Source organism: Nicotiana sylvestris, chromosome 7 (assembly GCF_000393655.2).
Source record: "Nicotiana sylvestris chromosome 7, ASM39365v2, whole genome shotgun sequence".
NCBI lineage: Eukaryota > Viridiplantae > Streptophyta > Magnoliopsida > Solanales > Solanaceae > Nicotiana > Nicotiana sylvestris.
In genome coordinates, this window is record NC_091063.1 from 12,979,151 (window position 1) to 13,051,239 (window position 72,089).

A 72,089-nucleotide genomic window follows, 5' to 3' on the forward strand; every position below is an offset into this window, starting at 1 on the left:
TAGAGGTGGAGGGCAGATTGGTAAGGGTCGTCTTAGAGGTGAAGGCTAGGCAGGGAGAGGTTAGCCAGCTACTATTCAGTTAGGTGGAGGCCAGCCAGTCGGCGCTCCGGCCATATTTTATGCCCTTCCGGCTAGGCCAGATGAATTGGCCTCAGATGCCATCATCACATGAATTATTTCAGTCTGCGGTAGAGATGCTTTAGTATTATTTGATCCAGGGTCTACCTATTCGTATGTGTCATCTCTGTTTGCTCTTTTTCTGGTTATTGCTCCTGAGCCTTTTGGCACCCATATTCATGTGTCCACTCCTGTGGGCAATTCTATGGTTGTGGATTGGATCTACCAGTCCTGTATAGTCAAACTCTATGGTTTCGAGACTAGAGCAGATCTCATGTTGCTCGATATGATCGATTTTGAGATCATCTTGGGCATGGATTGGTTATCTTCGTATCACGCCGTCCTAGATTGCCATGCCAAGACTGTTACTTTAGCAATGCCAGGGTTTCCAGGGTTGGAGTGGAAGGGTTCCATAGCTGATCCATCTAGTCGGGTTATCTCTTTCCTGAAGGCTCGGCATATGGTCGAGAAGGGGTGTTTGTCTTACTTGGCTTATGTTCGGGATACCACTGTAGGGTCTCCGACAATTGATTCAGTTCTAGTAGTTCGAGAGTTCACCGATGTGTTTCCTTCTGATCTTCCTAGCATGCCACCAGATCGTGATATTGATTTCTGTATTGATTTGGCTTCTGGCACCCAGCCTGTATCTATCCCACCATACCGTATGGCTCCGAAAGAGTTGAAGGAGCTGAAGGAGCAACTTGAGGAGTTGTTAGCAAAGGTGTTTGTTAGGCCCAGTGAATCGCCTTGGGGTGCACCAGTGTTATTTGTGAAGAAGAAGGATGTGACTATGCGGATGTGCATTGATTATCGCCAGTTGAACAAAGTCACCATCAAGAACAAGTATCCATTGCCTCATATCGATGATTTGTTTGACCAGTTGCAGGGTACTAGGGTGTTCTCTAAGATCGACTTGAGGTCAGGGTATCATCAGCTGATGATTCGGGACTCAAATGTTCCGAAGACAGCATTCCGGACTAGATATGGCCATTATGAGTTCCTGGTGATGTCATTCGGCTTGACTAAAGCCCCAACAGCATTCTTGGACTTGATGAATAGGGTATTCAGGCCTTACATTGATTCATTTGTCGTCATCTTCATTGACGACATATTGATATACTCCCGTAGCCTGGGGGAGAACGAGCAGCATTTGAGGGTAGTGCTTCAGACCTTGCGGGAGTAGAAGCTATATGCTAAGTTCTACAAGTGTAAGTTTTGGCTAGAGTCAGTGGCATTCTTGGGGCATATTGTGTTAGGAGAGGGTATTAAGGTGGACCCCAAGAAGATTGAGGCAGTTCAGAGTTGGCCACGTCCTACTTCGGTGATCGAGATTAGGAGTTTCCTAGCGTTAGAAGGTTATTACAGATGATTCGTGCAAGGCTTTTTATCTATTGCATCACCTTTGACTAGATTGACCCAAAAGGGTGCTCTTTTCTGTTGGTCCGATGATTGTGAGGCGAGCTTTCAGAAGCTCAAGACAACCTTAACTACAGCACCAGTTCTTGTGTTGACCTCCGGTTCAGGGATGTATATGGTATATTGCGATGCTTCACGCATTGGATTGGGGTTTGTATTGATGCAAGAGGGGCGAGTTATTGCATATGCTTCGCATCAACTGAAGATCCATGAGAAGAATTATCCTGTGCACGATTTGGCATTGGTCGCGATTGTTCATGCTCTTAAGATATGGAGGAATTATCTGTACGGGGTATTATGTGAGGTTTATACTGATCACCGCAGCTTACAACACTTGTTCAAGCAGAAGGATCTCAATTTGAGGCAACGTAGATGGCTTGAGTTGCTGAAGGATTATGGCATCATCATTCTTTATCACCCAGGCAAGGCAAATGTTGCCGCAGATGCCTTAAGCAGGAGAGCAGAGAGAATAGGTAGCTTGGCATTCATTTCAGCAGAGGAGAGGCCACTAGCTTTGGACATCTAGTCTTTGGCTAACAGACTTGTGAGGTTGAATATTTCAGAGCCTAGCCGAGTTCTTACGTGCATTGTTACTCAGTCTTCATTATTGGGGCAGATCAAGGCCCGGCAGTTCGATGATCCACATTTGGCAGCTCTTAGAGAGACAGTGCTTCAGGGTAGTGCCAAGGAGATTTCTATTGGCGAGGATGGTGTTTTGCGACTCCAGGGTCGCCTATGTGTTCCTAATGTTGATGGTCTGAGGGAGAGTATACTAGAGGAGGCACACAGTTTGCAGTATTCCATTCATCCGGGTGCTACGAAGATGTATCGTGACTTGAGGCAGCATTATTGGTGGCAGAGGATGAAGAAAGACATAGTGGAGTATGTGGCTAGGTGTTTGAATTACCAGCAGGTCAAGTATGAACACCAGAGGCCGGTGGCCTACTTCAGCAGATGCCTATACCATAGTGAAAGTGGGAGCGCATTACTACGGACTTCGTAGTTGGCTTGCACTGGACCTTGCGGAAGTTTGATGCAGTGTGGGTCATTGTGGATAGGTTGACCAAGTCGGCACACTTTATATCGGTTGTGACTACTTACACTTTGGAGAGACTGGCTCAGATTTACATCCGGGAGATAGTCAGGTTGCACGGTGTGCCTGTTTCCATCATATCAGATAGAGGCCCTCAGTTCACTTCTCATTTCTGAAGAGCTGTTCAGGGTAATCTGGGGACCCGCGTGGAGCTCAGCACAGCATTTCATCCACAAACCGATGGGCAGTCGGAGCGGACAGTCCAGATTTTGGAGGATATGCTTAGAGCATGTGTAATTGACTTTGGAGGGCAGTGCGATCAGTTCTTGCCTTTGGCAAAGTTTGCTTACAACAATAGTTATCAGTCCAGCTTTGAGATGGCTCCATTTGAGGCTTTATACGGTCGGTGGTATCGTTCTCCTATCGTGTGGTTTGATCTTGGTGAATCTAAGTTATACGGTATAGATTTGGGGCAGGATGCCTTAGACAAGGTAAAGTTGATTCAGGAGAGGCTTCGCACAGCTCAGTCTAGACAGAAGAGTTACGCGGATCAGAAGGTGTGCGATTTATCATTCATGGTTGGCGAGAAGGTCCTCTTGAAAGTCTCGCCAATGAAGGGTGTTATGAGGTTCGAGAAGAAGGGAAAGTTGAGCCCAAGGTTTATTGGCCCATTTGAGGTGTTGAGACGAGTTGGGGAGGTTGCTTACGAGCTTGCTTTACCCCCTAGTTTATCAGGAGTTCACCCAGTCTCTCATGTGTCTATGCTTCGGAGGTATCATGCCAACTTGTCCCATATGTTGGACTTCGGTACCATTCAGTTGGATGAGAGCCTGAGTTACGAGGAGGAGCCAGTTGCCATTATTGATAGACAGGATTGCCAGTTAAGATCCAAAAGGATTTTAGCGGTATAGGTCCAGTGGAGGGGCCAACCAGTCGAGAAGGCGACTTGAGAGTCAGAGGAGGACATGCCGAGCAGATACCCACACTTATTCAGCACCTCAGGTACTTTTCTATGACCGTTCGAGGATGAACATTTGTTTAAGAGGTGGAGAATGTAACAACCCGACTGGTCGTTTTGCTTTTTAGAACCTCGTTCCCCAAAACAAAACTTCCCGCGCTTGCTTTAACTAATTTACGACCCGCGGGGATGGTTGGTTCGGGAATTGGAAGAATTTGGGTTGAAATATGCTCATTTGATTCCTTAAGATTTTCTTAAAAGGCTAAGTTTGACTTTGGTCAACATTTTGAGCAAATGGACCCGGATTCATGTTTTGACGGTTTCGGAGGGTCTGTAGGAAAATAGGGGACCTAGGCGTATACCCGGAATCGAATTCCTAGGTCCCTAGGCTGAGTAATGAATTTTTATTAGAAATTGTTAAAATAAAATTCTATGGATTTAAAGAAACTAAATAATGATTGATCACATGGGTATCGGGCTTGTATGTTGGTTCCGAAGCCCGGTACAGGTCCAATATACATTTAATACTTGTCCGTAAAATTTAGTGTCAATCTGAGTAGTTTAAGGGCGTTTCGGCTCGTTAGAGGAAAATTAAGAACTTGAGGTTCATGAGTTTGATTCAATTGGTTTTAGGAGGTGATTCTTAGATTTAGCGTTGTTTCGGGCGTTTCGAAGGTTCGAGTAGGTCTGTTTCATGATTTTAGACTTGTCAGTATGTTCGGGCGGGGCCCGGGAGCCCCGAGCGTCAATCGGACGAGGCTCGAGTGAAGATGGAAATGTTGGGAAGTGTTGAAGCATCTGCTTCTGTCATAACCACACTTGCGGTTGGTCGACCGCAGGTGAGAGACCGCAGAAGCAGTCTGCCTATCGCAGATGTAGCTAAGGTAGGCCAGGCCTAGAACCGCAGAAGCATCTCCGCAGAAGCGGCTTTAAGACCGCAGAAGCAGTCGCAGCCCGCTTGGCCAATTCCACAGATGCGTCCAATTTCTCGCAGAAGCGGTCCCCTGACCACAGATGCGAAAATTGCTGAAGTAGTGAGCTTCATTTAATACGGGTTCTAAGTCATTTTTGCCACTTTTCACTCCTCCATTGGCCATTTTGGGAGCTTTTGAGCGAAGACTTCCACCTAGCATTTTGAGGTAAGTTTATCCCACCTATTCTTAGTTTAATACTTGTGTCTTAAGTAGATTAAACACTAGGATATTGGTAAAATCATGGGATTAGAGCAAAACCTAGAGTTTTGATAAAACTTAGACTTTTCCACGAAATTGGGTATGAAGCGAAGTAAAAATTATATATTACTGATCCTTAGGTTACAAAGAAAACTTTCTTTGAAAAATTTTCGAATCCAGGCACGTGGTCCCGGGGTCGGATTTTAGGAAACTTGTGTTTAAGGTTGAGAAATTGCTTTAATAGTTAGGATGTGATCTTATGAGCTTGTATTGACTAGTTCTTATGCCATTTAACTAGTTTTGGATCGTTTGGCCCCAAATTGAGAGTTCAGGCTTGTTCTTGGTATTGGAAGTGTACTTTGGAGCGAGGTGAGTCTCCTTTCTAACCTTGTAAAAGGGAATTGTCCCTATAGGAGTAATAATTATATAATTTGCTACTAAATGCGGGGGCTACGTAAGCACTAGGTGACGAGAGTCCATGCGTAGCTATTATCATGTTAATTGTCTGGGTAGTTTAGGACTCGTGTCATGTTATATTTGCAAATGTTATATGTCTTCTTGCTAATGTGATCATTTAGGATATGCTAGAGAATTGGAAATGAACATAAGTGAATATATGCTATGTTGAACACTAGTATGAGTTTATTTGAATATAAATGTGCCTTCTTGTATTTTTCTGTTGATAATTGATATTGGTGGATCGGGTCGATCGCCTAGGTAGAAATAGATGCATCTATGGTTCGCGCCATTCGACCCTCTAGCAGTGCACAGTTTCTTTTATGTTGGATCAGGCCATCGACCTCGGCATAATGTGCGCATGATATTTAGGTGAATTTGTTATTGATGACCTGCCCATGACTTAGAAATACTTATTTCAACTGTTACATATTTTGATCATCATGCCTGGTATAACATCATATTATATTATTTGGCCCTAGTAGGTATCAAGTCGACCTATCGTCTCTACTTTTTCGAGATTAGACGGGATACTTACTGGGTACATATTGTTTATGTACTCATGTTACGGTTCTGTACTTAATTGTACAGGTTCTGAGGCAGGTTCATCTGACTATCAGACCGGTGCGCGTCCCTGATCATAGTCAGAGACTTCCACGGTGTGCTGCTTCCCTTCTTGTACCGATCAGCAGTTGGATGGAGTCTTCCTTACTTTTGACTATCTATTTTTTTTAGAAAGTAGGATAGATATATTATTTTGTATATTCTACTAGCTACCCACAGCTTGTGACACCAGGTCTTAGCACACACATTAGTAGACGTTTTCTTTTGTATTGTATAATTATTATTGGATGTTGCATATTATCACCTGCTTTTAATTGCAAATTAAGAAAAGTGTTGTAACTGTTTGGGTAAGTAAATAAGAATTCACTAATACTTTCGTGTTGGATTGCATGACAACGATGTTGGGCGCCATCATGACCTATTATGGAAAAATGGGTCGTGACAGTCCTGAGCAGCTGCAACCGGTTGGGCTGGATGTGCCCCCAGTGTTTGAAGTCCCTGCACTACCTGCTCAGGTGTGCGAGCGGCGAAAGTATGAGTGTCTCCCCTGGCCTGAGAAGTAGTTGCAGCTATAGTAATTGAGACCGCCTGAGCTAGGCTAGTGTATACTGATAGAATATGAGCCAAGGCCTCCTGAAGACCCGAATCACAATGGGAACAGCTGGTGCCTGAGCTAGTGCTGCTGGAGCATCCAGTACTGCGACCTGATCCAGAACTGGGGCGGCTGGTGGATCTGTAGGTGCTGCCCTAGCTGTTGTGCGGACCACACCCCTGCCCCTATTACGACCACGACCGCATCGTCGGTCTTTAGTGGCCACAACTGGTGGTACTGGTGGTCGTCCATCCTGACCGGTAGTGGGTATCGTCACCATCTGTGAGAGAATAGAATAATATAAGTTTAGTACTCGGATCAACAGATTCACACTACAAGAATTTCAAGAATATGAAATTTTTCCTAAAGGTTCTGCAGCCTCTCGAGGATAAATACAGACGTCTCTGTACTGATCTGTGAGACTCTACTAAACCTGTTCATGACTCGTGAGACCTATGTAACCTAGGCTTTGATAGCAACTTGTTACGACCCTAAACCCGGACTCGGTCGTGATGGTACCTCTCGTGAAGACAAGGCCAGCCGACACACTCCCAATTCATTTTAAGCAATTAAAATAATACAAATTAAGCATTTAACATAATAATAAACCCAAAGTAAAGGTGAATAAGACAATTTGCGAAATAGACACAGCCCGACATCGGGGTGTCACCAGTCACGAGCATCTAATAACCGATTTAAAATAGGAAGAGTCTACACAATCTATTACATAACTAAAAACAAGAGAAAAATAAGATAGGGGGAGAAGCACTGGGTTGTGAATGACGAGCAACTACCTAGTGAATCTCCGAAATCTGCTGGAAGCTCTCAACCTTTGCAAGCAGGACCTGAAGCGCCTGAATCTGCACACGGGGTACAGGGAGTAAAATGAGTAATAATAATAAATGAAGACTGAGTGATAAGAAATCACATAAAGGCACATCAACATGTTATAAAGAAGTAGTATAAAGCCAGTAAAAGCAATGAAATAATGAAAACATATAAAGTCACCTTAGTTCAGTTTAAGCTTCTTTAAAATACCTTTTTAACAATTAAGCAAGTAAATGACAGGCAACTAGAAAAGAAAACACATAAAAAACCGCCCCTCGGGCATAATATCCAACGGAACCAGCCCCTCGGGCAACACATGGAACAACACCAGCCCCTCGGGCTATATCTCATATCACAATGTACTCGCGCTCACTGGGGTGTGCAAACTCCGAGAGGGGCCCCTTACGGCCTAAACGCAATATCAAGCCATCTTGTGGCATAATCAATAGGTTCTCAGCCTCATATCAACAAGCCATCTCGTGGCGTACAATCTTAGGCCCTCGGCCTCATAATCATAAATTAGTGTATCCTCACAACACAGGCCCTCAGCCTTACTCAATCAGAATCTCATAAGAAACTCGGGCAACAGTAAAACAAGATGCTCAGCTCAAATTATCATTTAGAATATCATTAATGTGTTAAAACAGAGTAAACATGGTTGAGTTATAAAAACAGTAGAATATAGCATGACTGAGTGCAAGTATAAAGTCAAAATAGTGAAGAAATATCAGTAAAAATCCCCTAAGGGTCCAAATAGTTGGCACGAGGCCCAATATAGCATTCAGCCCAAAACATGATGATAGGAAATAGTTTTCAATAAAATACGCGGTAAAACAGTCATTCAGGATGGACTAAGTCACAATCCCCAATGGTGCCCACGCTCGTTATCTAGCATGTGTGTCACCTCAATATAGCACAACGATGTGTAATCCGGGGTTTCATACCCTCAGGACAACATTTAAAATCATTACTCACCTCAATTCGGTCCAAACTCTAGTCCACGACGCCTTTACCCCTCGATTCGGCCTCAAATCGCATCGAATCTATCCAAAATCAAAATCACGACGTCAAATATGCTATGGGAACAAAGCTCATGCTAAAATAATCAATTTATACCATAAATCCTGAAATTAACCAAAACCCGACCCCCGGGCCCATGTCTCGAAATTCAATAAATTTTACATCATTAGACTCCTTATCTCCCCACGAGTTCATACATATCAAATGTCCCAAAATCCGACCACAAATGGCCCCTCAAATCCTCAAGTCTAGGTCTTCAATACCAAGCCCTAGTTTTCCAATCTTCAACCCTTAATTTCCATAATTACAACTCTAATCCATGAAATAATATCATAGAAATAAGTTTTAGGTTCAACAATCTTACCTCAACGAAGCTCCCTTGAATTCCTTCTTCAAAATCTCCCAAAAAGCTCCAAAACCGACTTAGAAATGGTGGAATAACCCAAAAATTCGTGAAGGAAATAATTTATACCTTCTGGCCCAGGCATTTCGCACCTGCGGCCCAGATACCACTTCTGCGGTCCGCTTCTGCGGTCCAAGACGTCGCATCTGCGGTCCTCACTTAAATCCTCATTTCCACATCTGCGATTCACAATCCGCACCTGCGCCATCACAGGTGCAGTTCTTCAACTGCCTCTGTGGTTCCTGCCTTCCTAGGCCCTTTCCACTTTTGCGAGACCGCACCTGCGGTCCCCTAGCCGCAGGTGCGGTTATGACAGCAATGGAACATCTTCAGCTGCCAAAACCAACTTCCAAACTTTCCGCCAACCATCCGAAATCACCCCGAGGCCCCAGGGACCTCAACCAAAAGCACCAACACATCATATACCACTACCCAAACTTGTACCAATCTTCAAAATATCTCAAACAACATCGAATCAACCAAATCACATCGAAATCAAGCCTAAGGTTCAAAAATCTTCCGAATTCCGCTTTTGATCAAAAGGTCTACCAAACCACGTCCGAATGACCTAAAATTTTGCACACACTTCCCAAATGATACAATGGAACTATTTCAACTCTCGGAATTTCATTCTGACTCATATATCAAAATCTCACCTATCAACCGGAAAACGCCAAAATTCTAATTTCGCCAATTCAAGCCTATATCTACTCTGGACCTCTAAAACACATTCTGAACACGCTCCTAAGTCCAAAATCACCTCCCAAAGCTATCTGAACCATCGTAACTCACATCTGAGCCTTCTAACTCATAAGTCAACATACAATTGACTTTTCAACTTAAGCTTCCTCAAAAGAGACTAAGTGTCTCAAACCTTACCAAAACCTTTTCGAACCCAAGCCAACCAACCCGATAACACATAGAACCAATAAACAAAGCAATAAAAAGCAAAAATGGGGGAAACGGAGGGGTAACTCATGAGACGACTGGCCAGGCCGTCACATTTTTACTTATGAATTCAAATGAATCTTAGGTAGCCACCTAGGATTGTATGACTAAGAGTCATTTCATGTGGTTAGCTAAATGCTGCCACGTTTTTAGGAGGGGAGGATTGATCTTATCCAAATATATCCCCAATTAATTAGGTAATGTCCCGTTACCCGATAATTAATCAATTACCCGCAAAATTGATAATTATTCCCACTTACTTAAAATTTTACTCACTTTTCACATTCCTTATACACCTTACTAGCATGGTCATGTAGTACTTTATATGACACTAGTCCATAAATACCGGTTATTTTAGCTCGGGCCGGTTTTACCTCAAAAGGCCAAACTTGGATAAAATACATTTTCTTTGACTTGCTCCCCCTTTCACCTTCATGAATTTACTAATCACTTGTGAAATAGCATAATCCTTATAATCTCCAAACAATCTTTTACTTGGAGTGCTGTCAATTACCTTGCGACAAATTCAATGTACAATACTTCAGGGTGCAACATCGTCGTAACTTAATACTGCGAAGCGTGACATCACCGTAATGTAATATTGCTGGGTGCAACACTGTCGTAACTTAACACTATGAAGCATGACATTACTGTAATGTAATACTACTGGGTGCAATACTGTCGGAACTTAATACTGCAAAGCGTAACATCATCGTAATGTAATACTGCAAGGCGTAACATAATCGTAATATATTACTGCAGAGGGTAACATCGACGTAATACTGTGGGGCGTAGCATTATTCCCACCTTTGGAACATTCGTCCTCGAAAGTTGACTGATGCACTTATCATTTTCATAACTTATATCTTCCGAATACTTTAGAACTTCCCTTGCCATCTAGGCGACTGTTCTGTGAATAAGTCCAAAGTCCAGGGTATTCCCCCCTTAGGCCTCCTTCTCACACCACAACTTGTAGTTGGAATCCTTCCAATCTCGTAACGGTTGCTACTTTTCATCATGCAGCCTGTACAATTTTGACCTTGTAAGTGTGACCAATCTCTAGGCTTCATATGTAGAGCTTGATAAGATGTCCCTTTGGGCATCTATGAGTATATTGAAGTTTTTCACTCGGTACTTTGTTGAATTCACGAATATTGCTATATCTCATCGCATAGGTCCGTTTAGTTATCCATATGAATTTACTGCCATAACTCTTACTTTAATTTATCGTTGCTGAGGTCTGCTACCAAATCCCAGCTTATTTCGTTGCTTATTCTATATGTATAAATATAAGTCCTTTAATGCTTCCTCATTATTGCTTATCTTTAGAATGACGGCCTAATCTCATCTCATACTTTGTGACTTTTGTCCATCCATTGTTGATTCACCTCAATATTGATATACAATATACCACTGACAATTTGAAACTTCTTACGTAATTCCTTGTCACTAGGGGCTTACGTTGCATCGAGGAATATTCGAAGTGATTTTCCAGATCCACTTAACGATGATATTGTACTTCAATAACCTTATTTTATAGTATCCCAATGTGATTCACTTGCGTGGGTATTTTAATCCCGTACAATTCATGAAATCCTCTTCAATTCATTACTCAATCAAAGGCTCAAATGCCATTCTTTATTTATCACAATCACACCCTTATTCCACTACCAGGGCAATATTCCATTTCTTCTAGATGTTATTAGTCTTAGACTTCTTTGAGTTTATTCAGGCTATGATGAACTTTCTATAACTTAGAGAAACCATTAGCTCTCTTGTTTTCATGGGTTTAATCCCGAGGACTTATCCAGTTGTCACCTTTTCACTTGCCTTTCCTTATCCTTAATTATGTCTTCTTAAAGTTTTGTCGCTCTACCATACTTTAGCTTGCAACCTATACATATCCATTTATACTACTCGCAATCTTCCTTCAACTTTTTGCACCATAGATTTCCTTATGTTATTGTGGAACGTCAAGAGAGACATTACATCGTCTCTAACTCTTCTCTACTCTCTTAACTAGACTTCTCGGTACTTAGAAACCATAGTTTGGAAGACATGCCGCTGATGATGCTGCTATCATTCCCGGTTATTGAATCCCTGCGCTTCTAATCTTCTATCCAAAGTATGGACTATTCACAACTTTCTGCATTTGAGTATCCCGTACGTTGTTCACATTTACCTTACTTACTTAAAATCTCGCATCATATCTTCTTTCTCTTTCATAACCTCCCTTCCACATAGGTATGATTCACACCACAAATTGAAGCTTTATTATAATACTACAATCTGGTGGGATCTTCGTACTAACTTCTTATTACTGGCTTTATCGTAGAGCCGTTATAGACTATGGTTGTTGTACTATCTCTCTCGTGCCTCAGATTTTTAAGAGAGATCCTACAATGTTCTCGATCACGATGTTTCTAATTTTCTGGGTCCAATATTCTGACTCATGATTACTTAGTTGATGCCACTCTTTAGTTTCCTCTTTCCTCTGATCAACTTTTATGTAGGCTTAAGTTATCTTTCGATATGTGGTTCATGGTATTAGTTATCCTGTTTAGCCTTTCATGGGCTTGAGAAATATGCATGATACAACCCTTTAATAATTTAATCCTTCGTTTATGACATGGGCTCAATTCTTTCTTTTAACGTATACCATAATCTTCTACGGTTGTATATGTTGCATGTTTAAAACTCCGAACCCTTAAGTGAGTTCATAACGTAACCAACTTTGGATCATTGATCGAATAATTTCTTTCGTTCCATTTTAGATTTCTTTCAATGTAAGCTATTACTTTTCCTGGTCTCTCTGCCCCCTTGTTGAGTCCATACAAGCTCATTGCAGTGCCCACACATGCCAGAGTTTTTGTTCAACTCATATGATCTCGAATATTACCTTTAATTTTACTTCCCGTTCATTAGTCACGATAGGTGTCACTTTCCTTTGGAGTGCTTATAGTGTTGTTGTGAGACTGTTGTTATATGACCACTTTCTCTTTAGGTCGTTGTGCTTAAGTTGAAGCCTTCTTCCTTATTTCCTTAGTTAGTTTTTCATTGTAGTACTTAGGGAGGACCCTCTGACTCTTGAAAAGCTGTGAGCTTATTACATCGTATACCCAATAAATTGATGTCTTTCCTCACCTACAATTATCTGTAGTTACTTACCTTCTCACCCTTGTGCTTGTAGGGTTGCTTCTGAACTGATATTTGACTATCTTCACATTGGCACTCTCTTTTATTCCCTTAACATTCATACGGTACCTTTAACTACCCCGACTCCTATTTGAATATATCTCAAGTATTATAATGACATTACAACGAGGTTGAATTCTCCATGTTGGGGTTCACTATGTTTATCTTTCATGATCTATTGATTTGTCTGTAACCTCCTGTCTAGCCACAACTAGGCTCTTCCTGAATCAACTACCAACTACTTGTTGTCTCATTCTCATATCAATGTAACGTGTAATCTTTCTTGGGTATTTTCTTTGTCTTAACTTACTTTTTGCAATGGCTCCTTATTTATCAATAACATCTCGGGCAGGATACCTTACTTCCTTTTTTTCTTTTTTGACGTCATGCTTACATAACTTTCTGGAATCATAGTATGTCTGTAACATTTGGATAAGTGTAATCTCATCCCTTTCTCATTTTTATCGCATTCTTCCTTATCATTCCATATTCCCCCCTTTTAGTGGAGTACTAAGACTTGGAGCTATGACGACCTGCCCATAGATATTTTTCCTCTTCATCTTTGGCGTCCTTTCACATCATCCACGACCCTTACTCACCTTGCGGTAATCCTTCTGTACCAAGGATAACTAAATTCCTCACTCGTGATGGTGACACTTAGTGTAACTGGCATATACAGTCTCTTAAGCTTAACTTTGCTCACATTGCTTGCTTTGGGGAAGCGTCTCCCTAAATGACCGTTCTCTAAATTCAGCATGGATCTTCTTCTATTGTCCGTTCTATTATTGCGAGAATGTAATCTGAAATTCTCATGATGTTGACTATTATCAAATCACTCAGTTCCTAATTCATGTTTAGTTTATCTTGTTCACCAGTCCATACTGATTTCTATTACTCTAGGGTTTAATTCTCCCTTCTGGTAATCATGTTAGAATCATGAACTTATTCCTTGAGATGAGGATATGACTTTATGGCATATACTCTTTTGTTGTCCTAAGGCCTGTCACCTCTCGTCTCTTCATTCACTTGACTAGACTCTATAATACTGTCATTTCTTCTTTCTTTTTTTCCTACCGTCGTTATCCATATATCACACCTTATTCATAATGCTTCCATATCTCTCCTCCCATTACTCTAATAATATTTCTGCATATCCCTTTTCTTGTGAAAACTTTAACACGGCATTCTTTCACTTTTAGCTCTCCTCGCTTCATTCATCGGCTCTTCGGGTTGCTCAAAGTCCTCGTTGTACTAGGAACGAGAGTCACACTAAGGTGATATTTATCCCTTCCCGACTTTCAGTGCCTATCATCTGATTTTTTTTTATCATGCTAGTATTCACATCTATTTGTAATATTCTAGAGTGCACCATCTGGGTGTCTCACAAGGAGATCTATTAGCATATTTGCAATATCTTTCGGCAATGTGAACTAATACAAGAAATTCATTCACCAATATGGGTTACCTTAACCCTAGCAGGATCTTGATATCATGTCCTTCTCTTAACTATACCTGTTAGCCCCCCCACCGGGCATAACTGAGATGGGTGTGACCAATTGTACATACCTCTTGTTACTGTTGACTATAACTCAAAACGCTTATGTTCCTCTGCCTGAATTATAAACACTGTTAACCTTCATTAACTGGGTGCCTCGTACCCTTCTTCATCTTGCTTCTTTTTCTTGTTGAAACTTGTATTTATCTTCTTAATCTCTCATTTTCTTTCACCATAAAGGTGGATAGGTATTCTTGCCTTAAGGCTTCTTATCAGGAAACTTACACCTTTCAGTACACCCATGATCTGTTAAAGACCTCACATTTACTTATCATAGGCATCATACAAAAATTGAATTCCTCTGACTTAGCTCTTCCACAACTATCTCTCTTTCCAACCTTCTTTCCGGATGTAGGTATCGTCTTATTACGAATAAAATAGAATTTCGGAATTTGAATTCTTATAAGTGAGCTCTACCACACGATCTAGAGTAAGAAGAAAAAGTGATAGTCCTAAATGCCCTATAGCCTCCTGCTTATAAGTGTGGTGCACGACACACCCATAAACAAGATTCTACTAGACACGACTTGTAGACTCCCTAGGACAGAACTGCTCTGATACCATTTTGTCACAACCCAAATCGATGTGCCGCGATGGGCACCCGGTAGCTTACTCAACCGAGTACCAACGTAACGTATCTTTCATAACATTCTATCATAGGTAAAGAAACTAGAGTAAAGTATGAGAGAATACAAACTTATACATATGAAGTACGAGCCTATAAGACCAAAATAGCCACTCGTGTACTGAACATGAGCCGACAAGGCCATACAATCTTTTACGTACATGACATCTGTCTACAAGCCTCTAAGAATACATAATTTTCATAAAGGTCGGAACAGAGTCTCGCGATACCAAACAATACACGTCTAAATCATACTAACCACTTAAGCAACTCCGAAGCAAATGGAGTGCACCAACATCTTCCGCACCAACTCCGAAGCAAATGCAACGTCCCCAGGCTAAAGGGACGTCAGTACGAATAATGTACCGAGTATGTAAGGCACATAAATAACTATATAATAGACATGAAGGACATATAGAGTAAATGACTCCACCTGTAAGTCTGGATAACTTTGTTAATTATGAAATAATTATAGTGTCATGCATATGCGTATGAATGTCATGTCGTGCATAGGTACATGTTTCATAACATCATCAGCCTCTGAGGGCATCCCATCATATCATCTCGGCCACTGTGGGCAAAATCATCAACGTATACCAGCTGATCAGGTGGTGGTGCGTATATAACATCATAACCTTTCCCATATCCTATACATACATACTATATATATATATATATATATATATATATATATATATATATATATATATATATATATATATATATATATATATACGTGTATATAACGTCATCTGGTCATGGGTCAATGTACATGAATGCAATGCATGAAAAGTACGTTAATAAAATCTTTCGAAATGTCATAACACCATTTTGCCTTTGAGTAATATCATAAAGTAAACTCTTTTCAACTTTCATATTTTTTTGAGACCCATGAACATATTATAAAATAGTATGATACATGGAAATTCAAGAACATAGATATCTCTAATACTTCTATGAATAGAATCATTTATGGAATTTGTGCATTTGGTCGTTTCTTCTATATAACTTGGACCATGCCGAAAAGAAAGAAGGGATGGCGTTAACATATCTGGAGTAGGGAAAACTCCATATAATATTCTTGGCAAAGATTGCACCGTACTCTTTTAGAACCGCAAAATTTTATGTTACTACGATTCTAACAATTCCCGTCGGAATTATTTTGTTGCAGGAATATCGTTGGAGCTTTTGTGGTTTGAATAGCTTCTGTTCTTGAAGTTTTTGGACTAGGAAGATAATATGTGTTTCTTGCTTAAATGAGATGGGACAGAACGTTTTTGATACTAGGAAATGAAGGTTTTTTGTTCTTTGCTCAAATGGAATGGAACAAGTCCCTTAATAAGTTTTTTATTTATGAATTCAAATGAATCTTAGATAGCCACCTTATAGGGGGTAAGGATTGTATGACTAATGGTTACCTAAATGCTGCCACGTTTTTAGGGGTAAGGGATTTTTCTTATCCAAATATATCTCCAATTAATTAGGTAATATCTCGTTACCGGTAATTAATTAATTATTCGTAAAATTGAGAATTATTCTCACTTACTTAAGGTATTACTCATTTTTCACATACCTTATACACCTTACTAGCATGGTCATGTAGTCTTGTATGACACTAGCCCATAAATATCGGGTATTTTAACTCGGGTCATATTATATCTCAAAATGCCAAACTTGAACAAAATTTATTTTCTTTGACTTGCTCTCCCTTTCACCATCATGAATTTACTAATCACTTGTGAAATAGCATAATCCTTATAATCTCCAAATAATCTTTTACTTTGACTGATGTCAATTACCTTGCGACAAATTCAACGTACAATACTTCAGGGTGCAATATCGTCGTAACTTAATACCGAAGCGTGACATCACCGTAATGTAATATTGCTGGGTGCAACAATGTCGTAACTTAATACTGCGAAGCGTGACTTCACTGTAATGTAATATTGTTGGGTGCAATACTGTCGTAACTTAATATTGCGAAGCGTAACATCATTGTAATGTAATACTGCAAGGCGTAACATCATCGTAATATATTACTGCAGAGGGTAACATCGACGTAATACTACGGGGCGTAACAGCTAATTAATATGAAAAAATACTTTTGAGCAGTAATTAGTGTTTGGCCAAACTTTTGAAAACTGCTTCTAAGTGTATTTTTCTCAAAAGTGCTTCTCAGAAAAGTGCTTTTGGAGAGTAGCTACTTTTTTCTGCTTCTCATAAGCTATTTTTTGCTTCTTCTCAAAAGCACTTTTTTCCTTCTAAAAGCTTGGTCAAACATCTCAATTTTTTGCCCAAAGCACTTTTGGCCAAAAATAAAAGTTTGGCCAATCAGGCTATTAATGTATTCTCCAATGTACTTTAATTTTGGAAAACCTAATTTTTTAAAACTAATTAATTTGAACTTTACGTTACTTAAATTGAAAATGTCAATATCATGGCTTATGCGAAACTAATAGCCTGTTTGGCCATGTTTTTTAAATTAGTTTATTTTAAAAATTATTTTTCCCAAAAGTTCTTGTCAAAAAAATATATACTCCTACTACTTTTGATTAAAGCAGTTTGTATTTGGCTAATTAATTTAAAAGATACTTTTGAACAGTAATTAGTGTTTGACCGAACTTTTAAAAAGTATTTTAAGTGTATTTTTCTCAAAAATGCTTTGACGGAGAAATTATTTTTTTTGCTTCTCAAAAACTTCTGCTTCTATACAAAAATACCTTTTTTCTTTTAAAAGCTCGGCCAAAGACCTTAAATTTAGGAAAAAACACTTTTAGCAACAAATATATATTGCCAAAAAAATACTTGGCCAAACATGCTACAACTAAGGCCATATTTCAAATTTTCATTTCATTATTGGTGACCGGGGAGGAAAAAAATGTGAAAGTGTATATTTGTGGAAAAAATGCTGGTGGTATATATTATATTTCAAAAGAACCAAAAGCAGCAAAGTTAAAATGGTTGTTTAAGTTGATGAAATTTAAACTGCTTAGCATTTCAATTTTTGCTGGCTATGCTTAAGCTACCTTCGGGGTGGACCAGTTTCAATAAAGACCTGATGTTTCTCCTCCATGAGTCAGAAATTAGTACTACACTAAAATAATTCTTTCTATATACATAAATTTTTACTTGTATAGTATGTTTTTTTCAACGAACGGGATTCAATTGAACCTCTTACCATATAGCGGTTCGCCACTACTCCGTACCATGAATTACTTCTTCAAAAGCTCTAAATTGGCTCAAAAGTTCTTTAATGGCTTCAACCGAGTCCAAATCAACACTCAGAGCGTCCGCCACCTGTCCCAAATTACTGGAAATATTGAAATTGAATCCCGTAAAATTACAGCAAATTATGTTCCATTGACACCAATAAGTTTTTTGGAGAGAGCAGCAGATGTTTTTAGAGATAGAACTTCAGTTGTGTTTGGCTCTTCTGTTAAGTACACTTGGGAAAGTACACATTCTAGGTGTCTAAAACTTGCTTCAGCTTTGGTTCAGCTAGGAATTTCTCGTGGAAATGTGGTAAAATATTACTCGTTGCGGTCCATTTTAACTGATTTTTGGCTCTTTTTTTTTTTGCTGTCCATAATATTTGATCTTTTCAGAAAAGTTGTCCTTTGAATAAAGAGTTTAGGAATAGTTGTTGTATTTTCAATGAACAAATTAAGGTTAATATGGCCAATTTCATTGTTAATTAATATTAAAAGGTGGATTTCTTTTTATGTGTGAAAACATCCAAAAAATCAATTAAAGTAGACGGGGCGAGTAATTTCTATCCGTTGGGCTTTACCAACTTAAGATACTCTTAATTTGCGATATTGTCCATTTAGGGCCTAAGCATGCATGTTTTCTCCACTAAGCTCACACAATTAAGAGATCTTTACCTTAGATTCTCAATCTTTTCAGATACTAATATGAGACTTTATTCTCTCAACCGTTTTGCTTTTCACTCTTGCTTGTAAATGTTTTAGTGATTTAACTTCTTATATTTTTGCAGGTTGCAACTCTGGCTCCTAATGTACCAGCAATGCAGGAGCTGCATTTTGCTGTACCAATGGCTGGAGCAGTTATTTGTACATTAAATACGCGTCTTGATTCGTCAACGATAGCTGACTTACTAAAACATTCAGAAGCCAAAATCATATTTGTTGATCAGCATTTGCTCCAAATTGCTCAAGAAGCACTCAGTCTTCTATCAAAAGACAAAACAATGAAACCACCAATTCTAGTGCTAATTCCTGAATCTGAGAATTCCTCTCCTCCTATACTTGAGACATCGTCGTCCACTAACGTTCATGAATACGAAAATCTTTTGACAAGTGGGAGTAGGAATTTTACAATAAAGTGGCCAAAAACTGAATTTGATCCAATCAGTATCAATTATACTTCCGGAACAACGTCACAATCCAAAGGAGTTGTCTACAATCACAGAGGCGCGTATCTCAATACTATTAGTACTACGTTTCTGGTTTATGGAATGGGTTCGATGCCTACATATCTTTGGACATCTCCGATGTTTCACTGCAATGGATGGTGCATGACTTGGGGAATGGCTGCAATTGGTGGCACAAATGTTTGCCTTAGGCATATCTCTGCTAAAAATATATTTGAAAGTATTTCTCTCTACAAAGTCACACATATGGGCGCAGTACCAACAGTCTTAAACATGATAGCAAACTCCATACCAAGCGATAGGTGCAGAACTATGTTGACCATTTAATCTAAAAGCTTGCTTGTCAGAATAACATACTTTTAATTATTTAATTATATTATGTCTCAGGAAGCCGTTTCCACACAAGGTGGAAATATTAACAGGTGGATCACCACCGCCTCCTCATATATTTTCCAAAATGGAGGAGCTCGGATTTGGAGTAACTCACGGGTATGGACTTACAGAGACTTACGGTGTAGCAACATCTTGCTTGTGGAAACCTGAGTGGGATTCTTTACCCCTTGAGGAACTAGTCGCGCTTAAAGCAAGACAAGGGGTACGACATCTTTGTATTGAAGATGTTGAAGTCAGAGACCGTGAGACAATGGAAAAAGTGCCACATGATGGAAAGACAATTGGCGAAGTTATGTTAAGAGGAAACACTGTAATGAGTGAATATTTCAAAGATGTTAAAGCAACCGAAGAAGCTTTTAAAGGCGGATGGTTTCATAGTGGTGATCTTGCTGTAAAACATCAAGATGGTTACATAGAAATTAAGGATAGGTTAAAAGACATTATAATTTCAGGAGGCGAAAATATAAGCTCGTTCGAGGTTGAAAGAGTTTTGTATAAACATCCAGCAGTAGTTGAAGCATCAGTAGTAGCGCGACCAGACGATCACTGGGGACAAACACCTTGTGCATTTGTTAAACTGAAGGAAGGATTTGAGGAAAAAATTACTTCACAGGAAATAATCAAATTTTGTAGGGATCATTTGCCTCATTACATGGCACCTCGGACAGTAATTTTTGAAGATTTACCGAAAACTTCAACTGGAAAAGTAAAGAAATTCATCTTGAGGGAGAAAGCAAAAGCTTTGGGCAGTCTTTTCTACACTGAAGTCTAAAGAAAGAAGGATATACTTAAGCACGCGCGGAACTAGAGTACAGGGAGCGGGTTCGACTGAACCAGTAGCTTTGATTCGAACCTTATTTTTGTTTATATATCCATTGAATATGTATAAATTATTAATTTAGAACTCAATAACTTAAATTAATTAGAATCTCGAACCCATAAATTTTAAATTTTCTCTAAGTTAATTATTAGCATGGAAGTGTGTACGTTCACTAAATTACTACTATCAGTATTTACTATTTACTGGTGTCACTTTCTTTCCCAGCATTTTGTGACATTTGATTGGAGGGTAATTAAACTTACTCTTTGCAACACGAAAGCCACAGTTATACAGGATCCGACACATTCAACGTAACAAAACAATGTTGATTCGTAACAGTAATGTCATTAAACTATATTGTAATTACCAAAAAAATAAAAATAACCCAAAATCAAATTTCCCGTGCCGGAAAATGATATGTCATCGCCGCATCATCATTTTGCCACATGAGAAAAATTTTATCACAAAAATTCACCTTTTCAGACTCATATTTTAACACAAACAATTAATAAAAGCATAAAAAATGTTGTCCGTAGATATCATAAAAATGTCAATTTGCAAACGAAGGGGACAAAAAGAGCAAAATTTAGGCGAATGCACTTTTTTATTCCGACTTAAGCCAGCACGGCGCCAACTTTTATCATTACTAATTTTAGCATACGCACGTTGCGCGTGTCCCTCGTGTTAATGAAAAATAAAATTTTATAAATAAAATAAATAATATTCAATCGTTTTCACCGAGCTGGTCGCTTGAGTCTATAGGCTACCTTTCCTATCCGCTTTTCTACAAGGTCTACTTTCAGACCGGGCCAAGCCTTTAGGTTGTTTAAGTAGGTTTGGGCTAAGGTCGTTGCGCTCCTGCCACCTCTTGGCAAAGTAGGCTGATGGGCAAGCCCCCTCCTGTCGCAATGGTGTGGGGCGTCAGAGGCTGTTACCCCGTGGCCAACTCGAAGGGGCTGAAGTTCGACGCAGAGCTTTTTGGTTGTTAAGTTATAGATATCATTCAACTTTACTTGAGGACTTGGGTACGTACATTGCATGTATATTTCATGTTACTTATTAAAAAATTTATGTAAAATAGTTTACCAACAATTAATTTTTGTTTATCTTTACTCATTTTACGGTACTGCTAAAGCTGTAACCTTATTCTATTAATAACTTAATAATCATATAGGCATCCGAACTCGATTATTATTAACAATTTTTATATTAATTTTGTTTGCTCAAATATTATCTTATTTTACCTAAAATTTCTTTCTAAAGTACTTTTACTCGCGACCAATTACATATATATGTTCTTTTTATATTCCTATTTTTGTGTACAAAATATATATTGATCAACTTATTCTACCATTTAAAATAATGTCACATTTAAAAAAGATTATCATTTGATTATTTCTTAATATTTAGACAATAAAAATGGATAAAACTTGTAAGTATATTTCAAATTCTACGTCCTTATTGTTAAAAGAAAATAGAATGTCATAATTGCTTTTTAAAGTCTAAATTCATGCCACCTTAATATGAATTATCATTAATGTTTTCATTTTTTTAAATCAAAACTATGACTTAAATGCACTATTTCTTACGTGCCTTTTTAAATATTAGGCATAAAATTGATGGATCAGTTATTTACTTTAATTTTATTTAAAACACACGTTATTTACTTTTTTTCATAGAATATATATCCATGAAAGCAACATGTAAGAATTATAATTATGTGACATATATAATTCAAATAAGGAAAATATTTAAGTTAGGTAAAATTTTAATTGACTTTAAAGTCCTAAATTTTAGGGTTTCCTATCTAGTTCAATGGAAAATAATTTAATAACAAAAAATTTAGTCAATTTCAAGAACTAAATATTAGGAGAATAATTAAATGACTATTTTGTCTAGTGTGAACTCCAATTTTAAAGGGTAAAAAAGGCGAACGACATTTCGCTAAGGACCTTCGTGCTTTTAATATAGTATATAAATTTTTGTTTGACTTTAAAATTAAGTAAAAAACTCCTACTAAGTACCAACCACATAAAGAGTGCCCATCTTTCATTCTGCACGTCCTTTATTTGACACATTTTTAATTATTTAATTTAACTTATGAATATTCGATTGTTGCTTTTGCCAATTAATAACGATTACTTATATACTTAGATTAATTGCATAACTTTGACATATTGCATCTCTTTTCTATTATATATCTTTGCATTTCCCTTTCGTTGTCCAGTTTCCAATTTCTGCACTCAATTCTTTTTTGTGTCGATTAGTTAGCTGCTATGGCAATAATATCTGCTCTCAGTAGTAATATTTCAATGCCTAAACAAGTAGTGAAACCAAATAGAGAGGTAATTTCAAGTTTCAACATCAAGATTTCTTTTTTCAGAATTATATATATTTTCCTTTTGGTGAAGTTTTTTTTTTTTTTGATTTCTCATCCGGTGTCCGGTACCCACATTGGGGACCGACTAAATCCGGATTCGCGCCGGAAAGTCTCACATTAATTGGGGGTAAAGCGATCTCTAACAAAGGCGACTCCATACCAGGGACTCGAACCTGAGACCTCTGGTTAAGGATGAAGGAATACTTATCACTCCACCATAACCCTTCTTTCGATATCTCTTATTGATCTGTTGGTGCACTAAGGTTTAAAATTAAAATGCAGCTCAATTTTTTTTTTTTCTTTGCCAGGTTATTATTACTAAGGAACTTGGTCATGCTAGAGTGCTCACCTTAAATCGGCCTAACCATTTAAATTTTTTAGGGGAGAGAGAGGTATATTATTCTCTCTGTTCAATTCATGTGGCGTAGTTTGATTGCAGAGTTAGAGTTTAAGAAAAGAAAAAGAAAATCTTTTTAAAATTTGCGGTGTTAAATAAACATGTCATGAGATTTATGTGGCTATAAAAGCATGTTATTAATCGTAAATGAAAAGTTCAAATATCAGTTGTTTTCTAGTATAGAATGGCATCATTCTTTTTTGATAACATACTTATAAGGAAATATCATTCCTTTGTTAGGTATTAATGCTGGGGCAGAAATTTGAGAAATACGAGAAAGATGATGAAGCTGAATTTGTAATTATCAAGGCAAGTATCTATTTTACTTAGTAAGTATATATTTGCTACCTTCTCTTGATGTTAAATTTGGCTATTTCTTGAAATATTCATTCATTCTTTTGTAATACAAATAGGGAGCTGGTCGTACTTTCTCTGCTGGTGGAGACTTAAAAACGTTCTATGATCGCCGAAACATAAGTAACTAGTTCTTAAATTTACTCTTTTTTACATTTTTTTTTCTTCTTTATTTGATATGTTGATGATATGACCTGAGCTGAAAAAAATGAAATAAGTATTCATAGATCGAGCCGATCTTAACTTATTTGGAACTGAGGCGTAGTTACTATTGTTATTGTTGTTGAATGATGATTACAAGTTGATTTAAACTGATGAGCACATGTATTTTTTTTTTCAAGGGGATTCTTGCCTTGAAGGTACATATAGAATGTATTGGCTTTGCTACCACATTCATACATACAAGAAACCACATATTGCTCTTGTCCATGGAATGGCAGTGGGTGGAGGTGCATCCTTGATGGTGCCAATGAAGTTCTCTGTCGTCACTGAAAAGGCGGTTAGTATCAATTAATGCTTATATCATAAAGAGATTTATATGTAATTATCTTAACAAGAGCGACCTGGTTTATCAACTCTAATATTTTGTTGATTGAACTTTGTAGTTTTGTTCTACTCCTGAAACAAGTCTAGGGTTTCACCCAGACTGTGGCTTCTCATACATGCTTTCGCGTCTTCCAGGTCGACTTGGTAAACGCTTAAGAAAGAACATGTAATTTTTCCGATGGATAATTTTTTTAATTATTAAAAGTCACCTTTAAGGTGAGAGCTAAGTTTGACCTCTACCTCGTATATCAATAACCAAAACAAAATAAAAATACAAGAGGTACATGTAACCTAACCCTAATGTGATGTTAAATACTTGTACGTAGGGGAATACTTGGGCTTAACAGGAGCAAAATTAAGGGGTAAAGAAATGGTAGCTGCTGGACTTGCCACTCATTTTGTTCCTTCTCAGGTGATCGCTTCAAGCTTTATTTTTCTCTAAGCTTTTCCTTTTCTTCAGAAATTCACCAATATTAATAGACCCTCCAAAACATGATAAGCAACTACTTCACAATGTTTTTCAAAAAAAAAAATTAAAAAAGAATTATATCAGCGTGGGGGCGGAGGGGGAAAGGAGAAGAGGATGTTGCGCTGCTGATGGGTTTTGAACCTTCCACGGTCAACTGTGGGAGGCATGAAACTCACCAAGTGAAGGGTGTATGGGTTTGAATTTGACCGACCACGACCTGCAGTGAGCACGACAGACGACCGAGCATCTGCGAGTCGATGCCCAGAAGGGTACGACCTTGTAGTAAGAGTCAGAATAATACGACCTCGGTGGTAGAGTAAGCATATTAGGGGACATTGAGAATATTCCTAAAAAAGGATCTTTTGCATGTCGTTTCTATGGCCGGGGGGGGGGGGGAGGGGAATTTCTCAATATATAAGAGGAATAAGAGCCTTGTAACAAGAGGCAGACTCTGTAAAATTCACGAACCTTGAATGAAAAAGGATATTTACAATTCTCTTCTCTCTATTACTATTATCCAAGCGTTTATTATCTTCAGTCACGATTTACCCCTTCATCTTTGATTTATTTGTTCAAAAAGGCTTTAATATCTTTTGAGTCAAACAATCTGGCGCCATCTGTGGGGATTTCCATAGTTGAAATCATAGTTCTCATCTAGGTTCTTGAAAGTGATGACTACTGTTCTTCAAACCTCATAAAAACCAATAATGGCGGAAAAAGAAGCGAGGCTGAAGATGATAGCAGATGTCTCAAACAATCTCCTAAACTCCCTCAACGAAGCCGGTAGAGAAGACATCTAGAATACAACACCAAGAGTTACACCGGAGGGGGAGATCTCACCTTCTCCACACGGGGATCTAATGGTCTTGCGCGAAAGGGGAGCCTCAACGTCCACGGTGGGGGAAGCACCACCAGTAGTCAAAAAGCTGGTAGAAGAATGGTTGATAATCGCTCTGAGCAACATGCTCGAAAAACCCCTTCAAGGAAATGTCGAAGACTTACCACCTACAGAAATCGCAGCTACCACCAGCGAGCCAAGCACTACACGAACGGGCAACACCCGCCCTGTCACTGATGCAGATGACGATGCACTCATGGCCATCTTAAAGAAAATGGAAGAGATGGAAAACGAGAACAAAACACTCTGTGATCAAATGAAGGAGCATCAGGAAAGGGTTGATAAAATAGCAAGCGCCCCTAAGCTATTACCAAAACGCGATGTGGGCCGATTCGTCGAACAGCCATACAGCGACAGGGCTGCTCCTCATCATATTCCAAAAACCTTCAATATGCCACTACACTTGAAAATATACGATGGGACCACGGACCCGGAGGATCATCTAATCTATTATGTTACTGCAGTAAAGGACAACGATCTGTCAAAGGAACAAGTATCATATATGCTTCTAAAAAAGTTTGGTGAGACTTTGACAGGGGGAGCATTGACGTGGTACTCCCAGCTACTAGCACGATCAATATCAACATTTGAAGAAATAGCGGATAAATTCGCCACCGCTCATGTAGGGGCGAAGAAGGCTGAAGCTAGGGTCAATAATATCTTCGTCGTCAGGCAAACGACGGGCGAAGGACTTCGGGACTTCCTATCCTGATTCAACAGAATAAGGATGAGCCTTCCAAACGTGTCAGAAGGGATGGCAGTAGCAGCCTTTCAAAATGGGTTAAACAGGAACGGATCAAAGGCAACGAAAAAACTGCTCAGCATACTCATGATGTACCCCCCCCCAACCACCACATGGGAAGAGTTCCACAACGCCTATTGCACCGAGGTAAGGGCAGATGAGGACGATCTAAATGGCACAATTCAGCGATTAACGTCAGTTCAGACCGAGGCAAGGAGAGATCGACATACCGATAGGCGAAGGGATCGGCCCTATGTCCGAAAGGCATCAGCCCTATGTCCGAACATCTAACCCGCCCCTCCAAGACATCTGAATGTCGTGCTACGACACACCGCACCCTTCTAAACGAAAGAGGTATGCCTCCACTGTTATCTGCTCATAACTTTTGTGTTTCTTCTTTAGAGATAGTGTACGCATTGGAGAAACTAGGCACGAAGGTGCAGTGACCGCAAAAAAATGAAATCGGGCCCAAGCACCAGGAGGTCAAACATCCTCTGTGAATTCCATCAAGAAAGAGGACACAAGACCGAAGATTGCATAGGTCTGCGGCAGGAAGTAGTTAGGATGTTGAACCAGGGGTACCTGAAAGAACTGCTCAGCGATAAAGGGAGGGCCAACTTCGCCAAAGGACGCGATCCATATCAAGGACCTCCAAAGCCACCATCGCCAGCACGCACCATACATATGATCATTGGTGGTGGCGACGACATGGTAATCAACCATATGAAATTCACCACCACGCATAAACTCAAACGAATGGTCGCCCACGAATGGTATGATGACCTCGAAGACAGTATCATCTTCGATAAGTCAGATGCCAACAGTTTGTCTTTCCCTTACTATGATGCTTTGGTTATAACTTTACGCATCACTGATACAGATGTAAAAAGAATTATGGTAGAAGATGGAAGCGGCACATGTATTGTTCACCCGCGAGTCCTCATGCAAATGAGGCTTGAGGATAAAATAATACTGCATTGCATAATGGTAACGAGTTTTAACAATGCAGTAGAGCGGACATCCGGAGAAATAGTGTTGCATGTCCTAGCAGGAGGAGTCACACTGGAAATAACATTCCACGTCATGAACCAAGATACAGCCTATAATGCCATCATAGGGTGACCATGGATACACGTCATGCGAGTCGTCCCCTCAAGCTTCTATCAAGTGATCAAATTTCCCACCCCGTGGGGAATATTCAGCATCCGAGGCGAGCCACGAACCGCCAAAGAATTAGCCTATAGGATCAGTTTTGTGCAATACTTGGTAACCATCCCTAAATTGGGGTGCTACACATAGCATTAGCGCACAGATCATCATATCCTTTACAACTCGATTACCCACCCCTTAATTATTGTTACCTAAGCATTCTAATAGTATCTAGTACGTGCCTTATGTGTGCATTACCCGTCCCTTGCTTGTGGCCCTGGAGGTGTTTAGGATCCCTCAAGATTGCACACGCACCAAACAACTGAAAGGAGCAAGTGCGGAGGCATAGCAATCAGCCATGTCGGGAACTAAACCCGACCCACAAGCAGAGGCCATCAAGGACCTAAATGTCGTATAAGCCTGCAAAGAAACTATAGAGGATCTTGACCCCGTCCAATTGGATGACGTTGACAACACAAAAAAGGCTTACATAGGGCACAACCTCTCGAAGCCAGGTAAGTATCGTGAATTTTTAACTAACAACGCCGATTTGTTTGCCTTCTCCCACTCAGATATGCTAGGAATACCAAAGGACATCGCCACTTACAAACTGAATGTCGACCCACTCTATCTGCGGTATGGCAAATGAGGAGAAAGTTCAATGTTGCAAAAGTAGTCAGCAAAGAGGTGGATAAATTACTCACTAACGATTCCATCAAAGAATCAAAGTACCCCCAATAGGTCGCCAACGTGGTCATGGTCAAAAAGAAGAACGAGAAATGGCGAATGTGTGTAGACTTCACTGATCTAAACAAAGCATGCCCAAAGAATTCCTTCCCATTACCCCATATCGACCAACTAATCGATGCGACAGTGGGGCATGAATTGTTGAGCTTCTTAGATGCCTACTCTGGTTACAATCAAATCCTTTTGGCTGAAGAAGATCAAGAAAAGACGACTTTCATCACTCACCAAGGAAGTAATTGCTATAAAGTGATGTCGTTCGGACCCAAGAATGCAGGGGCCACGTACCAGAGGTTAGTCACAAGATGTTCAAAGAGCAGCTCGGAAAGACCATGGAGGTCTATATCGATGACATGCTGGTAAGTCGACAAAGAAGGAGGATCACATTAGCCATCTGAAAGAAGCCTTCGAAATATTAAGGCATTACGGGATGAAGTTAAATCCCGAGAAGTGCACCTTCGGCATAACCTCAGGAAAATTCCTCGGCTTCCTCGTATCACAAAGGGGAATCGAATTCAACCCGGATCAAATCAAAGCCATCGATACAATATCAGAGGTACTGACTAGCAAAAAACAGGTACAGAAGCTAACGGGGCAAATAGTCGCATTGTCGTGGTTCATTTCACGATCCTCGGACAGATGCCACAAATTCTTCAATGTGCTGAGAAAAGACCATGGATTACAATGGAACGAGAAATGTGTCGACGCCCTGAGAAAGCTAAAAACATATCTATATTCGCCGCCACTACTCGTCAAAGCGGACCCGAGTGAATGTCTACTTGTGTATTTGGCAGTTTCTAAAGTCGCAGGAAGTGCAGTCTTGGTCCGTGAAAATAATTTACGCAGTCTCCTATTTACTATATCATCAAAACTTTAATAGATGTCGATACAAGGTACCCTTACCTTGAAAAGCTAGCTCTGGCACTGATCGTAGCTTCACGCAAGCTTAGACCATATTTTCAATGTCACCCCATAAAAGTGGTAACGACCTTCCCCCTGAGAGGTATCCTGCACAAACCTGAACTATCAAGTAGACTTGCCAAATGGGCTATATAATTAAGCGAGCACGACATGACATACCAATCGCGAACTGCCATTAAGTCGCAGGTGCTCGCCGACTTCGTCGCTAATTTCAGCGTGGAGATGTTGCCCGAGGCAAAACAAGAAGCACTTCGCGCTCCCTCATGTACCGACCTTTGGGTCCTCTACACCGATGGAGCCTCGAATGCCTCGGGATCGAGACTGGGACTTGTCCTCAAGGTCCCTACGGGCGAAGTAATTCGCCAATCCATACTATACCCCGAGATGACTAACAACAAGGCTGAGTACGAGGCTATGATTGCAGGTTTGAAGTTAGCCCTCAAATACGGCGTCCGACGACTCGTCCTCCATTGTGACTCTCAACTCGTTGTGAATCAAGTTATCAGGACTTTCCAAATCAAGAGCAGTGACTACAAAGGTACTAGTCGGAAATCCACAAACTACTACTAGAGTTCGATGAATACCGCCTCGACCAGATACCTAGGGCGCAGAATATTGAAGCAGATGGCCTCGCCAAATTAGCTGCGGCCACCAGGAATATCGACAAAAAAATGTGGTCACCCTTCTTCACTCCACAATAGACCACGTCGAGGTACGTTCTATAAACCTAACTTGGGACTGGCATAACCGCTTTGTAGCCTATTTACAGGATGGATCGCTCCCGCAAGACAAAAAATAAACCAAAAACTCCAGGTACAGGCAGTCCGATACAGCCTAGTAAACCATGATCTCTACAAGAGAACGTTCGGCGACCCCCTAGACAAATGTCTTGGACCACATCAAACAAGGCGAGTATTGGAAAAAGTATATGAATGGCACTGCGATGCTCACACGGGAAATCGCGCCCTCGTTCGATGTCTCATTCGCGCCGGTTACTACTGTCCTACCATGAAAAAAGAAGCCGCGGACTATGTTCGAAGTTGCGAGAGTGTCAAAAGTATGCCCCTCTGATACATCAGGCAGGAGAACTCCTCCATTCCATCACTTCGCCATAGCCATTCATAAAATGGGGAATGGACATAGTTGGGCCCCTCCCAGCAAGGAGATAAGGTACGCTTCCTTTTGGTTTTAACTGACTACTTCTCTAAATGGATGGAAGCAGGTGCATACACTCAGATACGTGAGCAGGAGGTCATCGCCTTATATGGAAAATATTATATGTCGTTTTGGCATCCCTAAGGAAATCAATTGCGACAACGGACCTCAATTTATCGAAAAAAGAACAACTGAGTTCTTCGAAAAGTGGCATATCAAACGGATACTCTCCACGCCATATCACCCTACCGCCAATGGCCAAGCCGAGTCCTCCAACAAAGTAATACTGAACATATTCAAAAATAAGCTCGAAGAAGCTAAAGGTCTATTACCTGACCTACTACCCGAAGTATTATGGGCATACCGCACCACGCCAAAATCCAGCACGGGAGAAACGCCATACTCACTGGTCTACGGGACAGACGCAGTTATACCTGTCAAGGTCGGGGAGCCCAGCTTGAGATACTCCAATGAGAACGGAGCAGATAACGATTAAAGTAGGCTACAAGATTTGGATGAAATTGAATAATGAAGAGACATGGCCCATGTAAGAAGTATCCCAAAAGCAGCAAGTAGAAAGATACTATAACAAGAGAGCCAAGGTACGATCACTCAAAGTGGGCAACTACGTCCTCAAGGCCAAAACGCAAGCATCAAAGGATCCAAACGAGGGAAAGTTAGGAACAAACTGGGACGGACCGTATAAAATTGTAGCAGCAGCAAACAAAGGAGCATTCCAACTAGAAATAATGGAGGGAAAACTGCTCCAAAACAACTGGAACATCGCCCACCTCAAGTATTTCCACTTCTAAAAGGTGTCACTTAAGTCGTACTCTTTTTCCCTCACCCAGGTTTTGTCCCAATCGGGTTTTCCCCCAGAGGTTTTTAACGAGGAGACAAGAGAGATGCCCTACGGGGAGACACATCGTTCATTACCTCCACCCATCGATATGATCTCCGGATCGAAGTAATGAAGGGACTACATACAGATAATCTAATCTCCATTGTACGAACGGAATCTAATCTCCATTGTACGAACGGAATCTAATCTCCATTATATGAACGGAATCTAATCTCCATTGTATGCACGGAATTTAATCTCCATAGCATGTGTAGAACTAGATCTCCACTAATCGACAGGTGACGTCTTCTTATGGGAACACGGTCAAATCTCCATTTATGAGTTCGACCTCGTTCGAACTACGACGGGATATTACTTCGATGACAGTTTGAAGTAACATCCCAATGGCCAAGGCTATCGACAAAATATGAGTTCGACCTCGTTCGAACTACGACTGGATAATACTTCGACGACAGTTCAAAGCAACATCCCAATGGCCAAGGCCATCGACAAAACATGAGTTCGAACTACGATGGGATATTATTCGACTACAATTCGAAGAAACATCCCAATTGCCAAGGCCATCGACAAAACATGAGTTCAACCTCGTTCAAACTACGGCGGGACATTACTTCGATGACAGTTCGAAGCAACTTCCCAATGGCCAAGGCCATCGACAAAACATGAGTTCGACCTCGTTCGAACTACGACGGGATACTACTTCGATGATAGTTCGAAGCAACATCCCAATGGCCAACCCCATCAACAAAACATGAGTTTGACCTCGTTCGAACTACGACGGGATATTACTTCGATGACAGTTTGAAGTAACATCCCAATGGCCAAGGCTATCGGCAAAATATGAGTTCGACCTCATTCGAACTACGACAGGATATTACTTCGACGACAGTTCGAAGTAACATATCAATGGCCAAGGCTATCGACAAAACATGAGTTTGACCTAGTTCGAACTACGAGGGGATACTACTTCCACGACAGTTCGAAGCAACATCCCAATGGCCAAGGCCATCGACAAAACATGAGCTCGACCTCATTTGAACTACGACGGGATACTACTTCGAAGATAATTTGAAGTATCCCAATGGCCAAGGTCGTCGACGAAAATATCGGTTCGACCTCGTTCAAACCACGACGAGATTCTAATTCGACGACAATCGAAGCAACATCCCAATAGCCAAGGGCGTCAATATCATATGCAATAAATAAAGGAGAAAATGACAAATAAATAAACCGACAAAAGTAAATTTACATTGCAGCAAAATATCATTTACATTTGCCCCTACAAACAGGCCCTAGTACGGCCCGTGCCAAAAATTCCTAAGCAAAAGAAAAATACAAACAAAGACTACGCATCATCCCCAGCAGGGTAAGCGTCTTCATACCACGAATTCGAAGCAAGGTGATTCGTGTCATCAGAATTGATACCTTCCCCGTCAGGAGTGAGGGGGTCGTACCTACATGACTCACGAGCTGCACGTGCTTCAGCGTGCACCGCCTGAACCTCCACCTCTGTAGCCCTGCCCTCGGCGTGAAAAGCCTTATAAACATCAAGTCGAGCCTCTGCATGGACCCACAATTCATACAAGAAATGGGGTGAGCCTTGGTTAGCTGAGGCACGAGACGTAGAAGGCTGAGAACGTCGATTTGCCTCCTCCGCCCATAGCGAAGCCATTTGTCCCTACAATGCAGCCAACTCCGCCTCTAGCTCCATAACACGCCCTTCGAGCCCTGCAACTTGACAACCAGAGGCTTCCCTCTCCCCAGTAAGTTCCGACCTGGAAATATGGAGAGCATCCTCCAAGGATACCGACTCAGAAATAGTGGCTTCCAGCTTATCAGCGCTGGCGCTCAGCTCACTCTTGAGCACGTCAATCTCCGATACCTTAGCATTCAACCCGGCAGTCAAGTCGACCACTTTCAGCTGTAAATCGGCATTCTTAACCATTACCCCCTGGCTCAACTCGGTCTCATCCTCCTTCGCCTTAAGGAAAGCCTCCAGTTCGCTATTACGGGCGATAGCCCTCATAAGCTCCTCGTCTCTTTCCCTCAACTCATCTATCCTACGCTCCAATTGGTCATCTCGCTGCTTAAGCCCCTCGTGAAACACCTGAAACTCGGGATCCTGATGATAGATATCAGACATTGCCCGATGTTTAGCACGGTACTGCTGATACTTCGACGATATCCTCTTAAAAAGGCACGTCCTTTTCCTTTCACGATGCTCCCTCTCTATCTCCAGGACGAGGGTCTGACAAAAGAGAAGGGCAGAAGTTAGAAAACAAAATGCACAACGCCGACCATCGCACCAACCTCACGACAAAAAGATAAGGAAAGGGAACCTACCTACAAAGCCATACCAGCGACCTTCTAAGATAACTCTACGTCACTCATCGCTCCAAGCATCTCGCTTTCAGGAGCGGCACATAGAGGAGCAAGGGCCGACGCAACTTGCTCGCTGTTCAGCAGTAAGTTGTAGTTCCCCGGGACTACCACATGACGGTCGGACCCATCCATCCTAACCTCCACATAGGTATGGAGACCCAAAAATTCATTGACGTCCTCCGAGTCGATATCCGAACCCGAGCCGTCACCCTCGATACAAGGTTCTCCAATATTAGATGATGTGCCACCCTCAACGGAGCGCACTAAACCTACTTCCGGGCCAATTCCCTCCACTTGGGGAGACCTCCCCAATAAAATGGCGTCAGCCATAAATACGGGCACCGAGACCGTCTGGGATGCCCCGCTGCCGTCGGCATCTGTAGCCACGCCCTTTCCCCGCTCCAACCTTCTCCTTTTCCTCTCTAATGGCTCGTCGCCATTAGAAAATTCATCAACAGGATGTGAGTCTGGTACCAACGAGGCTTCTTCCCTCATGGCCACAGTTCGAGACGAATCTCCAAGTTTAATAAGCTGAGGACGGCCCTCCCGAACAGACTCGCACAAAATAAATCGCGTGCCCGCAGTAGCAGCGGCTTGTCTAAAAGCGGGAACAGGCGCTCTCCACCTAGAAGCTCCCCGACCTTTCGTCACAAGGGTCATACCGTTAAGCAGGATTGCATGGCCAACGAGGCAGTAAAAGCAAATATTTACCTGAGGAAACCTTAGGGCCATAACGTTGCACGAAGGCGGGCCAAGTCCAAGTTTTCACTGTATGAGGCAACAGACGGGCCACCCAATCCTTGATATCTACAATAGAGCGAGGCGGACGACCCATAGCTACAAAACAGCGAGTAAGTAAAAGTTACAATAATCACGGAAGAGAGGGGAACTTAACGAACGACGACACTTAAGATTTCTGTTCCATCATTCCAGAAATCTGGCGGAGTCAGAAATGACGTGTTCGGTTTTGATGAAGAAATACTTGTGCCAGAACTTATGACTCGCCCGGTCATCCGTTCCGACCACCAGCCCTTTCGTACCACGAAGTCTAAAATGCACCATGGTACCCCTGAGAAAGTTGGGTGCGAATAGGTGCAAAAGATAATGAACCGAAACGCTACACTCCGCCAACTCTACGTACTTAGTCAATAGTAGAAGCACCTTAAGCGTGTACGGCAAAAGCTGTGTTGGGAAAACCTGGTAAAATCTACAGAATTCTTCCGCCAAGGGGAAGAAAGGAAGGGTGTAGCCGATCACGAAAAGATACTCGTAGAAAACACAGTATTTAGGCATGTGGACGTCAACGTAATCCTCCCTCGCTGGAATTATCTCTACATGGGCAGGGATACCATATTTTATACGGAGGGCATCAATATGAACCTGCTTCATCTCAGAAAACACGTGGTTCGGGGTAGGAAGCGTATCTTTGATGAAATCATTCCGGGACAAGGGATGCCTCGGTAGTAGCTCCTCCACCATAAGAGGATTGTCACCTTCTTCTGCCACCACTTCTCTGCTGCCTGAAAGAGAAACTGTGGACAACGGGGTGGCTTCAGGAACCTCTTCGCTAGCACAATGGGACGTCGTCATAGTTTCATTTAAAGGAGTAGCGACATAAAGGGAGTGAGAAAGAGGAAACTTCCGGCGAAGAATGGAAACAAGAGCAAGAAGGTGTAAGAACAAATGAAGAAGACCGAGAGGCTATCAAGAGGGGAGTAGCTAAAGTTTTTCAAAAAGTCAAACCCTTCATCTATTTATAGGGTTGGGTGGCACCAGAATCGAGGCGGAAGGTCTCAAATCAGCGCAAGAATCAAAGCGCCAAACCGTCAGTCCTTACCTCAAAAATCCGCGTAATAATGACGCACGTAAAGCTAACATCAGCCCCAAGTAGCGTGTACTCTACAGCGCTTCACTGATGTGATAACCATCTCGCGTTAGCCACGTCGCAACGTCCCTACGGGTCAAATTTCTCCCAAAGAAGGCAGAGTCCTCTCATCGAGGATGCACCCGGTCGCAACCCAGCGGAGGGACTAACTGTATGGGTCTGAATTTGACCGACCATGACCTGCAGTGAGCACGACAGACGGCCGAGCACCTACGAGTCGATGCCCAGAAGGGTACGACCTTGTAGTAAGAGAAAGAATAATACGACCTCGGTGGTAGAGTAAGCATATTAGGGGACATTGAGAATATTCCTAAAAAGGGATCTTTTGCATGTCGTTTCTAGGGGGAATTCCTCAATATATAAGAGGAATGAGAGCCTTGTAAAAAAGCAGACTCTGTAAAATTCATGAACCTTGAATGAAAAAGGATATTTACAATTCTCTTCTCTCTATTACTATCATCCTAAAGTTTATTATCTTCAGCCACGATTTACCCCTTCATCTTTGATTGATTTGTTCAAAAGGGTTTTAATATCTTTTGAGTCAAACGAAGGGAGCCTTGGAGCAACGGTAAAGTTGTCTCTGTGTGACCTATAGGTTACAAGTTCGAGCCGTGATAGCCACTAATGCTTGCATTAGGATGGGATGTCAACATCACACCCTTTGGATTGCGACCCTTTCCCGGACCCTGCGTGAATGTGGGATGCTTTATGCACCGAAGTGCGCGTTATGGAACTCATCAAGTTCATTATTATTATTATTATTATTATTATTATTATTATTATTAGTGTTGTTGTTGTTGTTGTTATTGTTATTTTTTATTATTATTATTATCATAGTTTGCCTTGAATTTAGTAATGTTTGAGGATTGTAATTTCTGTTTTTAATTGGAGCGTGTCATGTAAAAAGTTTACCAGTAATTTTTACATACTATACATTTTTTATCAAATGACAGAAACTATTCCAGCTAGAGAAACGCTTGGTGAGCATAAACAGTGGTGAAGAAGATGCTATTAGATCAGTCATCAATGAATTTTCCACAAATATTGACATAGATGAAAGAAGTATCTTGAAGAAGTAATGTATCTAAATTATGATTCTGAATCTTTACATAAATAGCTAGACAAATTTACTGTTTATTTTTTTAGCCGATATATATGGATTATACACTGATTATATGTGATTATAAACATATTATACATGGATTATACATGTATATACATGGCTACGTTTTGTTTAAACAGTTGAATAAGCGGCTATTTAAGTTAATTCTTCGTGACGATATTATGAGTGACATTTATTTTGCTAATACTCGTGTAGGTTGTCCATAATCAACGAATGTTTTTCCAAGGATTCTGTGGAGGAGATTGTGGAGTCACTTGTAAGAATTAATTCTTCTAATAAGAGCTAACTCCTAATTTGCTCTAATTTATTTATTTGGTAAGAATTTTTATTCAGTGGAGGAGATTTTGAGCCATTTGTTTTAAATTTACAGCTCAAACTTTATATAAGCTTTATATATGTTCGATTAAATAGTGTCACATAAATTGAAACGTGTAATGATATGTCTCTTAGTACGGGCTGGGCTACAAATACTTATTCATATTTATTTCTAACCATGGTGCATATCATAATTTCTTGTTAACTTTAATTTGCAGGAAGCTGAGGCAAGCAAAAAAGGAAATGATTGGATTATTACAACGCTTAAAAACCTAAAGAAAGCATCTCCAACAGGATTAAAAATAACATTGAGATCGGTAACTAGTCCTTTATATGCATATATACTATTCTTTTCGTCCCAATTTTATGTGAATGTGTTCGAATTTCGAGAGTCAAACGAATTCTTCTTTGACCGCGATTCTTTATATGTCTTTCACCACCAAGTACATATAAACCAAAACAAAGGCTCTTACTTTTTCTCAAATTTCTTTGCCAGATACGAGAAGGAAGGACACAGACACTGTTTGAATGCTTGAGGAGAGAATTCAGGATTACGATGAACATACTACGAACTGTAATATCTGGTGATTTGTATGAGGTAAAATTTTCTAAGTGTTTTTAGCAAACGTATTCATAAATATTTTACACGTAGAATTACACTTGATTTTTGATTTTTCGTTTAATTTTAAAACTAAATAGAGTTTATTAATTTTTTTATAAAGGGCATAAGGGCTGCCATTATTGACAAGGATAAGTCTCCAAAGGTATTTCCTTTTCCTCTTTCAATATGTTAATCTAAACACACAACATTTGCCATATACTCTCCACTCCAATGTTTGTAGCTTCATTGACCATACAAGTGTGTGTGTCTATATATATATATATATATATATATATATATATATATATATATTGTATACGGCAAAAATCGGTAGTTCGATTTTACGATCACCAAGGTGCTTTGAAGAAACTACCTCCCGAAGGCTCGATGCTTAGCTCGGGGCTCCGGCCTCGAGGGTTCTCAGTAATCTACTTTAAGGCAGCGTAGGCAACGGTCGGCCTCGAGGCAGGGTAAATCAGTGGCATCGGTGGATCGGTGTGAGGTTCCCAAGGCACGTGACTAGAGCTGACAAAGTCTATTAGGCTAGTCCAAACCCGTACCATTGCATTAAATGGTTGTACCAGCCCCATATATTTGTAGTAAATGCATTTGTACTATAATGAGATTCTCCCTCATATAAAAAGGGGATCCTTGTCATTTTGTAGGGATCTGATGCTCAATATTAAATGTACAAGAATATTCTCTCTGCTCTCTAACATATTCTATTGATCTCATTACTTCCATTTATTGCCTATATTCGTTGTGTTTAATTTATTATTCTTCATTTATTGCTTATCATTGATCATAAAGAGTCACCGTCGTAGCTCTCATAATTGTTAATCCTCCCTCGATTGCTCCAAGCCGGTCACCCAACTCGACCTCGAGGCCTCATATACGGCAGCTCGAGGCCCCGATCTTCAGCCGCTTGGTTTGACTATTACATCGTTTTTAAGCTATAATCTTGTCTTCTAATCTTTTATTTAGCACCCATTGCCTAACAACTAGCATAAATAGTTTGGCGCCCACCGTAGGGCTAAAAATAATAGTGATTATTTTCTTGTTGGTTTAACTACATAACACAGGTTACCTTTCACACTTTTTCTTATCCAAGATCTTTGATTTCAAGTCAAAATGTCTAACTCAGTAAACAACAATCTTGAGGACCATGGAGAGAATGGTGTGGATGTCCCAGGTGTTGGTGTACCACCACGAAACCCTGAGAATGCACCAGAACTAATTTCCGTGGACGCGGTCTCATGCGATGCCCAACACATCGATATAAGCTCCCACACTAACAGGAGCATACATCAAGGATATCAACAAGAATTCCAAAAAAAAAACAGCTCGAGATGAACAAGAGGTCACCCTTCACGTTATTTTTGAGATGTTGCAGGCACAACAGCTGGCAATCGCTCAGCTGCAGAGCCACCAAAAAACCCCAAGTACAGCGACCCTAGGAATAGCCCCTCGGACCGAACAGGCACCAGAAAGATCAAGCAATAACGAGTTGCCAGCCGACCCCGCCATCGTAAAGATCCTCGAGGACCTTACAAAGAGGATCGAGTCGGGCGAGAAAAAGATAGAAGCCAATGATAAGAAGGTTGAGACCTATAATTCCAGGGTCGACCAAATTCCGGGAGCACCCCTGGACTTGAAGGGTGTGGATTCAAAGAAGTTCGTATAGAAGTCATTCCCGCAGGAAGCGGCTCCAAAACCCATTCCAAAGAAGTTTAAGATGCCAGACCTTCCAAAGTACAACGGAACCTCGGACCCCAACGAACACGTCACTGCTTACACTTGTGTAGTGAAGGGCAACGACCTAAAGGACGACGAGATCGAATCCGTCCTATTGAAAAAGTTCGGAGAAACGCTTTCAAAAGGGGCAATGATGTGGTATCACAACCTGGCCCCAAACTCGATAGATTCATTTGCCATGCTGGCAGATTCTTTCATAAAATCAAAGTAGCAACAAGGAAATACGACGTATTCAAGATCAAGTAGAGGGAGAATGAGATGCTGCGGGAGTTCGTATCTCGCTTTCAAATGGAACGAATGGAACTACCACTAGTTTCCGACGACTGGTCAATGCAGGCCTTCACTCAAGGTTTGAACGAACGAAGCTCGGTGGCTTCGAAACAGCTGACGCAGAATTTGGTTGAATACCCTGTTGTGACTTGGTTAGATGTTCACAACCGATATCAATCAAAAATCAGGGTCGAGGACGACCAATTAGGAGCCCCCTCAGGCTTGGTATACCCAAGCAGGCTTCTGGCGAAGGAGCCAAAGTTAAACAAAGAAAGGTACCAGCCATACACCAAAGACAAGAGAAATGCCCCGAGGCGTAACATACACTGGAATGATCGAAGAACGGACTGAGGGTAGAACTCTCGGGGACTCGTCAGCAGAGCGGGGTTCGATAGACACGCAGGGCCGATGGAGGCACCCCGCTTGTCGGAATGCAACTTTAACATCGATATTTCAGATATCGTGTTCGCCATCAGTAAAATCAGAGACATCAGGTGGCCAAGGCATGTACAATCAGATCCTTCACAAATGAACCATAATTTAGTGTGTGAATTTACAACACACACGGTCACATGACCGAAGATTTCCAGCAACTCCGGGAAGAGGTAGCCCGACTACTCAGCAAAGGTCACCTCCGGGAATTCCTCAGCGACCGAGCCAAAAATCAATTTCGGGAAAGAGAGGCGACCAAAAAGAACGAAGCAGATGAGTCCCAACATGTCATCCATACGATCTTTTGAGGTGTTGGTGCCCTGCAGGAACCCACAGTTAGGAGAACAAAAACATCCCTCACCAGGGAAAAACGAACTCGAGGCTCTATCTCAGCCCATAACGACGTACTGGTAACTTCTTTTCTTGTGAATACATTTCAAATTAAATATGTACTGGTGGATCCAGGTAGCTCGGCCAATATTATCAGGTTGAGGGTGATAGAGCAGCTTGAACTGCTTGACCAAATTATGCCCGCCTCTCGAGTCCTCAATGGGTTCAACACGGTGAGTGAAACAACGAAAGGGGAAACCACCCTACCAGTCAATATGGTCGGCACAACCCAAAACACCAATATCTCCACCATCAAAGGAACTGAAGGATAAACAAACAGTGAAATAGCAACCACGAGACACGTTCTCGGCTATACCCGAATGAACAAATAAAGGACTGTACCGTGTCCTCAGAGAAAATACTAAAGGCCTACCGAGGCTCAAAGCGCCATCGCCACTAAGGTGTAACCATCTCCCTTTTTATTTACAGCTCACACTAACCTTTATGCATGTGTCCGACTGAGATAGTCGAAGCGCTAATCCAGCTCGAAGACCTTAAAGTTTTAAAGCATACATTGTACTCTTTTCCTTTGACCGGGTTTTTATCCCGAAAAGGGTTTACCGGCATGGTTTTTAACAAGACAACATCTATATGCTACCTAAGGAAAACTCAACAAGTATTCAAGGCTTCTTTTCCAATCAACCTCGAATACTTGGGGGCATCCCCCTAGAAGGTCACCTACTCGGAGAAGACAAGATGCGCTAAATGGGGTCTCGATAGGAAAATAATGTATCGGGCCAAACGGTCGCATGAACCGTGCCCGTATAGAATAACTAAGCCCTTAACAACAAAGACATCTATACTTGTACCAAGTAATCAAAGAATACTTTCCAAAAGCATTTTGCATTTCAAAGAAGCTCGGTATTTTTACAAAAACAACTCCTCTGTCAAAACGTCCCGAACACTCAGGGACTGGCGTCAACAACTCGAAACAATGTGACCCTTGGGTCAGAGCTTCAAACTCGTAAGCCCTTAATGAGGCAACATTAAGATCACAAAACAGCTCCAGAGCCAAAAACGTCCCGAACACTCGGGGACTAGCGTCAAAAACTCAAGGCCATATGAACTCCAGGTCGGAAACCCCAAAATCGTAAGACCTCATGAAGCAATACCAAGTTTACAAGTAATGGCTCCCGAGCCAAGAAACCCTCGATGACTCGGGGACTGCTGCCAATTGCCACCCTCATCGACTTATCAAAACCCGAGGCCTCAAGACCACATGCGGGCAGCCTCGGTCTCGTAAGACCTATATAAGGCAATAACAATATATGTAAGACCTCAAGCAAGGCATGAACCATACTTGTACCAAGTGACAATATCTGTAAGACCTCAAAGGCATGTAAAACGTGTAAGACCTTACTAAAGGCATAATCCCGATCTTAAAGTTAAGGCTATATATCAAACTTGTAAGACCCCTAAAAAGGCATACCCTCGATATAGACGTCGAAACTACTTCACTCAGGGACTGAAAGGCTCCGGCCAAACACAAATGACTGTGGTTACAAGGTTGTACCAGCCAAACTAACGCGACTCGAGGATGCCCGACCATCGCTATAAAATCATAGGCCTTCAATTACTTCGAAAATACTTCGAAAAGAACCTGTTAAATAGGTTACCCTCGACATAGGCAAAAGAGCTTCAACCATGTCAACTCCAAACTTATACGCTTTGAAACACTCAGGCACCGAGCAAAACCTCTCGAGGAGCTCGATCATCACCACATAATGACTTACAATCGAGGTTTTTATCGAACCATCGAAGAGTCGGGCAAACACAATTTCAAAAAGTCCTTAACAAGGGAAAAATAAAGCCCATATAAGAGGTCGTACCAACCCAATGCGAGAGAGCCACTGTCGTCGGCCTATATAAGAGGTCGTACCGACCCAATGCGTAAGAGCCACTGTCGCCAGCCCATACAAGAGGCCGTACCGACCCAACGCGTAAGAGCCTAAGGGCTAGCATTAAATTTAAAAACTTGAGGGTCGAATGAGCTCGAGTTGACACCCGACTCGGAGACTGAACCCAAAACAGTTAATTAAATATGCCTAAGAACAAAAGTATAAGAGCTCAAACGTCGGCTTATACTAAAAGGTCGTACCGACCAAGCGCGTAAGAGCCTACGGGCCAGCCCAATGAGCCCCAGGGCCATACCATGAATCTGAGGGTTCCTTTTAACTCGAAGACCAGTTCATCTGGCTAAAATCAAAGCAAAGAGAAATGCATGAAAAATAAAAGTGCAAGGCTTCCTTTTATACATTTATGCGAAAAAATACAAGCTCCATTTACAAATGTCCTTTGAAAACATTATACGCAGAATAAGAAAGCCTAATCTACTCCCCCCTCGGGGACTATGGCCCGTCAGCCTCTTTCTCACTATCCTCGGCGTCAGACAGAAGGTACCTCACGTCGTGTTCGTCTGCCTTTGCCTACTTCACCTCTTCTGAGAAGTCAAACCCTCTAGCATAGATCTCCTCGAGTTTTTCCCTTCGAGATTTATACCGAGCATATTCCTTGCTTCTACTCTCACGGTCAAGAGCCCTTCTAAGCTCAGCTCAGCTCAAGCATTGGCATCACCCTTCAAATAGACCGCCACTTTCTTATCAGCATCAGTGCATCTCATTATAGCTTCGGCCCGGGCATCCACAACTTCTGCCTTCATCTTCAAAAGCTCAGACTCGAGCCTTGTAATCATATTCGCTCGGACAGAATTGTTTGCACGAGCATTCTGGAGTTGCACCTCGAGGGCGGAAGCCTTAGCCAAAGCATCCTTCTTGGTCAAAACTTGGGCATCTACCTGAGCCTTCAACTCGTTACACTCACATTTGACCCAGCCAACTTCGCCCCAAAGTCATTCCAGCTACTCCGTTTTGTTCTTCAACTAAAATATTGGAATATTAATCTTTGAAAGCGGATGGGGTAGCATACATCGATACAAAGTGTAGGTTAATTGTCTTTCGAGATGGCTTTCGTAGTTTTGACTTCGAACCGCCTCATACCGCAGGTATACTAGCTCATCTTCCTTTTTCATGCAAACAAGCCTAAGGGACTTCTCCCCATCCAAAGCTTTCCACAGCCTGGCCTCACGGAGAAGCAGCTCGTACTTAAGCTTGTTCAAGGCCTACAAAAGAAAGCTCAATAAGAAAGACGCAAAACTGAAAGAAGTGTATACCGGCTACCAAGACTTACCATGGAACTAAGCCGTTGCACCTCACTAAAGGTCGAGCATACATCTGATGGCTTAGTTTCCCCCGAAGTTCCTTCGATATGAGAAGAGGGAGGCGCGGTATCACCCTTGTCCCTCGAAGTACCTTCGATGGGAACGGGAAATGTTTTTTCGAAAATAGAGGCCTCTGAAGCCGGAAGATCGGCAGACTCGTCTCTTTTGAACCTCAGAGAAGGACTCGCCCCGCCACGAGCATCCTCACATATCGAAGACTCTTTCCATTTAATATCGATCCTCGACTGTGAGGTCGGCAATCTCTCCTCCTCCCCAGGGGACACGGCCTCATCTCGGAAAAACCTCCAACACCTGCAGCAGCACAGTTAGTGCGCTAAAAAAGTACCTTTCTGAGGAAACAAGCCACTAAACACCTACCATGATGCTTTGCCTCCCATTTCCCCTTGGATAGGTTTCGCCATTTGCGCTTATCATAGGTCGAGCAAGCTGCCAACTTACAAGACCATTCAGCCATGTCAGGAACCTCGTTCGGTAGCCAAGAATCGCTAAAGAGAATGAAATGAAAAAATATCTTTACGGAGTCCGCCTCCACTATGGACAAATCGACAAAAATATAAGTATAACACTTACATGTGAAATTCCATTTGTCAGGAAATGGAAAAAACTCTCCAGGAATAATATCGACTGTCCGTGCTCGAACAAACCGACTCAAACACCCTCGATCCTCGTCCTCTACATCATTAACCATAGGGGACCGGGTGGATCGACGTCACAGAGCAATCAAGCCCTGGTAATACAGAGGTCGATATAACCTAACGATATGGCTAAGGGTGAATTCGAGCCTGGCCTTATCCGTAAAGTACCTTATCATCAGCACTATCTTCCAAAAGGATGGGTGAGCCTACGCCAGGGTAACCTGATACCTCCTACAGAACTCAAGCACGACCCTGTTAGGGGAGCCCAACGTAAAGGGATACGTATACATGTTCAAAAACCCCTCGACATAGGGATTGATGCTCTCCTCCGGGGAAGGTACCTGCAGTACCACTTCTTCTCCCTATCCGCAGTCTTTCCCAATCATCTCGAGACGTTCCTCCCCTATTGAGGAGATGAACCTCGATGCATGCTCCCGATGCTCTTGAACGTTGAGAGGTCTCTCCAACGTAAATTCTCTCCTCGAGACAAAGCACCTCGAGGTCAGCTCACCGGTTACCGGCGGTGTACCACTGATCGAACGCGGAACAAAGGTAGAACTCTCCTCTCCTTGATGAACGGATTTCGATATAGCAGCCATGGCTACGGTAAATAGGAAGAGGAGGATGAAGATTTGGGTGAAGGCTTTGAGTTGAAATGACGAGATAACTAGCACAAAGAACAAAAGTTCTATGAGAGGGATAGTTACCCAGAGTAGTAGAATCCCCAGTTAAGAAATGAGCGAATGCATATATAGAGGCAAGCGGCGACTGTTCGCCTATCTAGAAGACCAATTAGGTCTAGCCATAACAGCACCACTTTTTGGGAAATGTACTAGTGGGACCACCCCGGGGGGCCACTACCGTGTCGCATGAATAATGCTGTCACACGGTGCTCGGGAAATATTGAGACCCCGAGGATTTCTGCTATTATAAGCATCGGCCCCAAAGGAGCTATCGACCTAATCTCGAGATGGTGCCCGATGTTGATTGTCCTAATTGCCCCCAAATATGGACTCCTAAGAGTCGACATCAAAATTTGAAGACTGAATTCCGCATGATCACTGAAAAATAAAGAATGCAAGGCTGGAAACAAAAAAATTTATTTTACATTACCAAATATATGTTTGTAAGGGGCACCTTTACAAGGCCTGTTTCCCCGGGAATACATATGCAAAAATAAAAAAGAGAAGGAAAGGTGACACAGGCCTACTCTTCATCGCCACTGCCCTCTGAACCATCTTTGGGATCTTCATCTAAAGTGACCAAGAGTGCCAATTCTTCCTCTGAATCTCGGGCCTCTTCGATCTCAGCTGAGAGATCGACATCTTTTGCATTGGCTTCCTCTAAGGCTTGCCTCCTTGCCTTTGCGTGAGCGTAAGTGACAGTCCGAGTCAGCTTTTGCTCGGCCTCCTCTGATATCTCTAGAGCTAGTTGATTCGAAGTGGCAGCATCCCTCAGATATGTAGCGGCATTCTCTTCGACCTCGAACTTGGTCGCAGATAGCGCAGCAACCTCTTCTCGAGCATTTTGGAGAAGACCCTGGGTCGATTCCAACTCCGAGGTCACAACCTCTTTCGCCTCCTCGGCTCGAGGATTTCCGTGTTCATAGCAGCAACTTCTTCCCGAAGTCGCCCCACGAGAACATCTTTCTGCCCGATCTGCAAAGGAAAAGATAAGTCAGTAAACATCGAATTATGAGAATGGCGAACGAATTTATGAATAACAAGTTACCTGCTCAGCAAGACCAGCCTTTTCTCGGAGTGCTCCCTCCAAATTCGCCCGAAGCTCGCTTAACTCCTCCTCCTTTCGGGCAGAGGAGGACTCCAACTCCTGCATTCCCGAGGTGAGCTTCTCGAGCTCCTTTCCACGGCATGAAATCTCGTCTTGGAGCCTAGAGAAGGCGTGATCATACATCTTCTTAGCCTACAACGAAATAGAAGAATTAGAAAAACGAGGAAAGGTACTTGAGACTAGAAAAGTGTACATAAAAAGCTATCACCTTCTGCTGGAACTTCTCCGCTTCCTCGATAGCGTTGGGAGCGTCGAGATCAATGTCCTCACAAACATCATCAACGCCATCAAGGAAGTTGTCAAGCTCATCTCCCCCTTCGATAGGACCCTCCACGTTGGTAACCTTTGGGTCCTGAGCGTCCCTGAATTCCCCGAGCGAGAACCGAGGACCCAAATTAAGGCCACCAGGGGCGTCGATATCGCCAAGGGGAAAATTCTGTCCCCGAGAAGCTCCAGGCCCGGGCCCTTTGGAACCAGCAGCAACGGTCTCCTCGGCAGAGGCTGCACCACATCTGGCCAAAGGCTCAGGGACCGCATCCGCGCGCTCCTCGAGGTCCTCCGAAGCATGGGCTCGAGCTGAATCAGCCGTTCCCGACTCAGCGGCCCTCGGCACAGACACTTGGGGGGCATCCGTGCTCAGTCTCTTCCTTTGTACCAAAGGGTTATCGCCGTCATCGTCATCCTCATCCTCGTCACCGGAACCCACCCCGGAAGCTGATGATGAGACCTCGGCCTCAGTTCGAGGCCTGCGAGACTTGGGTTTCTTTGATACGGGGGAATCGGCAGCCGGTTCCTTTTTCCTCTTCTTACCCTCATCAGGCTTAGAGGACCCTCCCTCGCCGGCAAGAGGCGGTCTCATTTGCACTCTATCGCCAAGGCCTGCGCAAACATAGTAATCAAAATTTATCAGCACGAAGGATATGGGGAAGAAATATAAAACATAATAGAGGCAGCAAGAAGAAATTTACCATGATTCTTGGCCACCTGCCGCGTTTTAGCCAACTCAGGCCAAGAACTCTCGAGATAGGGAACGAGGAATTTAATCCCTTAATCCACCCCAATAGGTCCGGAACGGATTCGGGATACCAAAGGGCGGCTGCGTGAGCAAAGGGAAATTTAAATTTTTGAGAAGAGAGTGAGAAGACAATAAAGCATACTCAAAGAAGAGACACTTACACTTTACGTTCCACTCCTCCGGGAACGGCATCCATTCAGCCGGAATAATGTTTGAGGTCCTTACCCAGACAAACCGGCTCATTTACCCCCGATCCTTGTGTTTATCGATACTCGAGAAAAGGGTTTCAAAGACTGAGGGTGAAGTTTGATCAAGCCTCGAAAAAGACGGGGGTTGTACAGCCTGATCAGATGATCAAAGGTAAAAATCGCACTCTTGGCTTTGCTAGAGAAGTAGCGAAGCATGTAAACTATCCTCGAGAAAGAGAGGTAAATTTGGCCAAGTGTCACCCGGTATTTACGAAAGAAGTCGAGAATGACCGGGTCTATAGCCGGAGAAGAAGGGTCCGAGGAGTCGACAGGGCCCAAGGCGAACGGGTATGTGTACACATAAAGAAAATCGACCTTATGGTCTGTTATGCTCTCGTTAGAGCTAGGGATCTCAACCAGCACTTTTTCCCCCATCGGCAGTCCGCCCGCACTTTGTCTATATCTTTCACAATGTTGATGAACCGGGACACGTGTTCGCATCGGCCTGGCATAGATGAAGGTCTCTCGATGGAAAAATCCTTCATAGTATTGAACTTGGTGGGTGTATAGTGTTCAGCAGTAGGAGCCACTTTGGGCTTACCCTTGGATTTATTCTTAGATGTTCGAGATGAAGAGGCAACCTCATCTTTCCGAGGCACTATCTTGGAGGTTCTGGCCATGGCGACCAAAAGTTTTCTTTTCTCGAGAAAGAAGGCAGGAAGCCAAGAGCAAAAGAAAGAGGGGCGTAGATGAAGATGGATTTGGCTCTGAAAGCTTGAAAGAATCACCAAAGTGTGAGTCATTAAGAAATTGGGGTATTTATAGAAGTCGTATGGGCAGCAGAGAAACCAAACCAAAAAACGGTTCGTGGGCTTCTCGATAGGCATGTTGACGGCGACCCTTGCCTGACTTTTGGGTTATGGAATTTAATGCTTTGATAGGCTGACATCATGATGATAGTGCCTAAGGAGTAGGAGTTCAAAATCGTTTCCTATCATTTTATTCTAGGAAACGCGGGGACTATCTGTATACGGCAAAAATCGGCGGTTAGATTTTACGGTCACCAAGGCACCTCGAAGAAACTACCTCCCGAAGGCTCGAAGCTTAGCTCCGGGCACTAGCCTCGAGGGTTCTCAGTAATCTACTTCGAGGTAGCGTAGGCAACGGTCGTCCCGAGGTAGGGTAAATCAGTGGCATCGGTGGATCGGTATAAGGTTCCCAAGGCACGTGACTAGAGCTAACAAAGTATATTAGGCTAGTCCAAACCCGTACCATGGCATTAAATGGATGTACTAGCCCCATATCTTTGTAGTAAATGCATTTGTACTATGTTGGTATTCCCCCTCATATAAAAAGGGAATCCTTGTCATTTTGTAGGGATCAGATAACCAATATTAAATGTACAAGAATATTCTCTCTGTTCTCTAACATATTTTCTTGATCTTATTACTTCCATTTATTGCTTATATTCATTGTGTTCTATTTATTGTTCATCATTTATTGCTTATCATTGATCGTCAAGAACCATCATCGCAACTCTCATAACTGTTAGTCCTTCCTCGGTCGCTCTAAGCCGGCCGCCCAACTCGACCTCGAAGCCTCATACACGACAGTTCGAGGCCTCGATCTCCAGCCGTTTGGTTCGATTATCATATCGCCTCTAGGCTATAATCTTACTTTCTAATCTTTTACTTAGCATTCATTGCCTAACGACTAGCATAAAAATAGATCACGTATTTTTAGAACCACAAAATCAAATTTAATTATTGTTACCATTTTCACGGTAAACACACACACACACACACACATATATATATATATATATATATATATATATACACACACACACATTAGGCTTATCCGGCTGAAAATAGTTAGTAATAAGTTTTTTTCGATACTGAAAAAGTAATAAGCAGTTGATGTGTTTATTAGAAAATTACTGATAAAACGCTTCCCTCCCTTCTTTTCTAGTGGAATCCTTCAACTCTTAACAACGTGCACGATGATCAGCTCGACTTGATCTTCAAGCCATTCGAAGAAGATGACTTGGAACTTCAAATTCCAGAAGATGATGAATGCAGGTTCAAATTAATTCGTGTTGTTGCACTTTATCCAACAACATATTTTGCATTGTTGAAGAAGATTATTGAAAATTTAATCTTGCATTTGATTTGAATTAACAGGTGGGAAGGAAATTATGAAAATTCAGGTTATTGTCGTCCATCAACAGCTCTTGGAAGTGTTCTTGTGTAATAAACAGCCAAGTATATAGTCTTGATTCTTGTGTACTCACAGGGGCGGAGCGAGCTTGAACGAATGAAAAAATTATACTGTGCAGATAGGTTAAAATTGCAAGTGTGACATTTTTGAATCCTCTTGACATAATAAAAAGTTCCAATAAAGTGAAAAATTCCTCTATGTCATAGGTTCAAATCTCAAGTGTGACACGCTTTTGCGCCACTTCTCAATCATATGGAGAGTGGGAAAAGAAAAACAGGGAGGAGGCAGGGGCAGACCTATGCTATACAAATAGGGGTCACCGACACCCGTAAAGTTCGGCAAAAACTCCATATACACATATATATGTCTTTAGAAAATAGTGATATATTAGTAGTGAGTACTCTATATGCAAAGTAGATTTTGGTTGAATCCGAAAGTGCACCCACCAGCTTCAAATCTTGGGTCCGCCTCGGGGAGGAGGTAACATAACCCTTGTCAATAGGGGTAGAACATAACTAATCTCGATAAGCAAGTTACATTTACTAACTAATACCAAATAACAGGGAAAACAAAAAGAGAGGATGTGAACCTAAGCAAGAGTAAGAAAACCTATATAACAGAAAATGAACAAACAAAATTCACTTTTCTTCCTTTGTGGATTATATGTTGAAAATGGCCTTCAATTCATCCTTGCTGCTGTACAATTGATTGAACTCTTTTTAAGAAGAATATGTCTCACTTCTTAGGGTCCCTCATCGACTATATCTAGCCAAAAAGTTCCAAGCAAGCAAAGCAGCCCCAATGGCAGGTTCCACCTAATCACCAAAAGTTGAGTAAATTTAAAAAAAAAAAAAAAAACAGCCCGGTGCACAAGGCATCGTGCGCTCACGCAGGATTGGGGGAAGGACCGCAACCCAAAAGGTGTGATGTAGACATCCTCTTGCACGGCTCGAGATGACTAATTGGGTGAGTTACACTACTATGCTAGGTGGTAGCATAGTGATGCAATGTCACAAAACCAGTTAACATTTTGCATGTTCCACGATAGTTTTTAGGAAGCATTCAACTTATATGCAGCGAAATGTGAATAACTTTTACACTATCATTGTATTTTCACCTGTTGTGGCAAGTTACCTACCTTATTTTCCAAGTTACTAATCCTATTTATAATGGATAGTACCTATAATTATCTTTTACGTAGCATGGCAGCGTAAAAAAATTTGGATAGTGTCAGGGTATGGAAGTTAAACTCCTAAGAAATGTATAAACCTTTTACTTTTCAATATCAAGAAACTATATTAAGCATTATCGGGGAAATTACACTTACCTTCGGACAAATTGGATGAACCCCGGGGAAGTCTTTGTGTATACAGTTAATCACTTCTCTTCCTATATCCCATTTATTGTTGGCTTCAAGAACACCCCCAACCATAACAAGAGGAAAAGGATCATTTCCGTCTACAGAGAATTTAATTCAAAATCAACTTGTTAGTCACGTCGAGGGACAGTTTTGCACAAATGCTTAGGTAAAACAAGTTTGACAACACATAAAAAAGAACATCTGTAAAGAGCTTCTGATATTGTTTCAAGGCTAAGTTCGGTGTTTGGAGGTAATAAATACAGAGAGAGTTTACAACAGACACATACAGTCGTAGAGATATGAAAAATATCAAGCATTTTCATGTAACTATAGTCCTATTGCAATGGATTAAACGATTGACAGCATACCTTCACCACACAAGTGTAGTCTTCTAACAACCGCTTTAACACTCGAAGCTAATTCTTGAACCGCATTTCTCAATATCTTATTTGCTACTTCATCACCTCCCTCTGCACAGGACACTACGACTGGAACAAGAGCAGCAATCCGAGCCCAAGATGGATCTGAATAAGTCCACCTGAAAATCAAAGGACAAAAAATGTTCTGACCCAAAGAGTTCTCGTGAATACACATCCGAGAATCAACCCCCCCAAAAGAAGCTATGAGAAGTAATAGAAGTATCTAAACAGAAAAGCATTTCAAGAAGACCTAAGTACTTCAAAGTATTATTATTTATCTCGAATAGATGAGGATAACTCATAATTCAACATGAACATAAGCTTGTAAAGCTAAATACATAACATCATTATGCATGTTTACCAGAGCAACTGGTGAATGCTACAAATACTGTTCCTTTGACATCTAAGGTATCAAGATCAAATGTGTTCCCTGTGCATCTAAAAACGAAAGCAGAAAGAAAAAACTCATAACAACATGAGTAATGAATGCTAGTCCACAAATGAGCATGCATCTTTTCAATAACAAATTTTGACTATATGAGGAACTTTTTCATGTCTGAGGCAATTACTTAAAAGAACAACTGGCTCATAAGAAAAGTTCATGAGATGAATAGTTCAAATTTTGACCAAGTACCCGATAAGCTCGTCAGGAGAAGAAAGATCCAGCTTCCGTAGAATACTTGGCGTAAGTGCAGTGTATGGACCACGACCATCATAGGCTCTAACTGCAGCAGTCAATGCCTGTGCAGCTATACCATATCCACTGCATGTGAACAAGAAATAGATCTTTAAATTTAACAAAATACAGGAAAAGTACAACAACCAAAAAAATTTATAAAACCGTTGCTGCCTAGGTAAATCAATAGGACAAATTTAAATAACAAAATATCTCGGACTGGATCAAAATAAAATGTGGGATACAGAGGAAGGTAGTTTGAAACAGCATAAACAATTGGAAACTTAAAAATGACAATTGGTAATGGAATCTGGTATCAGGTTTGGAAGATGTAACCAAAGACAGTAACTTCCACTAATAATGCTTTAAGCTTAAACATGAGACAGCAAACTAAGGGAACAAAATTCAGATGAAAGCGCCCATATCGATATCTAGTTGTCAGCCAAATATCTCAAATATTGAAGCATCGTTAGCAATAACTTTTATTGGCTCTCATTTCACAGTAGAAAATGGACTTGCAAGGTTGAATCTTTCGTTTTTGTAATTTTCTAATTGTTTTAAAGTCTTATAAGTTGAATCGGAACCATTGGAAAGGGCAGCGCAAGAGAAATCATACAAAAATGTCGAATCTTCGAACCAAACTCTGTCTTATGTAAAGTTGCCGTGTGCAATGAAAAATGCAAGCACGACTTAGGTTTCAACATCAACAATAACCCAGCAGAATCCCACTAGTGAGGTCTGGGGAAGGTAGAGTATACGCATACCCTTACCCCTACCCCTACCCCAGAGGGATAGAGAGGTAAAGCACGGCTCAGGTTTATTCTGTAAAATAAAATTCAATAAAAAATAAACTAAACGGAAATAAGAATTAATTTGAAATACTAAATAAGAATTAGGAGTCTTTATGTCGCGTTACCGAGGACCTCATTTCAAAAAAAAAATACGCTGCCTGATCAGGCTTGATTCGATCAAGCCGCTGAGTACACCGGTTGTGCTTTATGAAAACAGAATTTCAAATTTCTGTTCAATTCAAACCAACCCATCACTTCGCATTATCTGGATCTAAAGAGCCAAATGAATCGAAAGGCTCATGTTTGGTTCGGGAATGGGAGAAGAAGCCAAAAGGATGAAATAGCACTTCAACACATGAAAATAAGATGACAAATGTAGTGATGCCGTGAAATGCATACCTTCCCCAATCTCCTAATACAGGCCCAGCACCAGCAGCTCGAGCATCTCTCCCGTCTTCAGTAAAACCATAAGCAATAGTTCCTGTACCAGCAATAAGGACACACCCGTGAAGCTTTCCCATTGTTCCACTTGCAAGAGCTGCCACAGCATCATTCTGAACAAAGAACTGGACATGGATGGGAAATATCTCTCTAGAAAAAATTAATGGAAAAAGTTTAGAAAAAGATAAAAAGTGTATGTAAGTAAATATGAATTCAAGGAAAAGAAAATCATCAAATATAGCAGATTACAGCAGCATGATGAATTCAAATAAAGAGCAAGGACAAGTACAGAAGACAGGGAGAGAAATGTAGGAGAATCTCCAGCCACGACTCACAAGATGTTGTGCCAAAAGGTGATTTATAAAGCCATGCCTCCGATTAGCAGAAGAACAAAGGACGACGCAATGCATCTTCAATGGCTAGAAAGAGTTTTCATTAAAGATTATAGTATAATCATTTTCTAAACTTCCAACCATTTCAGACAGACTTAATAGATTTGGATATTCACCGAAAGCAGTATCTCATCTCTAATTGCACTTTATTTCACCTTGTAGCAGCATAGGGCACGCTATGAACACAGCATTTAGAAACTAGACACTAGTGCTCGACGCATACAGTAAAGCACATGAAAATTTTAATATGGAAAGACGACTATAAAGTACGAACTTTTGAGAGCATACCTAAGCCAGTTAAGTATCCGTTCCTCATCTGTTGGATGGTTGACACCGGAGACAGCCAAACAAACAGCTTGTACACAGAAACGTGTTGAGCCTGCTTTTGAAAGAGCATCAGCCATCACTAGCTCTAGAGCATCCCTCGCGGCAGTTTCTGTAAGCAGATATCTATTGAGAACTATGGGCAGCAGAGTACTGATGCTTAAATAAAGTAGATGAAATTGGAATGAAAAAACAATCGTCTACACAGAAAGCATAAAAGCATTCTTTAACTGAAGATAATTGTTTTCCGCTCCAACAAACAGATTACTGCTCAATCTATTTCCTCAAACAGATAGAAATCAGGACACGGTCGCATCTCGACTATTCCATCAGGAACCTCTCCTGTTACCTCAAACCAGCACAGGTACCCGTTAACTTTGTCCATCACGGCTTAGGAAATGGGAACGAATCACCTAGTAATATATTTTTCTGCTGGAATTTGAACCTAAAACCCCATGGTTTTACTCCCACTTCATTGACCCCTAGGCCCCACCATTGGGTGCAGAATTCAATTTTATTTAAACAATAAAATTTTAAACTTCGATCGTAAGATTCTTTTCTGACGAATTTTTCAGTACATATAATGCATGACTCAGATTCACATCTTAAACTATGTGTCTAGTCAAACAGTAACGGAAGTGATAATTCATAGCATCGCTTAATTTTCTTTTTTCACTGAGTCACAGTAACTTAAAATACTAATTTGAAGCATTCAGTTTTCTTTCCTTTTTTGGTTTTTCCTATTTTATCTACTTCATGTCTTTCGGAGAAATATATAGCACATCTCTAAGTCCGAATGAGCGAATTTTCTGATTTTTGCTACTTGTGGTACAACTCCTTTTTAATTAGTAACACTAGTAGTGCTGTAACACATAACAACAACAATAACTACGCCTCAATCCCAAACAAGTTGGAACGCATGCTTCACCTATATCAATACAACTAACTTAAAGCATTCAGCTTTCTTTCCTTTTTAATTTTTTCTACCTTGTCCTATATTTTATCCAGGGGCGAAGCTATGTGTGGCCAAGGGTGGTCAACTGAGCACCCTTCGCCGAAAAATTATACTTGTATAGGGTAAACTATTATACTTGTTATTGGTCAAAAAATAGACTTTGAGGCAAAGAGTGTTCAAGTTTTGAACATCCTTGTTGAATTCGCCGTTGCTTTTATCTAGTTCATGTCTTTCACATAAATATATAATACATCTCTAAATCCCAATGAAAGAAAGTTCTGATTTTTGCTATTTTTGAAACATGTCATTTTTAATTATTATCACTACCAGTGCTGCAACACATAACAACAACAACTACTATTACTATTACTGCGCCTCAATCCTAAACAAGTAGCCGATCGGCTATATCAAAATATTTCAGATTATGTTAAAAGAAAAAAGAAAGGCCAAAGTGTAAATACCTCCCACACTGTTGTGATTGGAGCAGCCAGCAACTGCACGTGAGAGAATAGGAGGAGGATCAGGTAGTGAATCAGCAAAAGGGAGAAGAGGCATACAAACACAGACAGTACAAGTTGTATCTCCATCCAATCCCAATATCACTTCTCTTTCTTCACAAAAACCATCTCCTAAAAGCTGCTGCATTTCTTGCTCAAAATCCCATATTTCTCCATTTCTATACCTCTTCATTTTCCAATATTAAGAATTGGTAGGTGAAATGGGAGGAGTTCTTGAATGTGGATATAATAATAAGAAGGGGGAAAGAACCCATTTTTAATTTTGATAAAGTAAAAACAACAGAATAATAGAATATTGGGACGGCAATAAAGAGCCAGAAGCTAGAGTGTATCAAATTGACGTATCATTTTGTTGGACTACTGTTTTGAAAGTTTTGGTTCTTCATACAAGGACTGCAGAGTAAAGAAATCTAACCGCCAACTTTGTTTGTTGGCCATTTCTCCATTTTCCCTTTCTCTTTGTATCTTTCTGTCTATTTTTGTTTAATCGTAACTCTCTAGATTTTTATCACACTGACACTATATTTTCTTGTTTTTTGTAATATGGTATCGAGATTTATTGATCCAATTAATTTAAATTCGTGTTTGAATCAGAACTCGAACGAACTCGAAATCTTTGATCAAGGCTTTAGGAATCTCATGGGGAGATTCGTGCAAATAAGCTATTATGGTGCCATAGTTTAAATTTTGCCTCTATTTTATTAAGTTGTGTGAATATAGCTTATGAGTCAGAAGTTAGAGTTCAATTTTGGAGCACCAGGAGTTTAGTATAAAATATGTTGCGGATCAATCAAAGTTTTTGATGGATGGGCTTGCCCTAAGTCCTAGAGAATATGTTGACGGATCACTAGAAGTTTTTAATGGACATGCGTTAAAATAGCACGGTATAGTCAGTTTTCGGACTGTTCATTCAAAAATAGCCAGCGTTTACCAAGTTAATGAAAAATAGCCATTATTTTCTGCAGCAAAGACCGGTCCAGCATAATATACTGGAGTTCGGTGCACCTATGTATGAACTCCAGCATATTATGTTGGACCGGTATACTTTGCTGGCTCCAGTATAATATACTGGAGACTGGAGCACCGGTACTCCAAACTCCAGTATATTATGTTGGACCGGTATACTTGATGGAACTCCAGTATATTATGCTGGAGTTCTAGTGTACTTATGCTGGAACTCCAGCATAAGTTTCAGCATACTTATCTTGGAACTCCAGTATAATATGTTGGAGTTCAAGTATACTTATCCGGCATAATATACTGGCGTATTTTCCGGGTTTTGAACAGTGTTTTCGCTATCTTTACATGAAAAGTAGCTAAATTTCGATTATTTTTGAAATTGGGAACGACCATCTGTAAATCTGACTATTTTTGAATTTCTCCCACAAATGCTTGATACATGTCCCAACAAATCACCAGGACTTAGTACCAACTTTCTCATAATTTTAAATAAACTAGTATTGTTAAGTCTGTGCTGAGCCCGGGCCCAAGCTTAATACTAAATATCAAATGGATAATCATCGGATTTACCATTTACGGTTAAATAGATTATACGTAGATTGTATACGGCTATAAACATATCAAGTATATACTATACATTCATCGGCTATTTTAGTTTAAGCAATTAGGTGAACGGTAATTTGGGTTAATTCTTCTGATTATTTATAGACATAATTTCAAAAACTCTCTTGGTTTGCTTTAGTAATACTAATTACCTCTCATATGGTTTAAATACTATAATTACGTATTTTGTTTCTATTTTCTTGTTAAGAAACCGATTTCAAGTAATATATATTGCTGTAATATTTCGTAATTACCTTCTTCAACTTTAGTCCAAGGAGCTACGACAAAAAAAAAATTCATTGTCCCTTATTATATACTAGTATTTATGAACGTGCGTTGCACGTTAATAATGATACATGATAATTAAATATTTATTTATATAAAGAAACAATAAAATTTAATTAGTGAGAGAAATTTTATGTATAATAATACAACAAACATCTAATTGCCGAAAAATATTATTACATTAGCATAATACATAAATTTAAAATTAAAAGACATCATCAAAAACTTACACAAATTTTTAATTTTGTCTTGTTAGTTAAATAATTATGTATTTTAGTTTAAAAGTATTTAATGTGATGGTATCTTAACTAACACTTCTTTGTGGACAATATTTTTTTGTGTATGCTTTCTCCTAATGCTTTGGTTGCTCTGCCTTAACCAGAACTCTTGTTGTCGATCTTTATATCCCACTTGAAAGTGCAATATACAGTTGTTCGTGCAAGAAAATATATTGCGATAAATATAGTCTAATATTTAGGATGTTTGTCCTTGTGCTTTATTTATTATATTTGTAAAATATAAAATACTAAAAATTATTTTCACACAAATTTAAAAAGATATTCCTTAGTTTCGGAAGATGAAAGTTGAATTCAGGGATAAGAATATACTTAGAAGCACATTGACCAGTATCATAATTTTTGCATGTATGGTGTTTTTGTCAAAACTTCTATATACCATCTGTGTGCTATTACATAAGTTATTCGGCGTATCTAAGTTTTTTAGTAACAGGACGGGCATTATTTTTCTTCAAAATTAATCTTTATACAATGGAATATCACTTTTAACTTAGTTTATTATATATTTGGTGACACTAACATACGTAAGAGATAATATATTTGCCAACAAACATGTATGGTATTAAAGTATTAAAGCGTTCTTCTCGGTAATAATTATTGGTACCGTTTTCTTCTGAGTCAAAAACAAAAAACATTTTGTTTTGACTATAAAATTTTGCAATCAACATTTTATTAGTTGATCAACATATTCATTTCTGCTAGCAAAGATATATTTTTTTAATTCTATCATGCGATTTGCACAAATTACGTTTTAATCTAATGATAGAAATATTTTCCTTATTAAATGCACTACTATTACCATTGGATTGATAACAAAGTGTTCAAGAAGAAACAAATCATCTTTTATTGGATGTTCTTATTTGTTTCCGATGCGAAGCAAGAAAACATTGTATACTGGATCTGCTCTTACTTTATATTTCTTGTTAATTGAATCTTTTTTCATTTGAGGCCGGAAGTATAACTTTGGCAAGCTAACTTTTATAGTCTATGCTTTTCTCGATTTTGGAACTACTGGTAGTACGTGACATAAATTACCTCCCAAACCATAAATTTTCCACCAAACAGTTCATTAATATTCAATATATCTCTAGAACCCCGGGCAATTATTTCGATTGTTTGACACTTAGCCATAAGTGCTTCATATCATATTCAATTTTGCTTTCCTTATAAATTTTGCACCATTGCTCTGCTTTGATATATTTGTGATGGTTCTTTAAGTTGTTTAAAGATGTATATCAAATCTAAAGTAGGTGGTCTCACAATAAAATCGTTATTGGTACACCACTTGCTCTTATTGCTAATAGTGTAATTCCTCTTGATATGATATTTGTAAGCAATGCATGACATATAAATATTATTTCGATTCCGCCGAAGGCATCTACAAAGAATAATCTCATTATAGCATAATCGACTCTTTATAATATAATGTTGAAAGCTTGTTCTTGCGTTAGGATTTAGCTTTGATTGTGCTTCCTCAAACACTTGTAAGCATTTTGATTCTTAATAATATACTAACCTTTTTACTTTGTGTTCAAACGCTCTTTTTTATGGAATAAATTTATGTACCCTAAGATTTTTTTTTAACTTGAATAAAAAATTTACTCATATGATGAATTTAAAAAATAATTGAATAGGATTCTCTCGCTAAATAATTAATTAAAAGATTTAATTATTTAATTTTAACATAAAAAATAATTTATTCTATGCTGATTCAGATCTTAACATTAATTCATCTCTTGTTTTAAATATTTAATCTTAATTATAATTTTATCCACTATAAATTTTACTTTCAAAAATTAAAAGATTGATATGACATTTCACTTTTATATCTTTATGTCTGTAGAATCATTAGTGATATTGACTCTTATCAACTATTTTTTTCTCTTTCTCACACATTTATATTCTTAAATATTTTCTTAGTTGTTGTTTAATAATTGTTTTAATATTACACGAAAAATTGACTAAAAAAATTATTTGAGTAGAAAAATAGTTTAAATATAAAATATATTTTCATGGAGGTATTTTTTTTTCAATTTCAACTCTTTATGAAGTCCATTTAATACTACTTTTTTTTTTGGTATTATATTTTTTAGAGTGGTAATGTATCGCCAATACGGAGTATTTTTATGAAATTAATTTTATTTAACCTTACTACATATTTTTTATAAGAATTTAATAGACAAAATTTTTATTAATTTTAAAATTTTAACTATTAAAAATTAGCATAGAAGGTATTGTAATCCAAAAAAAAAGTTACTGCAGTTATGTCCTTGTCACGACCCAAACTGAAGGGCTATGACTAGCACCCGACCACACTTGCCGAGCACCAACGTACATTTCATCTAACCTTCATTATTATCTTTTAAGGCTGACGAGATCAATATAAATGGTAGACCTAGATCATGGACAACCAGCAATAAAATATGACGGCATGAACATACATAGCAGGGGATGACCAGACAATCAAGAAACTACGTATAAGGTATGAGCTACCACGCTACTATGAAAGACTATACAACAAAAACTAGCCGACAAGGCATACCAAACTATACATGAGCCGACACCTGTCTATGAGCCTCTAAAAGAACATAAGTGTTGCAACATAGCCGGAACAGGGCCCCGACATACCCATAATGTCTATAACAAAAATTGCATACCAAGACCAAGGCAAGTCCGGAGAAGGGATCTCGCCAATCACCGCTGAACTGGACAGTCTACTGTGGTGGGGGAGCTGCACCTGCCTGTCTATCAGGACCTGCAGCACGACATGCAGCGTCCACAAATAAAAGGACGTCAGTACGAATAAAGTACTGAGTATGTAAGGCAAGGAACCATAAATACGATCAGTAATGTAAGCAAGGATAGAGAATATACAACCTGTAACATCTTAGTACCTCTGAGGGCTACTTACATGAAATGCATGATACATATGTATAAATACATAAACCTTTAAAGCATTCGCCTCTGTGGGCATCATCATCATCATATCGTACCCGGCCATAATAGGCTCGGTAGAATCGTACCCGGCCACGTGGAGCTCGGTAAAACCCAACTGATCAGTGGTTGCACAATAGGTGCCGTACCCGGCCAACTATAGCGTGGCTCGGTAGAGTAAAATAGATACATATATATAATGCATGCTCGACTCATGGAATCACATTCTAAACCTTTCGGAGTGACGTAAGGTCGGTATCCTCTGTACGCGTTATTAGGACTAACTCTTCACTATGAACCTTATAAGAATCAGGAAGTACCAATAACATTGATAACATAAGAATAAGAGAAGCAACATTAACATCAATCGTTCCATAAGAGGGAAAACAATGTAAGTACTGCTAGCTTCTAAGAGTAGAGTATCTTTGGAAGCTCGTTCATTACATTATGTACAATCAGAGTCGTGCAAAAGAAGGAAAGGGATAGCCTCACATACCTTGTATATACTTCCCCAATCTCAAGCTATGCAATTGTCAAAACTCCTTAGTCTACAATAAGAGAAACGATACTATCGTTATCATTTAAGCGTCATAACTATTATGTATCGACCACAACCTATTTTACGATGAAACGGACAACACCTCCCCTATATATATGACCTCACACCATTCAAAACAGTCACCAAACAGCCCAAACAACATCAATAATAAACATATTGAGCCTCCCAAAATAGTCCACACATAGCCTAATCACTCCATACATACGACGACCACCGTAGTCGTGTCAAACAACCTGGAAATGTTACGAATAACTATCAGCCCATAACCCTACATATATATGGTGTTTCTCCACACCCTTCCTCCTCCAAAACTCCACAAGATAGTAGTAAAATATGCAGCCCAACAACAACGCAAAACAGTCCACAAAACAATAACATTACTACCAAGCCTTTCGATATATATCTCACAAGTTCTAGCTTCAATGGCTTAGCCGCAACTTGGATAATCTTAAATACATATAGAGTAAGAGGTTCCTTACCTTTATACAGAAAGAAAAACTCCAATTTGACCTTAAATTTCCATGAAATATCCCTCCAATGCTGCCACAACAACAAAAAAGCGAAACTAGCGATCAATTAGTGTTTTTCGGCACTAGAATCACTTTAGAAGGCTTGAAATCACCTAGGATTGATATTAAGAACATGAGGGAGTATTTACAGAACATAAACCCTTTAAAACAACCTCCCACACGAGCTGAAACGACACAAAAATGAGCAACAACAAGAAGAACAAGAGACTTACTAGCGCCACGGAATTCCCGACACTTGATTTGTGTTGTTTGCCCTTTTTTGGGTCTTGAATCTTGAGAGAACCTTGAGAGGATGTTCCTAGGGTTCTAAGGTCTGAAAATAGTGAAAATAAATGACTTAAAACGGGTTGGAGGCATCCTATATAGGTCCAAATATCTTAAACCGACTTAGTGGGCCCCATAGAGAGGTGCTTGGCGCAGTCTCGCGAAAACGCGAATATCTCTCTACTCCGAGATCGTATCGATGAAAGGTTTAATGCGTTGGAAACTAGACTCATAGATATTTAATTTGGTTGGTAGATCACCCCATAATTCCTTGTAAATTATGAGAAAAGATTAGAAACATTTGACCTAATGTTTAAGTAAAATTATGAACCTAAGTTGCGACAACTTTTGTCGACTTTTGTTTCATAACTCGTTTGACTTCAAGACTTATGATACGGATATTATATGATTAAAATACCTTCATAAATGACCTCTTGAGTGTATTAAGCACCGCTAGATTACCTGAAAATTCGAGTTACAACATCCTTGATTCGTTTAACTTCTAATACTGGTTAATCACCCTTATACACTCTTGTATCACTTAAGACCAATAGGATTGACTTCTTATCATCTCAAAGATAATTCCTTCTTGGATTTATGTTAACTAATATATGGCATGAACTAACACATGTGGATATGGGTTGTAACACCCTCCCCCCTTAGGAACATTCGTCCTCGAATGTAAGGGTTTATGGGGAGTTTAAATCATCGTGGATTCCAATGGAAATTTCCGATCAATTTTCCCCTATAAAATGGTCACTAGCAAAACTTGCAAGTAATTAAGCCCAACATATGGCTTCACAAGGCTACACAAAGCATTATGCGTATTTACATTATCTACATATCACCATTTTGTATTAAGGAGGAGTATTCTCAAATTATTGCTTACCTCATAGAGCCGTTTCACCTTCCAATGTATCCTGTCTTCCACCAGCATCCTTGTTATCTTCATTCTGGAATAAGTAAGGGTATTTAGACTTCATCTCCTCTTCTGCTTCCCATGTCATTTCTTCCATATTTTTGTTCCTCCACAATACTTTGACGGAAGCTACATCTTTTGTTCTCAGCTTGCGGACTTGCCGATCTAATATCGCCACTGGCACTTCTTCATATGATAGGTCCTCTGTAACTTGTACATCTTTGATAGGGATGACTCGAGAAGGGTCTCCAATACATTTTCTCAACATAGATACATGGAATACCGGGTGGACAAATTCCAATTCGGATGGCAATTCTAACTCATAAGCAACCTGTCCAATCCGTCGAAGAATTTTATACGGCCCGATATACCTTGGACTCAGCTTACCTTTCTTCCCAAAACGCATAATACCCTTCATTGGTGAGATCCTCAGGAAAACCCAATCACCAACCTCAAACTCTAGATCACGACGTCGGACATCAGAATAAGATTTTTGCCTGCTTTGTGCCGTCCTCAATCGCTCCTGTATCACTTTCACCTTCTCAATAGCTTGGTGAATCAAATCTGGCCCATATAATTCTGTTTCACCGACTTCGAACCATCCAACTGGTGATCTACATCTCCTCCCGTATAGTGCCTCATATGGGGCCATTTTAATACTGGAATGGTAGCTATTGTTATAGGCGAATTCTATGAGTGGAAGATGATCATCCCAATTCCCCTTAAAATCTAGAACACATGCTCGTAGCATATCTTCCAGTGTCTGAATGGTACGTTCAGCCTGTCCATCAGTCTGCGGATGAAATGCAGTGCTGAGATTTACCTGTGTGCCTAAACCCTTCTGGAAAGACCTCCAAAAGTTAGCCGTAAATTGAGCTCCTCGGTCTGATATAATAGATATGGGCACACCATGAAGCCTAACAATCTCCTTGATATACAACTTTGCATAATCTTCAGCCGTGTAAGTTGTCTTCACTGGCAGAAAATGGGCACATTTTGTAAGTCGATCAATTATCACCCAGATGGAGTCAAACTTATGATAAGAGCGAGGTAATCCAATAATGAAGTCCATATTAATCACCTCCCACTTCCAGGTCGGAATCTCTATATTTTGAAGCAATCCACCGGGTTTCTGATGTTCTATCTTTACTTGTTGACAATTGGGACACTGGGCTACAAATTCTGCAATAGACTTCTTCATATTATCCCACCAATATTGCTCCTTGACATCATGATACATCTTTGTCGAGCCGGGATGGATGGAATATCGGGATTGATGAATCTCATTCATAATCTTCTCTCGCAACCCTGCCACATTAGGCACACACAATCGGCTCTGGTATCTCAGTGCCCCATCTTTTCCGATCCCAAAAGCCATACTTTTACACTGTTGAATGCTTTCTCTTAATCGTACTAAGATAGGATCTTCATATTGTCGTGCTTTTACCTCGGCTACCAAAGATGATTCTGATGTATTCTGTACAGTAACACCTCCATCATCAGAGTCTAACAATCTGATTCTCATATTGGCTAGCTGATGAAGCTCTTTAATCAACCCCCATCTACCTGCCTCAATATGTACTAAGCTTCCCATTGATTTACGGCTGAGAGCATCTGCCACAACATTGGCTTTACCGGGATGATACAATATCTCGACGTCGTAGTCTTTCAATAATTCAAGCCACCTACGCTGCCTCAAATTCAACTCTTTCTGCTTGAAGATGTATTGTAAACTCTTGTGATCTGTGTAGATGTCAACATGGACGCCGTATAAGTAGTGCCGCCATATCTTCAAAGCATATATTACTGCAGCCAATTCCAAATCATGGGTTGGATAATTCTTTTCATGCTTCTTCAATTGTCTTGATGCATAAGCAATCACATTCCCACGCTGCATCAATACGCACCCCAAACCTATACCTGAGGCATCACAATATACCACATAACCTTCTGTTCCTTCAGGAAGAGTGAGCACTGGTGCAGATGTCAATCGATTCTTCAACTCCTGAAAACTACGTTCACAAGTGTCAGACCACTGGAATTTGGTAGCTTTTTGTGTTAACTTAGTCAATGGTGATGATATAGAGGAAAATCCTTCTACAAACCGCCTATAATATCCTGCTAGCCCTAGGAAGCTGCGGACTTCTGATGGTGTTGTAGGTCTCGGCCAATTCTTTACTGCATCGATCTTCTGAGTGTCGACACTAATACCCTCATCAGATATCACATGGCCAAGGAATGCTACTGAGTTCAGCCAGAATTCACATTTGGAGAGCTTAGCATATAACTTACGATCCTGAAGCGTCTGTAATACTATCCGCAAGTGGCCCGCATGTTCCGCCTCCGAACGAGAATATACTAGAATGTCATCAATGAATACAATCACGAACACATCAAGATAGGGCCTGAATATAGTATTCATGAGATCCATAAAAGCTGCTGGGGCATTTGTTAGCCCGAACGACATCACCAAGAACTCAAAGTGCCCATATCTTGTCCGGAAGGCCGTCTTTGGAATATCCTTCTCCCTAACCCTCACCTGATGATACCCTGAACGTAAATCAATCTTAGAGAAATACTTGGCACCCTGGAGTTGGTCAAACAGGTCATCAATTCTTGGAAGTGGATACTTGTTCTTTATAGTAGACTTATTCAACTGTCGATAGTCGATACACATCCGTAACGACCCGTCTTTCTTCCGCACGAATAGGACTGGTGCACCCCAAGGTGAAGTGCTAGGCCTAATAAAGCCCTTATCTAGCAAGTCCTTCAACTGCACCTTCAACTCTCGCAACTCTGCCGGGGCCATTCTGTATGGAGGAATAGAGATCGGTTGAGTGTCAGGCAACACATCAATGCTAAACTCAATCTCCCTTTCAGGAGGAAGGCCTGGGAGTTCATCTGGGAAAACATCTGGGAATTCGTTGACCACAGGGATTGATTGTAAAGTAGGCGGTTTCGCCTCCGCATCCCTAACGCGAACGAGATGATAAATGTAACCTTTTGAGATCATTTTCCTTGCCTTAAGATAGGAAATAAACCTACCTTTCGGTGTAGCAATGTTCCCTTTCCATTCAATGACGGGTTCACCCAGAAATTGGAACCTAACCATCTTCGTACGACAGTCAACATTTGCATAGCATGAGGCCAACCAGTCCATTCCCATTATCACATCAAAATCAACCATTTCTAACTCAAATAAATTTGCCGAGGTTTGACGACTACAAATCATCACAGTGCAACCTCTATATACCCTTCTAGCAATCACAGAATCTCCTATCGGAGTAGATACCGCGAGGGGTTTACTTATCAATTCAGGTTCAATGCCAAACTTATTAGCCACAAAGGGTGTAACATAGGATAATGTAGATCCCGGATCAATCAACGCATATACATCATAAGAAAACACAGATATAATACCTGTAACAACATCTGGAGACGACTCGAGATCCTGTCGACCTACTAGAGCATAGGTTCGATTTTGAGCACCACTCGAACTCGGCACTGCACCTCTACCCCTACCACGACCTGTCGACTGCTGAAAACCCCGTGCTGGAGGTCGAACTGATGAGGAAGAACCAGACACAGATCCAGTCGGCTGAGCCATACCATCACCTCCTCTATTAGGACAATCCCGCATCATATGGCCAGGCTGCCCGCACGAATAGCATGCATCAGAACCTCGACGACACAGTCCAAAGTGGGCCTTGCCGCACTGATCACAATGTGGTGTTGGGGGTCTCATCTGACTAGTATCCCTGTGATGTTGCGAGCCAGATGCCCGCGAACTCTGACCTGGACCAGAATAGGATCGATCATATCGAGGCCTCTGAAACTGTGGAGGAGCACTAGCTACAGGTGGCGCCGAACTCCTCGAAAACTGTGGCCTGATGCGGCCTCTGAAGTCATCAGAATACCCTGCAAATCTCGCCCTCTTATGCTGGCCCCTATCCTGCTCCCTAACTGCCCTCTGCTGGCGCTTACGATCCTCTAGGGTCTGGGCATAAGCTTGAATACGGGAAATATCCATGCCCTCCACCAAGGAGGCTGTCGTACACTCATTTATCAGATGTGGTCCCAACCCATTCACGAACATATGCACCCTATCACTCATCTCGGCCACCATATGGGGAGCATACCTTGCCAAAGAATCAAACTGCATACTGTACTCTCGCACACTCATATTACCTTGTCTAAGGTTCAAGAACTTATCAGCTCTAGCTCGTCGTATCTCAACTGGCAAGTAGTGACGAAGAAAGGCCTCAGAAAATTCCTTCCACACAGCTGGAGGAGGGTTCGGACCCCTGGATCTCTCCCAACTATCATACCAGAGAACCGCTAAATCCCGTAACCGATAAGAAGCCAACTCTACTGCCTCTGTATCACTAACATGCATAACCCGAAGTGTACGATGAACTTGGTCAATAAAAGTCTGTGGGTCCTCCTTGGGGTCTGATCCGGTAAACACTGGAGGGTCTAAATTAATAAAATCACGAACTCTTGTACTAACTGGTTTCTCAGCAGCACCTGTATTCTGCCTCTGATCCTGAGCAGCTACCAAGCTAGTCAATAACTGCAAAGCACTCCGCATATCCTGGTCTGGAGTGCCAGACGGAGGAACTGGAGGCGCTGGGTGCCTTCTAATATCCTCTGGAGGAGATGGAGTAGATGAGGTATGAGAGGGCATCTCACTTTGAGCCTCACTTTGTCCTGCTCTGACTTGGGGCACCTGACTGGTACCCTCTCCCGCTGCTGTATCAAGCCGTCTACTAATCGTTTGCTTCCTAGTCGAAGGCATCACTGAAAAAAACAAGGTGAATATTAGAGACGAACACTTACGACTCAACTCTACGCACGATCTAGATTCAGGAAGAAGGTAACAACCCTAGATGTCATGTAGCCTCCTGATTATAAATGTGGCGCGCTACACATCCATAATCAAGACTCTACTAGACACGGCTCATAGACAACCCCTAGGACAGACTTGCTCTGATACCAAGTTTGTCACGACCCAAACTGAAGGGCCATGACTAGCACCCGACCACACTTGCCGAGCACCAACGTACATTTCATCTAACCTTCATTATTATCTTTTAAGGCTGACGAGATCAATATAAATGGTAGACCTAGATCATGGACAACCAGCAATAAAATATGACGGCATGAACATACATAGCAGGGGATGACCAGACAATCAAGAAACTACGTATAAGGTATGAGCTACCACGCTACTATGAAAGACTATACAACAAAAACTAGCCGACAAGGCATACCAAACTATACATGAGCCGACACCTGTCTATGAGCCTCTAAAAGAACATAAGTGTTGCAACATAGCCGGAACAGGGCCCCGACATACCCATAATGTCTATAACAAAAATTGCATACCAAGACCAAGGCAAGTCCGGAGAAGGGATCTCGCCAATCACCGCTGAACTGGACAGATCTACTGTGGTGGGGGAGCTGTACCTGCCTGTCTATCAGGACCTGCAGCACGACATGCAGCGTCCACAAATAAAAGGACGTCAGTACGAATAAAGTACTGAGTATGTAAGGCAAGGAACCATAAATACGATCAGTAATGTAAGCAAGGATAGAGAATATACAACCTGTAACATCTTAGTACCTCTGAGGGCTACTTACATGAAATGCATGATACATATGTATAAATACATAAACCTTTAAAGCATTCGCCTCTGTGGGCATCATCATCATCATATCGTACCCGGCCATAATAGGCTCGGTAGAATCGTACCCGGCCACGTGGAGCTCGGTAAAACCCAACTGATCAGTGGTTGCACAATAGGTGCCGTACCCGGCCAACTATAGCGTGGCTCGGTAGAGTAAAATAGATACATATATATAATGCATGCTCGACTCATGGAATCACATTCTAAACCTTTCGGAGTGACGTAAGGTCGGTATCCTCTGTACGCGTTATTAGGACTAACTCTTCACTATGAACCTTATAAGAATCAGGAAGTACCAATAACATTGATAACATAAGAATAAGAGAAGCAACATTAACATCAATCGTTCCATAAGAGGGAAAACAATGTAAGTACTGCTAGCTTCTAAGAGTAGAGTATCTTTGGAAGCTCGTTCATTACATTATGTACAATCGGAGTCGTGCAAAAGAAGGAAAGGGATAGCCTCACATACCTTGTATATACTGCCCCAATCTCAAGCTATGCAATTGTCAAAACTCCTTAGTCTACAATAAGAGAAACGATACTATCGTTATCATTTAAGCGTCATAACTATTATGTATCGACCACAACCTATTTTACGATGAAACGGACAGCACCTCCCCTATATATATGACCTCACACCATTCAAAACAGTCACCAAACAGCCCAAACAACATCAATAATAAACATATTGAGCCTCCCAAAATAGTCCACACATAGCCTAATCACTCCATACATACGACGACCACCGTAGTCGTGTCAAACAACCTGGAAATGTTACGAATAACTATCAGCCCATAACCCTACATATATATGGTGTTTCTCCACACCCTTCCTCCTCCAAAACTCCACAAGATAGTAGTAAAATATGCAGCCCAACAACAACGCAAAACAGTCCACAAAACAATAACATTACTACCAAGCCTTTCGATATATATCTCACAAGTTCTAGCTTCAATGGCTTAGCCGCAACTTGGATAATCTTAAATACATATAGAGTAAGAGGTTCCTTACCTTTATACAGAAAGAACAACTCCAATTTGACCTTAAATTTCCATGAAATATCCCTCCAATGCTGCCACAACAACAAAAAAGCGAAACTAGCGATCAATTAGTGTTTTTCGGCACTAGAATCACTTTAGAAGGCTTGAAATCACCTAGGATTGATATTAAGAACATGAGGGAGTATTTACAGAACATAAACCCTTTAAAACAACCTCCCACATGAGCTGAAACGACACAAAAATGAGCAACAACAAGAAGAACAAGAGACTTACTAGCGCCACGGAATTCCCGACACTTGATTTGTGTTGTTTGCCCTTTTTTGGGTCTTGAATCTTGAGAGAACCTTGAGAGGATGTTCCTAGGGTTCTAAGGTCTGAAAATAGTGAAAAGAAATGACTTAAAACGGGTTGGAGGCATCCTATATAGGTCCAAATATCTTAAACTGACTTAGTGGGCCCCATAGAGAGGTGCTTGGCGCAGTCTCGCGAAAACGCGAATATCTCTCTACTCCGAGATCGTATCGATGAACGGTTTAATGCGTTGGAAACTAGACTCATAGATATTTAATTTGGTGGGTAGATCACCCCATAATTCCTTGTAAATTATGAGAAAAGATTAGAAACATTTGACCTAATGTTTAAGTAAAATTATGAACCTAAGTTGCGACAACTTTTGTCGACTTTTGTTTCATAACTCGTTTGACTTCAAGACTTATGATACGGATATTATATGATTAAAATACCTTCATAAATGACCTCTTGAGTGTATTAAGCACCGCTAGATTACCTGAAAATTCGAGTTACAACATCCTTGATTCGTTTAACTTCTAATACTGGTTAATCACCCTTATACACTCTTGTATCACTTAAGACCAATAGGATTGACTTCTTATCATCTCAAAGATAATTCCTTCTTGGATTTATGTTAACTAATATATGGCATGAACTAACACATGTGGATATGGGTTGTAACAGTCCTTTTCCTATGAATTCTTCCGTTTAATATTTTAGGGCTATTTTGGTATATTAAAATTATATTTATGCTGTTATAATAATATATGCTCTCTTTTTTCTAATGAATATGGATAATAACATACATTCACAAATTAAATTAGTAACAGGACATTATAATATGTTTTCAAATTAAATTAGTAATAGGAATTTTTAAGAAGTATATCCTGAAAGTAATAGAATTATATGACTAAAGATATTTATTTTTTCTCAAATGTACCGGAGTACTTAATTCACATATTGGATGAAAATTCTTCTGCAATTTGTTATGTAGCTTAATAGTACGTGTCATCTCACCGTGATAGTTTTTTAATTGACATTATGAATCAGATATGGGATGATATTTACTCGGGCAAAGTTGAGGAGGACAGTTACAATCGGAAAGTAATTATACTAATAGGATTCCTAACGTGTAGTATTATGTCATAAAACTAATAGGATTATAAGGCTAATATGTAGAATTCCGGTTATATCCTTTAATTATGAGTTATTATACTTAATATTATAAGGGTTATTTTTGTAAACCGACATTGTATTCATGCTTTTATAATAATATAGATAGATATAGATAGATAGATAGTAATTATTCACAAATTCTGACCGAGATATTTCACCAACATGCGTTTTCATTCAAAGTTGATCCAAATTGGTTTAATTCAAGTTTAAATGATTCCAAATTATACATTCAGTATTTGAATACCAATTCTAACAATTCTCAAATGGTTATGTTCAATCCAAGCCTTCAAATATCAATACATCTGCTTCGTCTTCTTCAATGATGAAACTCACTAAACCAAATAATGGTATTTTTAAGTTTCCTCAACCAAAATTAATCCAAGCTTAACCACAATAAATCATGAGTTTTATATTTTTACAACAGGTATGAAAAAAACGGAGAAGATGGGGGAATGTGGGGGATAAGAAGGAGGAGGGAAATAAGCAAAAGAAGAAGAAAAAGAGAATAAGTTAAACACCAATCCTCAAAAAGCACATGCAGTAAAATTTATAATCTCATCCATCCCGCCACCCCTTTGGTGATTATTTTCGTTACTATAGCTCACACCACTTAAAAGCTCCTCTATATTGTTGTATAAGGAAAATATCCTTGTCATAAAATTAAGTATTATTAATACAATAATATTTTTTTTTTGTATAAATTTTAAATTACAGATACAAGAGTTAGTGTTAATTTCTGAACTGTTAAGTAAAATTCAAAACTAAGTGTCCTGAATTTCATAACTGCTAATTTAAAATTGAGGACATAAGATTTAAATTTCTAGACCTAATTTTCGAACTTTAGGACACTATAAGGTTCAAACTTCAGGTCGTTGTGTCCTGAACGGCGTCCTGAAGTTTGAGCGAATCGGCTAATCTTTAAATATATTGTAAACCGTGAATATATTTTAAACAACATGCATAAAAGTGGCTATCTGGTGTCATTTCCACAAGTATGGATAAAGGGGAGAAATTCAAAAATAGCCAGATTTACAAGTGGTCATTTAAAAATAGCCACAGTTTCAAAAGTAATCAAAATTTAGCCACTTTTCATGTAAAGATAAATCTGAACGAAAACACTGTTCAAAATTCGGGAAATACTCCAGCATAAGTATATTGGAACTCTAGTATACTATAATAGAGTTCCAACATAAGTATACTGGAACTCCAACATAATATACTGGAGTTCCAGTATAATATATCGCTCCAGTATAACATGCTGAAAATTCATACACGTGTGCTCCAACGTCCAGTATATTATACTGGAACTTTTCGCGTGTTGGAACTTTCCGCATGTTGGAGTTCCAGCATAATATGC

General features: G+C 40.4%; 3 protein-coding genes across 3 annotated transcripts; 2 read left to right on the forward strand and 1 right to left on the reverse strand.

Annotated features, from left to right (window-relative positions):
- The first annotated feature begins 18,047 nt into the window (after positions 1 to 18,047).
- Positions 18,048 to 20,598, forward strand: LOC104215924 (butanoate--CoA ligase AAE1-like). The gene is made up of 3 exons (XM_009765862.2): positions 18,048 to 18,404; positions 18,880 to 19,577; positions 19,663 to 20,598. Exons 1-3 carry the CDS (start codon positions 18,090 to 18,092, stop codon positions 20,438 to 20,440), a joined length of 1,791 nt encoding a protein of 596 aa, XP_009764164.1. The 5' UTR covers positions 18,048 to 18,089; the 3' UTR covers positions 20,441 to 20,598.
- Positions 20,599 to 22,717: 2,119 nt separating this feature from the next.
- On the forward strand, positions 22,718 to 49,543 carry LOC104215922 (3-hydroxyisobutyryl-CoA hydrolase-like protein 5). Its single transcript, XM_009765858.2, has 14 exons — positions 22,718 to 22,833; positions 23,177 to 23,260; positions 23,506 to 23,574; positions 23,679 to 23,742; positions 23,961 to 24,118; positions 24,225 to 24,309; positions 24,492 to 24,577; positions 36,326 to 36,447; positions 36,691 to 36,751; positions 37,029 to 37,127; positions 37,307 to 37,408; positions 37,533 to 37,574; positions 49,097 to 49,206; positions 49,309 to 49,543. Exons 1-14 carry the CDS (start codon positions 22,765 to 22,767, stop codon positions 49,376 to 49,378), a joined length of 1,221 nt encoding a protein of 406 aa, XP_009764160.1. The 5' UTR covers positions 22,718 to 22,764; the 3' UTR covers positions 49,379 to 49,543.
- Positions 49,544 to 49,750: 207 nt separating this feature from the next.
- On the reverse strand, positions 49,751 to 55,740 carry LOC104215923 (uncharacterized). The gene is made up of 7 exons (XM_009765861.2): positions 55,165 to 55,740; positions 53,713 to 53,860; positions 52,991 to 53,182; positions 51,759 to 51,887; positions 51,074 to 51,243; positions 50,673 to 50,803; positions 49,751 to 50,160 (listed from the first exon to the last, which is right to left on the reverse strand). The coding sequence occupies exons 1-7, from the start codon at positions 55,391 to 55,393 to the stop codon at positions 50,098 to 50,100; spliced, it is 1,062 nt and encodes a 353-aa protein (XP_009764163.1). The 5' UTR covers positions 55,394 to 55,740; the 3' UTR covers positions 49,751 to 50,097.
- Between the last annotated feature and the right edge of the window lie 16,349 nt (positions 55,741 to 72,089).

What these genes read in the sequence shown, in the direction of transcription:
- LOC104215923 (XM_009765861.2), bottom strand. Translation starts at nt 55,393, where the DNA reads ATGAAGAGGTATAGAAATGGAGAAATATGGGATTTTGAGCAAGAAATG. An exon ending in GTATTAGGAGATTGGGGAAG is followed by an intron (nt 51,888 to 52,990) that starts GTATGCATTTCA and finishes GTTCACATGCAG; the next exon opens with TGGATATGGTATAGCTGCAC. An exon ending in TCTCCTGACGAGCTTATCGG is followed by an intron (nt 51,244 to 51,758) that starts GTACTTGGTCAA and finishes TTTGATTTTCAG; the next exon opens with GTGGACTTATTCAGATCCAT.
- LOC104215924 (XM_009765862.2), top strand. Translation starts at nt 18,090, where the DNA reads ATGAATTACTTCTTCAAAAGCTCTAAATTGGCTCAAAAGTTCTTTAAT. An exon ending in GAATTTCTCGTGGAAATGTG is followed by an intron (nt 18,405 to 18,879) that starts GTAAAATATTAC and finishes ATATTTTTGCAG; the next exon opens with GTTGCAACTCTGGCTCCTAA. An exon ending in AACTCCATACCAAGCGATAG is followed by an intron (nt 19,578 to 19,662) that starts GTGCAGAACTAT and finishes ATTATGTCTCAG; the next exon opens with GAAGCCGTTTCCACACAAGG.
- LOC104215922 (XM_009765858.2), top strand. Translation starts at nt 22,765, where the DNA reads ATGGCAATAATATCTGCTCTCAGTAGTAATATTTCAATGCCTAAACAA. An exon ending in CTGTCGTCACTGAAAAGGCG is followed by an intron (nt 24,119 to 24,224) that starts GTTAGTATCAAT and finishes TGAACTTTGTAG; the next exon opens with TTTTGTTCTACTCCTGAAAC. An exon ending in AGGAGATTGTGGAGTCACTT is followed by an intron (nt 36,752 to 37,028) that starts GTAAGAATTAAT and finishes TTTAATTTGCAG; the next exon opens with GAAGCTGAGGCAAGCAAAAA.